The following is a 72,089-nucleotide window of genomic DNA, read 5'->3' on the forward strand; positions in this document are numbered from 1 at the left end:
AACTGCATCAAAGATCTGTGTGCAATCTGCATGGCGTATGTTGGAATGTTATATTTTTTCCAGTCTTTTACTATCCTAATTTTGCTAAAAATGGCTTGTTTGGGTAGAAATGCATTCTAATTAGTACCCCAACCACTGCGGTGCCTTTTAATTCCTGAGGTTGTGCTTCTCCAGACCAAACACACTTAAAATATACTGCCTACCTGAACGGATAACATGTGATTCCTTCACCTTGTAGACCTTAGTTTATGTAAGATTTCCTATACACTGATTTACACATGTATGATTCATTGTCTCTGTATAATGTGTGTTTGAGGTAAGGTGTTCTGCTACCTGATATGAGCAGCACTGTAAAACAAGTGAAATGCACGTGAGAGAGGGGCGATGGAGAGATGAGGGACAGTTCTTAATTTGCAATAAAATAAATAACAGGACCCTGTCAGGAGTCCACTTCCGCTTGCAGCACCAATTGCCGCAGTCAGCAATTGCCAATTACGTTTCCTCTTAACTATTAACCCTAACACTCCTACAAGTGTGACAATTTTGACTATTTTAGACCCCCAGAGCTTTAAGAAGCAATCAATCAATCAAACAGTATTTCTAGAGCGCTGATTATCACCTGTGAGGGTATCCAGATGCTGTATTATGAGTCTTAGTTGAAGAGCCAGGTCTCGAGTCCCTTCCTGAAGTCCATCAGTGTCTGTGACATAAGGAGGTGAAGGGTAAGGGTATTCAAGGATTTGACGGTGAGGTGGCATAAGAGCGTCCTCAGGTGTGGCAGCGGTAGATGTGCAGTAACTGTGCGAGGGCAAGGTGAGCAGAGCAGATGTTCTTGGATAGTAGGTGGAAGTTCAGGTGGTAATTCATGTAAGCTGGTCCTGGGCCGTGGAGGATTTTGCAGGCCTGGGTCAGTATTTTGAATTGGCATCTTTTCTGGATCAGGAGCCAGTGGAGATCTTTCAGGCGTTGGGTGATGTGTGTTCTCTTGGGCAGGTTGAAGGTCAGCCTGGCTGCTGCGTTGTGGATCGTCTGGCGTCTTCTCAAGAGTTTGGTGGTGGTGCCTGCATAGAGTGCGTTGCCATACTCCAGCCAGCTGGTGATGAGAACCTGAGTCACTATTTTCCTGGTATTGGTGGGTAGCCATTTTAAAATTTTGCAGAGCATGCGGAGAGTGTGAAAACAGGCTGAGGAGACAGTGTTGACCTGACATTTCATGTTGAGTTCATTGTATGGGATGATGCAGACGTTGTGGGCGTGGTCTTTCGAAGTGGGGGTAGGTCTGAGTTTCAATGGCCACCAGGAGTCATTCCACAAGGTGTGTCTACCGAAGATCAAGACTTCTGTGCGTCCATGTTGAGCTTCAGGCAGTTCTTCATTCATGCCATCATGTTTTTCATACAGTTGTGGAAATTGGCCTTTGTTGTGGTGGGTCCGTGGACAGCAAGAGGAGGAGTTGAGCGTCATCGCGTAGGAGATGATGTTGATGTTGTGGGTTCTGACGATGTCTGCAGGTGGAGTCATTTGGATGTGTAAAAGGGTTGGACTGAGGGATGAGCCTTGAGAGACGCCAAAGGGGGTGTGCTTGGGTGGAGAGGTGAAGGGAGTAGACTGAGTCTCTGGGTGTGCCACATGAGTAAAGATGTCATCTATCTAAGCGTGTTGTCTCTGATTCTGATCTGGCGCACGCGATCAATGAGTGTGTGGTGGGAGACAGTGCTGAAGGCTGTGGGGATGATGAGTAGGATCAAGGCAGCTGATAAGATTGGCTTTGGCAGCAGGCATTATTCATTTTGAATTTTTCATGGATATTGAGTAATAAACAACTGTTATTGTTTCTTACTGTAAATTAGACAAACAGTGTCACCATGTTGCAGCCTGTAAAAAGTGCTGGTGTTGACAATTAAGTGCCGGTGCCAAGCACAGGAAACAACCATCATCAAATTGTGGTATTGTGATACATAGTTGCTGCAGCCAAGACTTATTGTTGGAATCCTCTTATTTGATCATTCTTGCATTCAAGAAAGACATCTAGGAACCATAGAAACAAGAGTCATCCATAGGGTTTACAAACTCTGTAGTAATTGTTTCTGAAGGAGTTGTCTATAGGAAATACAAAGTCCATAGCACTTCTTTGTTTCTCAAAACATTCTGTAGCACACATAGAAAGAGTAAACTGCCTCTGAGGATTGCTTTTGTGCAGGAAGATGCCCCTTCCTGCATAAAAACAATCCGGCTTGCATTTGCGCTAGGCAGCACTCTGTGCACCTGCGCAGGAAGTGAGCTGGAATGTTTCCTACTTTAGTAGATGTCTACGTTCCAGCTTTCTCCCTGTAACACAGCGTAGTAAGATGTCTTGCTGCATTGCACAACGTTTTAGTAAATCTGGGCCTAAATGCAAAAACCCACTACCACTCTCACTGCGCCACTGATGGAGCAAGGATTCGCACGTAATGCGACTTGCTTGTATTCAGTCCTCTCGACATAACGTTAAGGTACTAATCAACATGTTTGTCCTATTAATATTGCATTACATGACAACTAGGTGAAGCTTGCATATGTCCTTTTACTAATAATAATCCGCTTGCATTAAAATGGCCGCTGCTACGCGGGTTTTCTTATTGCGCATGCATCTGTCACACTCACCTGACATGACGTACTTTCGGCTTTTGGAGAGAATGTTTTGCTTCTGCACACTAGAACTAAGATGGCTGCTCTATGTCCTCACATGCAAGAAGCTTGCATCTCTGCTTTTGCTAAGCTGTTCGTTCTGCTTGACTCTAACGCAATAGTTAAATATAAAGTAATGTGAATAGAGTAGAGCTAAGTGGTATACAGTGCATTCATTTAGTCTTGTTCAAAAACTGTTTCTTTTTTATTCTTTTATGTAATCACGCTTCTGAGCCTGAAATGTACCCGATACTCCATTTTGAAACCCACTGCACTCCATATTGAAACCTTTGAGCCTGCACACCAGAGTCTGAAAACCATCAAGTCATGGCATTGAATGAGTGCCAGGGACAGTCTTGACCAAGATGTGCCTGGGAACTTCACCTCCTGAAGTCTACAGAGGTACCAAAATTGTTAAATGGACTTCTTTGTAACCGACATTGATACATTCACTGCTGGGTGGAATAAAACATGCATGGGAAATAAAATTGATGGGTGCGAACGTAAAATTAAAATTGCTAGGGAAAAGTTTCATTTTAGTATTGTGTGATGACATCTCCCCGTCTTTTGGCCAATCAAATTTGGGGATCCTTACACTTGCAACATTGGGGGGTGGTACACCGACCTGGAAAATAGTATAACTAGGGTAGGCTTAGCTAGTTAATTTGTCCGACTTGTCCGAATAGCTGACCTGTCACTGACCCAAAGCACTCAATAGGTGATCGGGAGCAGAGGTGCTGGCGGAGCCCTCTGTCAGAAGGTTCGAAACCCAGATCAGGGTTTGAGAGCTGAAGTGCTGGCGAAGCACTTGGTCGGAGAGATCAATAATTCTTACCGGGTTCTGACTGTGACTGCAGAGAGGGAGTAACGAAGGCGTTGCAACTATAACTTTAAGTGCGGGTGCCGGTCTTAGCCTGTGGTGGTCCTGTCCTGATCCAATTTGGCTTTACCTGTCCTAATTCTGATCTGCACCTACTTGCCTTTATGGTGCCAGCACTTTTGGGGTTCGGTCCTTTAAACTGACCCGTGGCCAGGGTTAGTTCTTCACGCCATATTAGGTAAATATTCAATGTGGGTATGTCATTGTACTGTTTCCTTCTCTCTTCCCACCCAAATGTCAAATGCTTAAAGTTTGCTTTAAAAGATCTCTCCATATTTTCATTCTAATCATTATTTTCCTGATTGAAAGATTTCTGATGTTTAATATTAGGAAACCATCACCATTTAATCCTCATTATTTATCAAGATATATGTTTCATGTGTATTTTTGACATATTGTAGAGTGGTATTGATTTTAAACTAACTTGATTTTCTTATGGAAATTATTAAAATTTGTTAATTTTTAAAATCTTTTTGTTAAGTTTTATTCATATTTTACTGATTCGCATTGCCTTGTGAAACCGCATATTGCCTGGGATCGTTATTTTCATTATAATATTTGGATTAAGACATTTAAGAAAGTTAGATAAAGAGTTTAAACCTTTCCCGAGTTTGTGCTTATTATACGAGTGCAAATGTTATTATTCTACCTATTATTTTAACTCCTTTGATCTCTTAGGACTTTAGGTACCGATGACAAGGATTGGTAAGTCAATGGTATAGGTCCTAATTGAAATTCATAAATCACTGATTAGAGCAAGTGCACAGGTTACCTGATTAAACTCACAATAAGTTGTGTTGTTTTATGGGCCCTGGTGAGTATGGTAAACTGAGTCGGGTGACCTGTGTGCTCTATCACCACCACCTCAAAAGACTGCCTCCTAGCCAAAAATTACACTACCTAGGCTCCAAGTACCATTAGCTGCAGAGAAAACGACTGAAGTCATTGTTAATAAACCTTTGCCTATTAATCCCCCAGTATAAACTCTGCTCCAGACCAATTATTGTTCCATTTCAACCAAGCTGAGCGGGGTACTCATCTCGCCTGAATTGTCGAGGTGGGGGCAGGTAATATCCCAGCCCTTGTCCCACTGCCCAGGCACCACCTATAACTGCGACATATCTAACCTTGTTAAACATTGCCAACATTGGAGAACAGCAAAGATGACGCTGTAGATGCGAAATCATGAAGCATTCATTCTCCCATTGGTTTTTATTGGAGTAGAAACAATTTTAAGAGAAAGAAAGCTAAATAACAAAAATGATATTGCAAAAATCGTGAGGTTTACATCTGAACCAGAAGCGTTGTCATGTATGCTGTCCAGACAGGTTGTTTTAATTCTCAATATTTGCATGAATGTCAGAAATATGTAGAATTACAGGGCATTGCCAAGTCTAGAGACACTGTCTGTATTTAGAAGTATGTGTGTCATTTGCAAGAGAAATTAATACATTTGTTCGTGAAAACGACACATTGTGGTACCAGAAACATACCAAGGATGGCATGGGTCCTGGTGCAAGTAGGGAAAATGTCCCCTTTCACTGCTCTTGGGGTAGTAAAATTTAGCAATTATCAATGTTCAATGGGCCGCGCAAGGCTCTGGGCCCCGGTGCCACTGCAGCACTAATAGCAGCTACGCTCCTTTACGTTACACACAGCGTCGGATTGGTAACGCAGGCATTAGGGCAATGCACGAGGGGCCGGCGTCCGAGTGCTGCTGTGGGCCTCTTTTTTTTGCAGTCTGGGGGGCCATTTGGACGCTGTCTCTACTGTTGGAATACAGCCAGCGGCCCAGTGGGAGTCTGAGTGGCCTTTCTAGAGGCAGATGGGTGCTCATTACCTCCGTTTAGCAAGAGGTGTCAGTCCCTTTGTCTCGCGAGCCGGCCCATTAATGTGTACACATACTGAGCGGGGGCAGGGGGCCTGAGTAGAAGTGGCCACTGTGAACTAACGTGTGCATTTCTTTTACCCCCCTCCTAAAGTTTTTTTTTTTATAAGATTACGCCAAAGCAGTGACTTGAGGAGTGATAATGCAAATATGGGCCGATTTTTTTTGCGTGCCCGGGCCGATTTTCAATCCCAATCCAACCCGTTGTTACTCAGCAACATGCTAATCGGGCATCAAACAATATAATACAGTTAATAATAGGGTCTTCAGCCGTGTTTATAGATTTTTTTAAACTAGGAGATTTATTTGCAAATCGGGATTTAGATGGAGGTTGCGAAGTCGCTTTGAACCCGTCAGCATTAGTCGGTAAAGTCTGGCAGGTGGGTTTGCACGGCTTCCTGCTTGGGGTCTCACTCGGTGCTTGAGGTTTAGCTCCAAACGCACTCTCCAGGATTTTGATCGATATCTCGCAACTCTAGCTCCAGAGAGACATTCCCTTTCTCCCTTAAGTAATCGATCTGACAGATGTAATTTCCGCAGTCGCTCTCCATCACTTCGTAGAGGGTAAGGGAGGCGTTGCCAATCTCTACCTCACGCTCCTGCATGTACGCACCGAGACGGAATGATCTCACGCCGCCGCCTTCGTCATACTGCACGACTGGCACTCCATCGCGGCTCCACAGCACGCCCAGCTCGGTCATGTTTGGGCGCTGCAAGTCATCCAGCAAGAACAGACACACCAGCAGGGCGTCTTTCCTCGGACAGATACTGATTGTTGCCGGACCCGTAAACACCCAAAAGGCTCCTGGCAAGCCTGGGTTCTGTGAGAGAAACAGTAGGAAGAGCAGCGCAGGCGCAATATTGTCTCCGCCTGATTTGGGCGCCATTCTTCTGCTCACCGTTGAGCTTGAGCTCCTGGCGCGATGTGATGATGTCCTCAAGGTAACCACGCTAGCGGTGGATGACTCACGGCTCTCGTGCTTGACTAGCTTTCCGATGTCGGTTAGTCGCGTGAGCGCAACATGGGGGTTACAGAGGGAGTGGTTTATGTTTCAAGACCGAATACATTATTAAAAGTAGTTTAATAAGGCACGAAGAAGCAACGCAAAGAGACATTTTTATTCAATGCTTTACTTTTGATCTCGCTGACTTTGGAAGGTTCCTGCTATCAGTGGAAGGAATTTACTGCCTGATCCTCTGAGGGTTGTACCTGTCACGTTTAAAACCTAAACTTCTATAGAGAACGACTTGCCAAAAGTTTGCCAATCGCGGGTGGCAGTTCTCAACTATGGGGTTTCTTTAACTCAAAATGTGGGTTTCATAAATGCAACATTCCTGTCAACTCACCCACATTGGATGGTGTCACTCTCCCTTTTACCTTCTAGTCACCTAACTGAAAAATAAAATGTATCTATTGTCTTTAAACTCTTGACTTTACATCCCCACACTCTCTCTCGCTCTCCACCCCCCCCCCCCCCCCCGAGCTAACCTCTTTTTTTTGTATAAGGGGTAGTTTGTGTTTAAATATTCATAACTTTTATTCCACAAAAGGTATTCATCCTCAGCAAATTTGCGTCCTTTTCCCAACATCGTGAACATTCTAGAGATACCCATAGTTTGCAGATTATTGGAGAAAATCACCAAAATATAGCTGCATTTTGGCTGTGGGAAAATGTGTGGAAAAGTGCTATGGAGCATTGCAATTCAGACTCCACCCTTACAAGTCACAGAAATGCAAATATATGTGTACATTTGAGATTATATTCCCTGTGTGCAGTCCTTAATTTGTAAAACAAATAAGTGCCCTGGCTCTAGTCAGGATGCCTCTGCAGCTTGCACCACCCATTGCCACTGCAGTTGCTGCCTATGATACTGCCTACACAACTACTAACACGCACATAGCTACAAGTGTGACGATTCAGCCTATTCCAGGCCCCCAAAACTAAAAGAATTTAAACGTATCAATGAAATTAATTCTCTGTGGAGGTTAGAGATTTATACATGTGTGCACTAACGTTTAGTTTAAACATAAAAGCATATATTCTTTATTCATGTTTTACACTTACACTTCAAATTATATTTGGATATGTGAACATGTACTCTTTTACTCACGTTTTACAATTATTCATATATAACCATGTACGTGTGCATGTATAACCATGTGTTTGAAGTGCACATTAAATGCATACATTAAAACTTAGCCTGACTTAAGGCCCCAGTTGAAATGAATTCTTGTTTGCCAGCATGTTTTCCTTCTTTCAGGTTTAATATTTCATTAGTTAGAAAAAGGCTAATTGTCTGTAAAGTCTGCTGATAGAGAGGGAAACTTGGCAGTAAATGTGAGAAACAGTAGTCAAAAGAAGCTTTCTGTTCATCTTGTACCAAGATGGCAAGATGTTCAAGGTTGAGAACCGCAGTCTCAGCTCGATGTGTTGGGAAAATGTAGCTATGTTCTCAAGTAATGTGGTCTGATTGGTCCCTGGTGTATGAAATGAGATAGGGATATTTCTGCATCTCCCTTTACTTTTAAATTGGTGTTCAAACAGTTAGAATCACTGAAGATTCTACAAAGCTCAACACAAAGGGGATGATGAAGGCAAAAAGACCTGCACCAGTCAATATACCTTATCTAGGCTGTATTTCCTATTTAGAGATTGGTGCAAAGGGCCTGGGACATGACCTCCATATGCCCCAAGGAAATTACATGCAAGCCACTTATACAGATTAAACAATTAGTGGCTCTGCACTCAAAAAAGTAAATTATGAGTAGAGGCTACTTATTAACGATAATCATAATGCAACAAAAAACAGTCCATCAAGATCTTCCCAATCAAAGAAAGGCACTCTTAGATTTTGATTGTAGGTAAATAAGTATTTTTTTTATTATTCATGGACAAATTCTTAAAATTCAAGATCGCCAACGCGTTTTGTCCACGTGCGGACTTCTTCAGGGCTAAAATATATACAAACAAACAGAACACTATTTACAACAAATAAACAAACAGATACTAGACATAACTTACAAGTGAACCAGACAAAACGTGGCTCTAAAAAGAATTGAAACTCATTTATACGTTTGTAATAACACAAGACAATTTTTTAAGGTTCACGGGAGGACCACTAATAAAAGGTTGTTGTAAAAGCACAGGTCAACGTAAATATATGTACGAAACATTCCAGAAGAGAGAAGCACACACAAAAAGCAAGAAACAAAAATTTACATTTGGTTATAACCGCTCCCATGCTCATGACGAGCTCAGCTCGTCATGAGCCACGGTGGCGGTGTGCTCATGACGAGCTGAGCTCGTCATGACCGTTGCGCCGCGCTCACGCAGGGATAATTCCCCTGCTGTGCTGGGCGTTCCATTGGTACGGGCGTGGTCATGACGAGCTCAGCTCATCATGAGCACACGGCCACCGGGGCTCATGTCAGCTGAGCTCGTCATGAGCACCGGGGCGCTGCGCGCGCCTCCTCCACCCAGCACAGCGGGGGAATTAGCCCCGCAGTTAAGGGGTTAAAGTCAACAATATAACAGACAGATTTAGATACATTTAGTCAATGCAATAAATTCACATGAAAACATTTGAAATGTACAAGCAACACATATTGGGGAGAGACAAAAAACCCAGAAGGGAAAACCAGATATCTACACACACTATCTAATTATTCAGGCATACCTTGCTGTAGTCAAGAATTTCTTGAGATGAAGTATTTATAAATGTAATCAGTTCAAATTGCGGAACAAGACAATCTGAAATAAAGTAAGACACGCACTGTCCTTCAGTTTGTCAATAAAGATGCCAAATTCCATTAACCCTATATTACGTAACGCTGTTAAACAATATTGTTTTAATACTGAAGACTAATGGTCGTGTTCTATAATTAAATTTAATACCGGATTGATTGTCACATTACCCCTCCTTGATTATTTTATCCTCCTATTGCTGAAATTATTGATATACGATACAAAAAATGAGGCAAATCAAACAGCGCCTCATTAAGATGTAACCAAAACATATAATAGCAAAAGTGTATGGCCAAAGCCAACACAAGAATTCCAGCAATATGAGCTAAAACATAGCAATACAATTACAGGATATTAATGCAATAAAGATTAATTATGAGACTTACAAAAAGTAGTTCACACAATTACATACGTCAGGGTCAAACCCTGAAATCTGAGGAGACCCGAACAGCACATGTAGTTCTTTAGTATCAGTAATGCCTGTGAAGGATTACAGAAGAATAAATCTTTATTTGCCCTACCTGGGCACCATAATATAAACACATAAAGTTCAAAACATCTTCAAAGGTCAATATACAACCAGTCCTACAATGGTCTTATTGTTTTTTATAAAGGTGTATGACTATCTCATTGTCAGTAAATTGATGCACATGTTAGAAGTGTAACTGTATCCCTTACTTATTATATAACGAAACCATCATGAAGCGACCATCACAAAACAGGAGCGCATACTTTTTTTATAATATAATTAAAAATCTCCAAAAAGAGGAGCACCATATTTAAAAACCCCCTTAGTACTATTCAAAGTACAAATAGAACAACCATTAGACAAGGAAACTACACTAATGCACAAATGTGTTCCATGAAACATGAGTGTCGTAATTGGAAAGTGACCCAAGTGCTATTAAGAGCAGAAACGTATAGAGTATCATTGTGAGGTTGAAAAAATATGTCAACACTAAAGACACGCGACATGGTCAAATAGCAGCTCAAATAATATCATAAAGTATGTTTATAAAGCACGGGTGTCATATTTAAATGTGAAGTCATGTTAAAACCAATGTAAGAGATAATCTATTATTAATAATTTTTTATGAAAAAATATATATATGAACATGTCATCATCATCATAAAATCTTTATTTCGATATTGATATAAAAGATGCACATAATAAAAAAAAAAATAGGAAGCATAACATTCCATTTGCCCAATTCAATTCCATAGAAATGCATCAGGGGGTGTGGTATTTAACTTAGTCCATCCATTAAAATTATAATTTAAATATGTATACAATTTTTATAAAACATCTATAATAACTGTTACAACAGGTTAAAAAGATTAAAAGCCAAGGTCAATATTCAATTGATATCCGAGAAGGAGATTATAGCAGCAAAGTTTTAAAATATTTCTAAAACACAGAGTCTCATTTTAAACTTAATTTGCGTGTGCGTATTATCTACATCCAGTGTAAAAATTTAGCGGCGACTATAGCCACAGGCTCAGAGCTATTAGTTTTAAGAATTCTGAATGCTTCACAGCCAGTGGTGATGCCCATCTGAGAACAGATGGGCTTCAACCACACCTGCCTTGGTGATTTGTATTCTGGGCAGATGAACAAAATGTGGGCTATACTTTCCCGGTGTGTAGGGCAAAAGGGACAGATGGGATTATAATTGACATTCCATTTGGAAGTAAAAGAGTTTACAGGGAGCGTCCCTACCCAAATTGGTGGTACCTCTTCCTGTCTCCAGGAACCATAATAAAGTCCCAGTATCCTTCCAGGGTCACTTCATGTTTTAGTTCCAGAAAGTCAGCTGTAAGTGAAGGGCCCGTACAATTCCTGAACCCTCTCGATGAAACCAAGCTCCAATATAACTCTCTGAGAACTTTCCTGGGCGGGAAAGAATTTGCTATAGCATCTTCCCACAAAGACCCCAAGCCCATGGCAGTGTACATTGCCCTTGCCTCCCTCATCCATGGGATTTTATGTCCCCTATCAGCGTCTCCGACTTCATGGAATGCCCGAGCATACTGGGAGAGCTCTGGGGTAACCCACAATCTCCTCCAGTATGCCACTGGTCTATATCGAGCTAAATCCTCCAGTCGTCGGCATCCCAGGTCATAAAAAAGGGGATCTAGAGGAGTGGATGCTGGGAGTCCCGTTATGCCCCTTAAAAACTTGTTTTGGGCGCTAGTCAATGTGGCTAGATTGCTATAGCCCCATAATTCTGCCCCATAGAGTACCGCCACACTGACTTTTGCGTCATAGATTTTTAACACTGGGGCAATTGGATGTGTTTGGGAGTGGAAGAGCTCCTTGTGTAGAGCACCTGCTAATTGGGCGTGCTTAATGACCAGCTGGTTTTCCAGTCAAGTTTCGAGCCAAGAGTTATGCCCAAATAATAATAATAATAATAATACAGAGTTTTGTATAGCGCGAACAGCTACCTCGACTAGGAGGTGTCCCGGCGCTGAGAAAGCAAGGCAGAGCGATAATCGTAGAGAGGAGGATGTTTAGCCTCTCTGAGAGAAGAGCCACAAATTCAGCTGTTTCTTAAAACTGGCTTCCGAGGGTGCTCTCACGAGGGCAGGAGGCAAGGTGTTCCATAGCCGTGCCGTATTTGCCGAAAAGGCCAAACCCCACCAGTCGAGCCCTTCTGACTCGTGGCACGAGTAATTGGACCCGGCAGTTAGATCGAAGAGAACGGGCCTGGGTGTATCTGGGCAGCCGAGATCTTAGATAGTTCGGACAATTTCCATGTAGTGCTCTAAAAGCCAGAGTAAGAGCCTTAAATTTTATTCTGCTCGCCACAGGCAGCCAGTGTAGTGCGCGAAGATACGGAGAAACATGTTGTTTAAAAGGGATGTGCTTTATCAGCTTTGCTGCCGCGTTTTGCACGGTTTGCAGGCGCTGGGTCAGATATTTCGGAAGACCCAGGTATAAGCCATTGGCATAATCCAGCCTAGATGTGACCGTAGCGTGGATCACCGTTTTTCGGTAATTCTCTGGCAACAGCCTAAGAATTTTACGCAGGTTCCTCAGTTTACTGAGGCAACCTCCAGTCACCTGCTGGATGTGAGAAGAGAAGGATAGGTTGTCATCCCATTTAACCCCCAAATGTTTTGCCTGATGACTGGGGGGATGTGCAGGCCCCATCTCTGCAGGCCACCACAGTCCCGCCGGAGGGGGGGTGCCTTTCCCGAAGAAGATCACCTCCATTTTATTCACATTCAACTTTAATTTATTCGTGTTCATCCAGTTTGCCACATCTCGGAGGCACCCCTTGAAACTAGCGAAAGCTGCCTCCGACACCTCTGGGTAGGGGAAAACCAGCTGGGTGTCAACTGCGTAAGATATTGCAGTGACCCCCCAGTTGGCGATTAGTGTAAAGAGCGGGGCCAAGTGGATATTAAATAATAGCGGGCTTTGTGCCGACCCCTGCGGGACGCCACAGCTCAGATCCCTCGGTTGGAGGAACTTGGAGGTTTTGAAAGACTTGGGTCTGTTCTAATTGGGCACCATTCATGACCACCCTCCCTCTTACATACTTGTGCTTATGTAGGACCATGAACTTAGTCTTGCTTACATTAATGGAGAGGCCATGGTCCTTGCAGAATACCTCAAAGCGTTCAATGGCCTTCTGGAGGCCTTGTTGCGTTTTAGAAATTAACAAGGTATCATCTGCAAACATCAACAGAGGGATCAGTTTTCCATCCAATTTAGGGGCATCAGTTGGATGGTTCTCAAAATACTGAATCACCCTGTTGATGTAGAGAGAGAAGGGAGTCGGTGCTAGTACGCACCCTTGGCGTACCCCCCTTGAAATCGAAAATCTGTCTGTTACCTTCCCTTGTTGATTCCACCGGACTTGGGCAAAATTGCCCTCATGTAGTTTAATAAGGAAGGCCAAGATATCTAGTGGCATGCCCTGACCTGCAAAAACATTCCACATTTTAGCTCGCGGCACTAGGTCAAAAGCCGCGTGCCTCCACCTAACAATACCACTCGCCAATATATTAAAACAAATCTAAAAACTTGATCTATTGTGCTTGTGTGGCTACGGAACCCAGCCTGGAGAGGTGACAATATTTGTTCCTCCTCGATCCACCCTTGGATTCTCTGCAGACAAACCTTGCTATCACCTTCTGAATACAATCCATTAAGGTTATCGGCCTATAATTCCCTGGATCAGAGCGCTCCCCCTTCTTGAATGTCGGAATAATCTCAGCTCCTTTCCAGGTGTCCGGTATGGGTGAGCCATTGGCAATACCATTAGCAAGTAATTGAATATACGGTGCCCATACCTCCTTATCGTACATGAACAGATCAGCTGGTACTTGATCCAGCCAGGGTGCTCTTCCCTTTGGGATGACTTTCAGTATTCTTTCGACCTCGGTTCTACTGAAGTGTAACGGAGTAATGCCATTTGGGAGAATTACAGAATCTATATCCGTCACACTATCTGAGTCCAGGAGGGCAAACTGTGTTGCAAAATGCGAAACCCAGAGATCAGGTGGGACATGGTTACTGGGCTCTCCCCTTGGGATCCCCCTTCCCCATTTAACCACATCCCAAAATGTACCCATAGACCTTTCTCTACTGGCGCAGTATAACTCCCTCCAGTACACCTCATCCCAAGCCCGTTTAGCGTCATATTGGGCTTTCTTATATGAGGCACGGGCATTCTTAATTTTATCCCTATCTTTCAGTTTTGTTGCCTTAGCCAAGGCTTTATACGCAACCCTGCATGATTTACCATACCATTGATCTTCCATATTTACAGGCCTTTTCTGCGAGTTGGATACTTTCTTAATAAAATAGTTCTTACGTTGATAAAAAAGTTTTGTGTGTATTGGGATAACGTTAGCTACCACATCCCCCAGTGTGATACATTTCTGGAGGTCGGTTGTTGCCTCTAGTGTCAATTCCCTCATTACCGCTATGTTGTCCTCTTTCAGGAGGCAGTTTGCCCATTTAATTCTCCTTGAATCATTAGAGAGAAGAATGGCTGCACCCTCTATGCATGTCTCTGGGAAATTAAATGCAAACAACTTGAGAGTTAAGACTAGCGGATCATGATCACTTTCAACTCTATCTACCACTATCATGTCCTTAACAGAAGGCCAATATCCTTATTAATAAGGATACAGTCTATGTGGCTCCTACGTAATCCATTGTTAAATGTAGGAGCCCCCAATTTGTCTGAAGCCGTTCTTCCATTTACTGCCCTTAACCCTTGTTCAACGCATAACACTTTAAGCTGAAGTGCAGCTTCCGTCTACTTTTTAATGGGCAGTATGGACAGCTGCGGAATGTTCCATGATAGATCTTCTTCCATGGTGAGGTCTACATCATTAGTATCGAGGGGTTTGAAGCAACAATTAAAATCTCCCCTGACCAGAATGTTCCCCTTCCCATTGTAAAAAGCAAGGAGCGATTCAAACTGTGCAATAATACACAAGGCTTTACCCCCAGGAATTCCCCTTGCGTAAATATTAAAAATATAAAGGTCATTGAACTCTGGACTCTGGATTTGTATTAGTAAAATATCATTGCATTTGGAGTCCAGTTGTTTGACTATATAACTGCTATCCTGTCTTACCCATGTTGTTAAACCCCCTTTTGGTCTCCCCCGCTGACTGGGAATAGCTGGATTAGAAAAATTTAGATAACCCAGTCTATGAACATGTCAATAATACGAGCAAACACAAGATATAGATAGTATCCAGAATGATATCATAATGACAGTAATATATGAGAGTAAACTAATCGCTAAAGTGAGTCAATGTGGTCGCTCAGAACAAGCACCATCTTTAAACGGTTATTTATAACTCATTTGATATGCATTATTGTGCCCACAGCCCGACCATATTGAGTTAAAACTAAATCTCCTGATGGCTACCCCACAAGTAGTTAAAATGGGTTCTCTATACATGCCATAATCCTTAAGAACATATTATTGCGCAACCTTAGGTGTAAAAAGTGCTACCCGCTCAGCATACTTATGTATCTCCCGTGCTACTATAAGATTGTCTGGTTCAAAAAGAATAGCCCAGCTGGACGCCATGCGGTACCACAATATATACTCCCAAAGAGAGTAGAAAAGCAGAGACTTCTGTGAAAAGAATTTGACTAGTGTAGCAGTGACCGGCGCTTGTCGAAAAACGTCACTACCACACAGTCACGCCATTTTGAAATGGTATTGGGGTTTCCTAGATTCAATCGATATATTTGAATGTAACGCCTAGTGTGCCTTAACCCCGATGTAATTGATACTTCAAAATTCTTATGTATCAAAAAGCAAACAAAACCTCTCAACTTGTGTTAGTGAATCACAGAAATTTAGCAAAAAGACCATCTTAGATCGGCACAAAAAGAGGCAAATATAAGTCAAATATAAGTAAAGTGAAGCGTCAGTATGAAGTCATAAAACATCATTAGTTCAGATCCACACCATATTTGAATGGTGTTAGAATGCGATTCCAAACAAAAGAATTTAATTTAAATGGAACACATTATAAAGCCCCATATCCAATTATTAAGGCTACAGAAATCTTATATTCATGGAGTCTAATAAAAAACAGCCGTTTATTAGCTATCAAGTGGCGTTCATAAATCACAAAATTTGTAGAGTGGCGCCATCTCGAACCTGCAAAATTAGTAAAAGGGCACCATCTTGGAACAGCAGAAGAGACACAAATTAGAAGCCTAGTAATACATCCGCTTAAGAAAATGCCGGCATATAGCCTGTATCTCACACCATATATCAGTTAGGTGAAGAAATGTAACGGAAAAAGACAACCTACCATAGCCACACAGATGATGATATGTAGTAAAAGGGTACAAGCTAAATTCCAGCTTGGTCCGAAGACATATGCATGGCGATGGAGGTCAATGATTAAAAGAAAACACTGTATCATTATCACAATAGAAAGGATTATGTGTATCCTGAATGAAATATAACCAGAGAGCCAGTTTAACAAAAAACAACTATTCAATTCCCGCCAAGGTGTGCAGGAATAGAGAAAAACTTCCAGAACATTATCAAAAGAATATTCAGGCACAGTGGTCTCATAAAAAATGATGAAACTCGTTGTTAATGTTCAGACCAAGGGTCACAGCCCTCAAATGGCAGAACCAGTGTGCCCGAGTTTGTCTGAGGTAATTAGTCCTATCACCACCTCTATCATACCCGCTGACATGATCTAATGCATGGAAGGTAATGTTAGTATTCTCAAGATGGGTCATATGATTGTGTTGTGCAACAGGGTATTTCTCATCCCTGTTCCTAATACGTTACTGAATGCGGATCTTCAAACTTCGTATACTACTACCAACATATACCTTCTCACAGGAACATTTTATCAAATAAACGACATATGTGGTGTTGCAGTTGATAAAAGATGTGATCCTAAATTCTCTTTAATTTTTATACCTGAAACTAGTAAGTTTATTCACTCCATATTTACAAACACAGCAATTGCCACATGTATAGAAGCCATGTGGTTTGTTAGGCAGCCAATTTCGTGATATGATCTTTGGTCCCCTAACAAAGCTTGGACATAAAATGTCTTTTATTGTTGTCCCTTTGCAATATGTTATTCGTGGTTTTGGTGTCAGAAGGAAGAGAGTCTGATTGGAGTAAATACCATTTTTTCCTTAATATATTGAAGATGTGGCCACTGTACATGTTGTATTCAGTGATGAAAGTAACCTGAGTCTGATATGTCTTATCACCCTGATGGACTTGGGAACAAGGGTATCTCTCCTAATCAATTTTCTGTTTTTATGTTCAGCTTTTTGGCAGTCTTTGTCGTAACCTCTTTCCCCAAAGCTCCTCTTAATCTTGTTGATATTGCTTTCAAATTGTGATCATAACTGCAGGTATGGCGTGCTCTGACCATTTCGCCATATGGTATTGCAGAGATGGTGGATTTTGGGTGACAACTTGTGGCATATAGCACACTATTGCAAGAAGTAGACTTTCTAAAGATATCACTAATGATGACACCACTTTATGATAATATTTGAGCTGTTATTTAACCATGTCGCTTGCCTTTATTGTTGACATATTTTTCAATCTCACAATGATACTTTATTCTTCTCTGCTCTTGATAGCACTTGGGTCTTTCCAATTGGGCGCTCATGTTTCATGGAACACATTTTTGCATTAGTGTAGTTTCCTTGTCTAGTTTCCTTGTCTAATGGTTGTTCTATTTGTACCTTGAATAGTACTAGGGAGCTTTTTTTAAATATGGTGCGCATCTTTTTGGAGATTTTTAAACATATTATAAAACAATATGCGCTTCTGTTTCCTAATGGCAGCATCATGACGGTTTCATTATATAATAAGTAAGGGATACAGTTGCACTTTTAACATGTGCATCAATTTACTGACAATGAACTAGTCTTTCACCTTTCTAAAAAAACAACAACAAGACCATTGTAGGACTGGTTGTGTCTTGACCTTTGAAGATGTTTTGAACTTTATGTGTTTATAGTATGGTGCCCAGGTAGGGCGAATAGACCTCTATACTTCTATAATCCTTCACAGGCATTATTGCTGCTAAAGAAATACACGTGCTGTTCTGGTCTCCTCAGATTTCGTGGTTTGATCCTGACGCGCGTAATTGTGTGAACTATTTTATGTAAGTCTAATAATTAATCTTTTTTGCATACAAATTCTGTAATTGTATTGCTATGTTTTAGCTCATATTGCTGGAATTCTTGTGTTGGCTTGGCCATAAACTTTTGTGATTATATGTTTAATTACATCTTAATGCAGCGCCGTTTTATTTGCCTTATTTTTTGTATCATATATCAATCATTTCTGCAAAAGGAGGATAAAATAATCAAGGAGGGATAATGTGATATGCAATCCTGTCTTAAATTTAATTATAGAACACAACCATTAGTCTTCAGTATTGAAACAATATTGTTTTACAGTGTTACGTAATATAGGTGTAATTGAATATGGTATCTTTATTGACAAACTGAAGGACAGTGCGTGTCTTACTTTATTTCAGATTCACTTGTTCCACAATTTGACCTGATTACATTTATAAATACTTCATCTCAAGAAATTCTTGACTACAGCAAGGTATGCCTGTATAATTTGATAGTGTGTGTAGATATCTTGTTTTACCTTCTGGGTTTTTTGTCTCTCCCCAATATGTGTTGCTTGTACATTTTGAATTTTTTCATGTGAATTTATTGCATTGACTAAATGTATTTAATTTGTTTGTGATATTGTTGACTTTAAGACCAAATGTAACAGTTTTTGTTTCTTGCGTTTTGTGTGAGCTTCACTCTTCTGGAATGTTTTGTACATATATTTGTGTTGACCTGTGTTTATATGACAATCTTGTGTTTATTAGTGGTCTTCCCTTGAACCTTAAAAAATTGGCTTGTGTTACTGCAAATGTATAAATGAGTTTCAATTCTTCTTAGAACCACGTTTTGTCTGTTTTACTTGCATGTTATGTCTAGTATCTGTTTGTTTATTTGTTGTAAATAGTGTTCTGTTTGTTTGTATATATTTTAGCCGTGAAGAAGTCTGCCTGAGGACGGAACGCGCTGGCTATCTTGAATTTGTCTATGAATAAAGAATAAACCCCCAGATGCATCAACAACTCATTTTGCGATTCCTTAATAGCGAATAATACCCATTCGCTATTAAGGAATAGCAAAATGGAATGCATCAAGAAATCACTAAAAAAATAGCGATTTCTTAGAATTCCTTAATTGCGACTCGCAAATTGCGAGTCGCAATTAAGGAATACCTCCCCATTCATTCCTATGGGCCTAGAGGCCCATAGGAATGAATGGGAAGACAATCTCAATTTGCGAATCACAATTAGCGGTTCGCAAATTGAGATTGCGATTTCAAGGGTGCAGGGGTGTCCAAAGGACATCCTGTTGCACCCCTGAAATTGATCTGTGCACATATGTTGCGCACACACATGCCCTTAGGGCATGTGTGTGCCCAACATGAAACTTTGAAAAAAGCACTATAGTGCATTTTTCAAAGTTTTTGCAAATTACCATGAAGTTGTACTTCCTGGTAATTTGCGTGTCCTATTAGCGAATTCGCAATTTTTAAAACTTTCATGCATTGCATTTAAGGAATCTCAATTTGAGATTCCTTAAATGCAAATAATCGCAATTTAGCGATTTCTCAATTTGCGATTTTTGCATTTGGGATGCTGCATCCCAAATGTAAAAATACCTGTCGCAAAGGGGCAGATTCTGAGAATCTGCCCCTTTGCGAGCAGATTTTTGTTTGATGCATCTAGCTGAAAATAACTTATTTACCTACAATTAAAATCTACCAGTGCCTTTATTTGATTGGGAAGATCTTGAGGGACTGTTTTGTCGTGCCTTATGATTATGGGTAATAAGTAGCCTCTACTCATAATTTACATATTTGAGTGCAGGGCCACACATTTTTTAATTTTCACTGAAGATTCCCTTTAGACTTTCAGAGGTAGAGACCTCTCTGCTTGCCATATTTTTATAAGTGTGAAGCTTTTGCTAAATGCTTATTTCCTTTTTCCAAAGACGTCTACTGAAGTGTGATCATGCTGACATCTTTGCTCCCGAATTATAGGCCCTTGATAGATGACCCTATATCTGACTTATGTTTAGTAGAGAGAAAGGGAGTTTCTTATGGAATATATGTTTGCTTTCATTTGTTTCTGTATTGTGGCGATCAACATTCTGTTGCACCTTAATTTACTGAGATATTTCAACTTGCCTATTCTATTGATGTACATATTGAACATATTCTTTGTTTGCAAATATACTAGATCGATTGGCAATCCAAATAAAACCAGTTAAGTACATTCAGTAAATCCTGGTCCTTATTGTGGGGTCACATTGGCTCCACATGTTAGAGAGGTACTGTTGATGTCTTCTTCCTTTCAATGCTTAATATTTTTTGTTTAGTCCTCATTTCACCTAAAGCATCTGCAATTTTCGCATAAAGACCCCTTCCAAGCAGGGCGCCCTGGGTCCATGCTCTTGCATTCACTTTTAGGCTCACCAGGCCAGCTTCTTTTGTGCGAGGCTTGGTGTAATCATTGGACCGAGGAACTTAAACCAACCTCATTTCTGTACCCCAGGTAATTAATGGTGCCCAGATATTCCCTTCCCCTAGGTCCAGTCTCGCCATACTCAATACTGCTCTCCGCCAGATCTCGTAGTGCTGTGGCTCAGGGTCTTTCCACAACCTGCAGATCTCTCTACGGGCCGCTAATATCAAGCAGAGGAGTAGACCAATCGATTTATTAGATAGTTGATTTGTAAGGTTATTTTCAATACCGAAAGCTACTAAAGACAAGTTAAGGTTAATTTTAACTTTAAAAATTCCCTCCAATGCCCTCCCAACATTCTCCCAAAAGACCCTTAGATGTACACATTCAAAAAATATGTGTAAATCGTCAGCCTCCACTAAACCACACCTTGGGCCCTCCAAGACTGAGGTTATGTGCTGGGGGGTTGAGGGCTATACCGGGAGGCACTGTGGGGAGTTCAGTATTTGGGGATTACTATAACCCATGATATAGAGGACATTCCCACGACGAACTTGAATAAAGTGTCTAAAGATTTTGATAATCTTTTCTTGAAATGGCAGAATCTTCCCTTTACTATTTTCGGCAGGGTAAACCTGGTTAAAATGGTTATCCTGCCGAAGTTGACCTATCTGTGTGGGCTGTTCCACTTGACTTTCCTGGGAAACTTCTGGGCAAAATTCAAAGTAAGATAGGGAGCTTTATATGGGCCAATTAAAATTCCAGGCTATCTTGGAAGAAGTTAACACAGAGGCTAGTTAAGGGTGGCTTCGCTCTCCCTGATGTCTTTTTGTACTCTCTTGCCTTTCTATTTAAAAATATTTGCTGCCTACTCTCTAGCCCTCCTGGTTCTAATTGGGGGAAGATCTTGAATGCTATGGTTCACTTTGAGGGTGGTAGTATTGGGTTTTTATATACATTTGGTGCCCCCAGATTTTTCAAAAAGGTACAACTAAAAGTAATAAGGTCAGCTCTCAGGGTATGGCAACATTTGAAAATGAAGTGGGGAATAAGATATTATTCTGATTTTGCCCCTATTTGGGTCTCTCGAGGGCTCCCCGCTTGCCTAAATGATATCTTGGCTATTCCGATTTGGAGGGCAGGAATTGTTATCTGGTTCCTTTCAATGCTTCACATCAGCTAACAAAGCTACATACATGGGGAAAAACCTTTGGCACCACTTATTTCAATAAGAAAGTTACTCCACTTGTGTGGTTGGGCCTAATGCTTGCGTTAAGACCAGATCAAACAAAGATCGATGGAAGTATTTACAGGAGGAGAAAACTGGATGCTAGGAGTTAAGTGGATCCCTGGGGATTCCAAAAGTTTACATCACAAAAATGCAACGAAAATGTTTGATTTTAGGCAATGTTTCAGGGTTTCAGGGCATTGTGGGAAAGAAAATGTTGTGGGATCCATGCAAGGCTCACCACCCTGGACTCCACTGAGTGTCTAGAAATGTCTTGGTTTGGTAGGTTTTCCCATGTAGCTGCTAACCCAAGCCTGAAAAGTGCAGACATTCAGCATGGCACGTTGAACGATATTGGGATGTAGCCCCACTCTGCTGGGCAGTATGTAAAATCAATAGCCAAAGAACTGAAAGTTTCTCTCACTTGCCATGGGGATGCGAATCATTTTGTCCCAGGGGAGTAGTAAGACTGTTGAGGCTTTAGTGGTGAGGCCTGATGTGAGGGTTAGCCAGACCCCACCTCATTATTTTATATAGAAAATATTCCTTGCATCCACTGGGCTTACAGCCACCCTCGATGGTCAAACTAGCGAAAACACCATCCCTGCCCCCAGGGGTGCAGAAAAACGTGCGTGCCCCATGGCGGGCGGCACATGGATGGGAGGTGGTATGCTCCAATTACATAGTGGGTCTCCTGCACTGTTTTACTTTGCCCAAATGCTAAATCTGTTTTGTCTAGTGGGCTTTTTGCCTTCCCAGGGGCAGATTAGAGGCAGCTTCCCCTATTAGGACAAACCTCCTATCTGCCCCAGAGGTGAGCTGAAAGACTCTATTGCCCCTTCTGGGGTGAGGGTATAGCTCGATGTCAGGGTAGGCTGACCCAAATCTTTTGTTTGTTTTGGCACCATTTTGAAATCACTTGTGTCTAGTAGGCTTTCTGGGGTATACCTCAATGCCAATGTGTAGTGCGTGCACCCCTTTTGTTTGCCCAAATGTAAAATCCTTGGTGCCTATTGGCAGCTGGAGGATAACAACTCCCATCCATCCACCAGGAGGGACATAAAGACTGTATTGTTCCCTTTTGGAGTGGGGTTATGGCCCTAGGATAGAGTGTGGCTCCCCCACTCTTTCGTTTGTTCTTCTTAGTGAACCTTCAGCAGTGTTTACAAAGCAGGTGTTCTGGTCAATTTTTTATTCAAATTAATTGGAGTTTCTCAATAAAAAAATTCTGAGAAAACCTGTTTTGTACACACACTGCTGAAGGTATACAAGAATAGCTCACAACCCCCCACCCCAAGCAAACTCTTATTGTTTGGCTGTGGTTCAGTCCTCGAACCCAATGGGGAATACATAAACATCTTCATTAAGGATTTGGTTCCACTTATAGGCACATATGTCGGAGACAGCACATATATGATCAGTTTGATTGAGGGATTGGATTTTGATTCCATACATGAACCAGTGGTCACTCTTGATATAGAATCCCTCTATACTAATATTTCACAGAGAGACAGGAAGAAGGTTATTAGTTATGTTTTTGATCTAGATACTGGACCAAGACAAGTACCCATGGAATTCATTGTGGGAATCCTAGAGATTGCTCTTATTTCTAGCTATTTTCTGTATGGCAATTAGTACTATCAGCAATGTTCAGGTACTTCTATTGGTGCTATTTTTACCCCAATTCTGGCGAACATGTATGTGGATCATTTTAAGACCAATTTTGTTTTCACAGACCTAATCCATTCAAAAAGAAACTATTCAACTGGAAGAAATACATAGTAAGGCGTGGTTGCTACTTTGGAATCCTTGTTAGAATATTTCAATAATACACAGAATAATATGAAACGTACTCACAGTAGCGACCACAATAGTGTATGGTTTTAGGATGAAACAGAATGTTAACTAGTTGGTTATGACCCTTTACAGAACACCAACAAAACGTAACACTGATTCAATACACAGTCTTCATTGTACACACAATCATGACTTCTTCAAAGGAGCCATCTTTCCTTATAAGCTGCTTTTTGCCAAACGTTTTGTTAGGTCAACCATGAAACACGCATGATACAAGCCCTAGAACACAGTTTCTTAAAACCATAGAGAAAACCCAATTTAACAAATTGGTTTGTTACTACATTCTGCCCTGACACTAAAAAAAATGTTAAGATCATAAAAAAAGATACTGGCCCATCCTCAGACAGAAAGGTGATTTCTCTTACAAAAGGTTAAAAACAGTACAGGTCATCTGGTCCATGCCCACACCATAAACAAAAGACCACCGACTAACATTCTGTTGTGTTTGGTTCTAGACCCTGATAAGGGCCATTTCAAAATACATGCACCTACTGTGTGGCATTTCAGTCCACATTTAATGCTCGTACCTTCAAACATGGCAATGTCCGCATGGTACTGCAACACCATACCAACTGCTTATCCAGTAATGTAGTTTATTGCATTTGGTGCCCTTGCAGCTTTATCTATAGTGGTCAACCCTCACAGCATGTGAAAGTCAGATTTGGGCACCACCGAAGTTGAATTGGGTGTAAGGTTCAAAATGCCCCCTTGGTAATGCCCTTTTTGGAACATGGCCATACTCCAGACAGCTTCAAGTGGCAGGTTATTGCAAAAGCATTGCCCTCACCTAGGCGTAGAGACGTGTTGTACCCTCAGCAATGTATAGAATGCAAGTGGATCAAAAAGTGCAACTCGATCAAGGCAGGACTAAATACCATGGAACAATGGCGGCCATGGACAACTTAGAAATCTGTCTTGTGTTGAACTTTGACATTCAGACTGTAATAAGAAAAATACATTGTGTAAACAAGGACAGTGTACAATAGTGCTTTGACAAAAAATAGTGAGAGTTTTGTCTTATCCCTTGCCCTTGTGTATATGTTATGGATATCTGTAATGTTGAATAAGTTTATGTGATTTTCTTATTTTTGAATTTTGTTGTTCCTAATTGTATTGCTTTACTCTGACACAGCAGACACTTCCCCTTCTTCATCTGTTATGCCTCTGCGTGATATGCCCACTGCCTGGAAGCTTTGCGCTCCATAGCTCGCTCCCGTGAGATGCCATAATTGTAGTTGGCATACTCATGGTGCGAGGCTTTCAGTTGGACTGTGGCTGGACATTGTAACAGCAGGGACTCTTTATTGCTCATTTTACAGAGGATACGTGGACTTACTAATAACACTTCTGCATATTACAAGCCTAATTCTCACTGGTGAACCTTTTCTCCTTTTGTTCCATCCATTATTGAGTTTCAAATTATATGATTTCTATTCACAGTGACATGTATTTTGTATCCTCATAGGAATAATCCTGTGAGTATACTCAAAACCTGGGTTACCCTTGGTGCTTTCACTTGGTGGCACTTAACATTACACACAGAGGCATTTATTTCTGCCTTCAATTTTGAATTGGTTTCAAGGCATAAGTAGGTCATATTCCTTCCCTACTTTCAGATATCTGACCCTGTAGAATTTCTAGTCATAACTTTCCCCCTCCTTTTGTGGGTTTTCCCAGGCCATCCTCAGTCCTGTTAAGACCCTCGTATACCTTATAGGGTCAGAACGCCATCAACAGCACTCACAAACAAACCTTTGATAATTCACAACATTGTGCGAGTAGACAACAGTGCTATTTGTTGAAAAAGATTGACTCATATGGTTGTTTGCTTTCTATTTACCTTTGATGTTTACTCATTGCTTCAGTTGTCTGTTGGGTTATGGTTGTTGCTCCCTCGGGGGTCACTTTGCACATGTAGTGTCTCACTATCCATTTTAAGTTGTGATTTATAAGCTGAATAAATTCACTTTTGGACTGGAATCTACAATTATGTTTTGGTATGTCATTGTATTACAATCATTTTTCTGTTTCATTCACTATCTCTACAAAATGAGTTCCATGGCAGCTGCTGCGAAAATTTGTCTTGTAATATTGAAGTTTGCATAGACATTTGAGTTGCTCTTTATCGATTTTGATGTACTTTTAGAAAGTTTGAACTTTCTTTTCCTAACCATGTAGTAACTAAAACCTATTCCTGGGCCCATAACTAGGGGTGGTTGTCAGTTTGCCTTTGTATATACCTCAAAAACAGCATCACAATAGAGGGTCAGGCTGTTGGCAGGACGTGCCATCCTGGCTATTGGGGGGGGGGTGTAGCTGTCACCTGACAAACTGGACTTCACAGTCACTGTCCGAACTCACACACAAAGTTCTTCTCACTCACCTATTATGCCAGCAGACAGACTAATCTTAACCTGTTAGGTACCCAGGTTCGCCCTGAGGAAAAACCCGAATGATTGGACCGGGTTTGGAAACGCGTCGGCTTTCCTGAGCACATCAATTGCTCCGTCACCAAGGGTAGAAAATAAAAACAGGGTGTCCGGTGGACACATCGGTAAAATTTCCCCATGGTGATAAGCAGTCCTCAAAAAAATGACATTTAGAAATAACATAAACAGGACTGAAGTTAAATTGATTCTGGTGTACCTTTTAAAAAAAAATGTTTTCTATAACCTAATTATGAAATTGTTGTATATGTTTTTGCATAATATGATTCAATGTCTTAAAATGTTAATTTAAGTTGTGATCGTGTTTGAACCTCATGTAAGAAATGAAGTAATGACTTATATGATTTCAATGCAGTAAAATAACACAGGAGCTTTGTAAGTAAATACAGGTTCATACCTTGCTGACAATTAAAATACAGCACAAAACTGAGACCAGGCAATTGTGTATTCTTAATAGCAGACAGACTAAGGCTAGAGCAGGGAGGCAGAAAATTTCGGACACCGCCTCCCACTTTAACCTGGGCACCAGTTATTAAAAGGGGTCCCTCAGACCCACTCTTCAATACACTCCTGGGCCTGTGGATATTACAGAAGAGGGACTCCCTGCTGCTTGAGGTCAGCCCTGCTTGCTGGGATGTAAGCATGGACATGTTCCTTTCATTTCAGGCTGCCTGACTCCAAGGATCAGCTGAATGACCTCCTGTTCTAAGCTACAGTGACATAACAAACTCCAGAGGCCTCACTGCATCTGCACAGCTGGCCTGCTGCCTGTAACTGCAGCAGCTGAAACTGCCTGAACCCTACTGGCCTCTTCAATAGTGAGTCCCTGATCCCCAAGAGGTACCTCTCCATTGGCTGGCATCAGAGTGCACTCCTCTGACTCAAACAAGAGAAATCCTGAAGTTATGGGCTCTTTGCAACCACCAATGGGCCCGTTCACACCAAGATCTTGCGGCCTACGACTACTGACAATGCAAAGCTCCAGTGAGCCCGACTCTTTGCCTCACAGTGACTGCCAGCGACAACTGCCAATGTGAGATCTGCACTTCACGCTAAAGCATCAACATCCTGCAGTGACCACCAACACGAATCTCCAGCAGTGATCACCCGCAATGCCCTACAGGATCTTCACGCTACAGCAACGATTTTCGCAATGCACAGCCTGCTCTTGATGTTACAACAATGACCATCCATGATGCTCTCTCTGATACTCAAGGCCTCCTCCTCCTCAAATGGAACTCTTTGAAATAGTTTTGTAGGTAACATTTTCAGCAAGACTAACCTGGTATCTGTATCCATCCCACACTAAATTGCAGTCAGCCTCAAATTGCAACTTTACGCAGTCTCTCACGGCCAGATAACCGTGAGGTGCTATACTTACCTTAATTCTTTGAAATTGCATATCTTCAGTACCACTGATTAGATTTTTGTCATTTTAGTATCAAACAATTTATTAAATTTTACTAAAGTTTTCTAAATTGGTGTAGGATTTTTCTTGTGTTGCGTTTTTTCTATATTACTGCTTGTGTGCTGCATACATTGGAGAACCTGACCTTATGGGCCAGGCGGCTCAGGGCACGCCTAGGATCTCCAGGTTCACCTGCCTCGACAGACAGAGACACGAGACACTCTGTTAGGCGTAGAAAAGTAGATTTATTAGCTGCAGCTAAGTACAGTTATCTAAGAAGTACCACACAGGTAGGTTCTCAAGAGACTGCCACTTCAATCCGTGGCGCACAGTCTATTATACAGCACAAGTTTACAATGACAACTCCCAATATACACAAAACTGACAAATAGGAATAGTTCGAAAACAAGCTATCGGATGTCTAAAACACACCCTCCTTCAGACCCTGTGTGTTCTCCTCCCCTCAGGTTAATCAACACTAGTGCCCGTAATTCAATTTGCAGGTGGCAAAACATGTGTAGAATGCTTCAAAAGAAGGGCTATGTAACAAGAGAACACACAAAGAGAATAGCGAAGGCCAGTTAAACAAGATAAAGTAGAGAAGAATGGTGGGACCCAAACAGTGTAGTAAGACATGGATTAATCAGTCTAGACATGGCTTTGCGAACTCGGCCAGACCCTGACATCAGTGCCGTACACAAGGACAAGGGTTGTTCTTTAACAGGAAAGACACGGAGCAACTGGAAAGGCAGAAAAGACCATATTTACCGCGTCAGCCGTGCTGCCTGAGTGAGGCAATATAAAATGGCGGCTAAACACAAAATGGCGGGTGTATGCGAAGCGGAGTCGAAAACTACGTAACCTCAGTCCCTCCTTTTGCCATACTCAGGCAATGCACAAAAGGACCCATGTTAGTCTGAGTCGATATCAATGGTCATAAGGTCATTGAGGTGTTGTTGCATCATCATCTTAATATTTTCTGTCTGCTGTGCTACTGGTTTGGAGACACAGATTGTGGCACAAAGTCCACAAATGGCTGGGCCACACTGTAGACAGAGACAACAGGAAAAGATGATTGCTAAAATCATTCCAAGGAAAGTTAACACTTTCCATCCCCAGGTGGACAGTAGTCCCCAAAACCATCCCATCACAGACCAATCTCCAGTATCTTGGTGAATAGACTCAGAGATGACATGTAGCTTAGAAATGGCTTGGTATACTGTAGGGGCATTGTCAGGAATATAAATGCAACAACTAGATCCAATCAGTTTACAGACTCCTCCTTTATCTGCAAGAACTATGTCCAAAACCATTCTATTCTGTAAAGTCATAAGTCGATCCGCCTGAAGTTCGGCGGTCAAATTCTTTAATGATCCGGAAGTTACATTGATTGTGGCATCAACCACACAAACTAACTGTCTGATATTTCTGCTATTGACCCAAAAGGGAAGAAACCCTTTCAGAAAATCCCCTCCTTCTTGTCCTGCTGTATCTTCCGAATCTACAACTCCTCTACCAACTCTCTTTCTGTGATAATCAGCAGGAGCAGTATATGTAGGGGGAAGGAGAAAAGCTATATAAAACGTTCCCGAGAAGTATGTGGGAAGCCATGTATAAGCTTTGTCATGACAGATAAAATATGTACCTTGAGATGCCACCAGTGGTGCGGGAGTAGAAGGAGTATAAACATAAGTATGGGAGCAATTACTCCTCTCTTGCTTAGTTTTGGTATTTCTGGCCATTTATTTGTAAGCACAAATGACCCCTTTGGGGTAGAACCCAAATCGGTGTAAAACTCTGCTGTTTAACCTTGTCAGTGAGGCTGAGAGTATAACGAGTTATATTCCACCCATCGTATGCTCTCTTCTCATCTTTGGGAATCTTGCTAATGTCAGCAATCTTTGCCATTGTTACAATACCCTTTATCAAAGGACTGTGACTGGAATCCACTCCACCATTATAGGATCCACCAGAAGGATATCGAAGTAAGTTCTGGTATGCATTGGAAAACATAGCCAGATAGGCCCAAGCAGAACCTTCATACGAAAATGGGAGGACTAGATATGGCATCCCTCTTTGTGTATTATGTGGTATGAGACCACAAACCCAACAATCAGTAACATTTACTATCAATTGATGCTGGTGTAGCAATTGAATGAACGAATTGTTAAGATATTCCATTCTTCTCATTTGCTCGTGGTCTGGGAGTGAATAAAGTTTAGGCGGAGAAACAGTAGTAGAGGGAGTTAGAGGGACAGAAGTGGGAACAGGTACTAACTGTAGGACATGTATAAGCCATCCTATGCATGCAAATAAACTGCATAAACATACTAAAATACACAATGCTACGCCACAACGACTGAATAATAATTTCTTATAATGAGCTTTTTTCATCATTTTAATACCACTCCCTTTTCCTGTACTATCCATTACTCTAAAGGCGTTGCTCACGATAATCTTCCTTAATCACTTGGCTGTGATTGTTAGCCGTCCTATAACACTGCAAGTCCTGTTGACCTAGTCACTATTCAGGTCACAGCTCAAGACTCCTACCGTGACCCTGCAACTTGATGGATAAAGGAAAAAGGACAAAATAAAAAATAAGTAAAAATTAATTGTCTTTAGGCAACCTCCTTCTCAGATTGTATCCTCTCTTTCCGGGTATCGTTTGGTCCTTAAATAAATCTTCAGGATCTGTTGTATTGAGTCTTAAATGTACAGGTACAGCTTCCTGTAAGACGTCATTGTCTTCCTTCTCTGAGCTAGTCCAATCCAGGCGTGCACTGCTGAACGGCACGAATCTGGGTACCTTCTCACACTCACTATCACCGACACCTTCTCAGACCCACTGGTCATAAGGTAAAGGCAATGGTACCCGTTTGCAATGCACGCCGTGGATCCAGTTTTTCTTTCCGACGACTTTGACAGCTGTACGAGTTGTGAGTAACACTTGTCTCGGCAGCCCCCAACGAGGTTCCAAGTTCTTTTTCCTCTGTAAGTTCTTCAGACACACCCAGTCCCCAGGCTGGATGGAGTGTCCGGGATCTGAGGAGGCCTCCGGCAAAGCGTTTTGGACCTGTTGACGAATAACATGCAATTTAGTGGTGAGATCATGCAAGTAGTCAACCAACAACGGATACGGAATGTCTGAATACTTTTTGGGTCTGGGGACTCCCCAAACATTAGCTGGGCGTCCGAAAACAATCTCGTATGGGCTAAGCCCCAAACGAGAATGAACAGTCGTTCTTGTTGAAAGAAGTGCCAAAGGCAAGGCATCAGGCCATGAAAGACCTGTGCTGGCCTGAATTTAAGTTTGAGAGTGCCATTATAGCACTCTACCAGACCCGCTGTCTGAGGATGGTTTGCCGCATGGAATTTCTGTCTAATGCCTAGACCCACTCACACCTTTTGCATAATTTGACCTACAAATTCACTTCCATTGTCACTCCAGACAATGCGCGGCAAACCAAACCTCGGGAAAAATTCCTTCAAAAGTATTTTTGCAGTGGACAAGGCAGTGTTGTCCTTTAGGGGGTAGGCCTCTATCCATCTGGAAAAGGCACAAACCACCAGCAGGACACACTTGAGATTGTTAAAGCGTTCCATATGGATATAGTCTATTTGCAGTACCTCGAATGGGTACGTAGGGGGTGCAAAGTGACCTGCTGGAGTTGGAGTTCCCTTTCCTGGATTGTGCATCAAACAAACAATGCAGTGTTTCACCACATTTTCTGCACATTTAGGAATACCTTAATTTTGCCATACTGGAGCTAAAAGCTTGCATATACCCCTTGCATTAATATGGGCTGGTCCATGAGCCATAGTAACTACAGGCAGTACATACGTATCTGGCAACAACCATCGTTGATGCTCTGACAATTCCGTCCAACATCCCATACTATCCAACATTCCCGTACTTTCTTTCCACGTACTCAATTCTTTCTCGGTGGCCTCCTTCTGAATCGCTTTTACGCTTTCCACTGTGTCTTCACACATACCACCTTCTGCGACCCATCTTGAAGGGCCCGCAACGTACATGCGACTTTCAACATTCCTCGCTGTCTCCCTCGCTATTTCATCCGCAAATGCATTTCCTTGACCCACATCGTCAGTAATCCTTTTATGTGCACTGCACTTCACAATCGCTATTTGAGTAGGCAAAGCAAGTGATTCAAGAAGGTCAGTTACCAACTAACCATGCTGTATCTTTGTGCCGTGGGAGGTAAAGAATCCTCTTTCTTTCCACAAACGACCAAAACTATGGGCAGCGCCAAACGCATACTGACTGTCAGTATAAACAGTCACTCTTTTCCCTTTCGCCAACACACATGCTCTTGTCAACGCAATCAACTCTGCAGCTTGCGCTGAGTTTTGCGAAATGCGTGCAGTTTCTACCACTGTGTACAAAGTTGTTACTGCATAAGCAGCTGTCGTTTCGCCATTAGGAAGCTTGAAACAAGACCCATCTACCCATAGGATCCCATCCGGATCCACAAGTGGTGTATCCTTCAGGTCTAATCGACCCTTCGTTTCTTCTTCGGTGCGAAGAAAACAATCATGCTGATCTTGTACATGTTTCGCATCCAAAATAGGCAACAATGTTGCTAGATTCAGGACATTACATCTTTTTATGTGAATATGGCTTGCTAAAAGTGTTAACTCATATCCAGACAAACTGGCACTTGTTAAGTGCTAGGTTTTCGTCCTGTTAAGAAGAGTATCTACTGCATGTGGCACCATAACATTAAGAGTATGATCTAACACTAGTCCAGCAGATTGACGAATAGAAATTGCCGCTGCTGCTGTTGCTCTGAGGCAACTAGGTAATGCCTTAGCTACTGGATCTAATGTTGCCAAAAAATAGGCACACGGCCTTTGTTTGTCGCCGAATTGTTGCGTCAGAACTGATAATGCGCAACCTTCCCTTTCATGGACATAGAGCGTGAAAGGCTTATTGTAATTCGGAGTGCCCAACACAGGAGCAGAACACAAAGCAGTACGTAAATCAGAAAAACTCTTCTGACATTCATCAGTCCAAGGAAGAGGCTGGGGCGTATCTTTAAGTCTAAGTGCCAACAGAGGTTTAGCAAGTAGGGAAAAATTCGGAATCCACTGTCTACAGCAAGAGGTAATGCCTAAGAAAGCACGCACTTCTCTTTGTGTGGACGGTACAGGCATCCGTGCAATTGCATGAATACGTTCTGGGGTCAATCGCCTTCCCTCCTTCGACAAGAGATGACCTAAATAGGTAACCTCTTGTCGGCAATATTGCAACTTAGAAGATGATACTTTATGATGTAAATCAGACAAATGGTGTAAGAGCGACACAGTTGCAGTCTTACAGATATTTTCTGAATCAGCAGCCACTAACAAATCATCCACGTATTGGATAAGGGTAGCACCCGAGGGCAGAGAAAATGTGTCAAGCTGAGACTTCAAAGCTTGGCTGTATATTGAAGGACTTTCACAATAGCCTTGAGGTGCACGCTTAAACCGGAAGCTTCGGCCTCCGAGAGAGAAGCCAAAGAGATCCCTACTTTCTTCAGCAATAGGAATGCTAAAGAAAGCATTCTTAAGATCAATAACCGAAAACCAGACCGCTGAAGCAGGAATCATAGCAAGCAAGGCAGTTATATCTGGCACAACAGGAAACTGAGGGACAACAATTTTGTTGACCTCTCGAAGATCAATTACAAAACGGTACACAGGTGTCTGAGAGGGATCAGTACGTTTAAGAATAGGTAAAACAGGGCTATTGCAAACATTCCCTCTAGTCTCTTCGACCACACCTTTCTGAATCAAATCATGAACAATGGCCAACAAAGCTCTTTCACCATCATTAGATAATTTATATTATGGAACACGTGGCATCTTAACATTGGGTTTAACGGTAATCACATATGGTGAAATTTGCAATAAGCCAACATCATTCGGACCCGTAGCCCAAAGTGTAGCAGGAAGTGAACGCAGTTCAGGTGGTAGCTGGTCTTTAGATACATACATCGGAGAAGTCAATTTATCACCCAAAGTGAGGTGCACACCAGAGGGTGAACAATACAACGTAGCATGTAAACATTTCAATAAGTCCAAACCCAATAAATTCTCTCCGCAACCTGTTGTTAAAAGAAGCGGAGCTTCCAAATCGTATGGACCAATAGAAATGGGCAAAGGACAAGAAACCGGATTTGAAACTGGGGCGCCAGAGAATCCTACAGAAACATTTGTTAAGCCAGACAAAGGTGCCCCAGGGAGTTTAGAATGCATTATGGAACTTCTCATTGCACCAGTATCCAAGAGAAATGGTTCTGGAACACCTAATGCCATAACATTAACATAAGGTCCTTCCTGATCTACTGGAACTGATACGACTCCCTTACTTTGCCTATGGCTGTCCTAGCTAGTATGAAAATCAACGGCCTTATTATTGAGACAATAGTCATCATTGTAATATTGTGCAGATTGAGAAGTCTGCTGATCAAAGTAATTTGTAGAATCCTGAGGGGGAGAGGGACGTCGTTCCTGAGTCGACGCACCACGTCCCCTACCTCTGGATATGGACCGAGAATCACTACGACCCTGTGGTGCTAATGGTCCACCATACCGCTGCAATAAAATTGGACAAGCATTCTTAAAGTGACCATCTTCCTTACAGTAGGCACACTGATTAGGACCCAATGGAACTCGTGGAACTGAGGGTACCGGTTTCTGCTACAACATCTGAAACTGCAGGGGGCTGTTGAGATTGGGGCTGAGCAGAACGAGGGGGATACGCCTGTTGTAGAAGAACCTTTGTTTTTAATTCTTTAGTCTTTTTCTCCGCTTTCTCCTTATCTTCCTTATCCCTATTCTCATAATATTGAGCAGTAGCCAGTATCTGGGCAGTGGAAGAAACAGCCCATGAACTCTCTGATTGTTTTAATTTATGCGATAATTCTGGAAGTAAATTGAAAACAAATTTATCTACGAACAATCGCTGTCCACCTTCAGTACTCATGTCTTGACCACTATGGTTGATGAAAGTCTCTTCGAAATGAGTAAAGAAGTCGGAGACACTTTCATCTGTCTTTTGTTTACACGCCGCTAACTTATCCCAGTTAACGCGCACCGCAGGCATCATAGTTTTCATCAAATCTTTTATTTTTCCAGGTAATTCCGTAATTAAGTCATCCGGTTTGGCACCACCTCTTTGTCCCGCATCTGCAGCTGCAATAGCAGCCCAATTACCCGTCTAAAGCTGCTTCATGATCCTGTTTACGAATCTTGGTCCATATTGCTTGTGGGACTACATTTCCCATAAGTAAATCAATATCTGCCAAATTCATAATACAAGCGTCAACAGTCTGGGACAACTCTTTATAATACCCGGCAGGATTCTTACGAGGGTGCGGTAAAGACTGTTTAAGTGCCAATACTTCTGACCTTTTCCAAGGATCATGTACCCATATACGCTGAAAATGAGCGGGGACACCAGGAACATTACCTGCCTGTGCAACCGCATCTCTCCATATTGGAGGAACTTCTCGCATCGGATATTGTGCCATCCTACCACGAACCGCGGGATCAGGCTCAAGAGAATTTTGAGAGAAAAAGGCGGATCGAAAAGTAACAAGCTTTTGAATAGCATGTTCTACAGCAGGAGCCACAATAAGTCCTTTATCAAATTGATCCTGTATTTCGAATAAATCCTGAGGAGGTGAATCCAGATCCACATCTCCCCATCTTTAATCAGAGTATTGCACATAGCATTGAACACGTATCTCTGTGTAGGCGCATTCCATTGAAGGAAAGTATCTAAAATATCACGTACACTGTACTGTACACTACTCATAATCCAATCACGAGCAAGAGAATCTAATTTAGTCCGTTCTTCCAAATCCGGAAACTGACTACGGGATTGTCTCCTAGACGACGCAGGAGAAAAGTAGAGAGGCCCAAGAAAAGGCGACAAAAGACCTGAAACAGTGTCGACTAAACGTCGTAGAGCTGTAGGGGAATCTGACACTAAAACAGGAGACAACATATTCTGTAAAACAGAAGAAGAATCCGTAACAAAAGAAACGACAGATGGAGGAGGCTGAGGCACAGAAGATTGGGGTACAGAAGTCGCTGGCAAAGGGGGCGGAGCTGGAATCACAGGAATAGGCAATTGTGCAGGAACCAAAACAGCTGGATTAACAGCAGGTTGTAATGGCGGTGCATTAGCACCTAACACATAAGGTGGAGATAATGTCAACAAATGGGACATAAAAGAATCGTCATCGGGTGTTTTACTCTTTGATACAGTAGGTAACACAGGATAACATCTATCTATTGCCATATGATGTTGTCTTTCCGACACCTCAATCACATGATCAGCTTCGTCATTTTTAAACTGTTGGGCAGCCTGTAAAATCGACATACTCTGCTCTTTCTTATCTTTCTTCATTTTCTTAATTTCTTTCTGTTTGGCTTCCTTACGCCAGAGGCGAAAAGAGTCAAACATTGCCGGCCGGGCTTTCCTCTTGAATAGAATTGTTTCCAAATTATCTAATATATCGGGCTCAAAAGAACCATTTTGTGGCCACTGTAAAACACCATCCTTTTTAGTATATCGGATCCATGTTTCATTAAAAACAATAGGACCCAGACCATGTTTTGAGTAAAGCTCGTAAGTAGGCGTTCCAACTGGAGGAATCGGACAAGAATCCTCTAGCCGGGAATCCCTAGAACAACCAAAACAGCAACATTTCTTAAACTTACTAAATCCAGGCATTTCGTAACGAACTGAACTTCCTTACAAACGTCAAGGGATTTTTGGACAATAGAGTCACAGCACAAGCGTACTTACCCCTCGGCTTCGGTTAGCGTGCTAATCGAAAAACAAAAACAAAAAAAAGAGTGGGCGCTTCCCACAAATACTTAACTAAATGTTTTTCTCACGCCAACAGATGTCCGTCTAACGTCTCGCGATACCAATCATCACCAAAGGGCCAAGGCAGGGCAGCAGTCGTCAGCAGCCGTCGGGAAGGAGTAGCCATGCTTCAAAAGACCTTCGGTCCACTTCGACATGCAGGGGTCGCTCACGTGGTTCGTGAAATCCTCCGGAATTTTCTTGCGAAGCTCCTCACGACTCTTGGGCAAAAACTACTACAGCTGAAGTCGCCCACACGTTGGGCCGCCAATTGGAGAACCTGACCTTATGGGCCAGGCGGCGCAGGGCACGCCTAGGATCTCCGGGTTCACCTGCCTCGACAGACAGAGACACGAGACACTCTGTTTGGCGTAGAAAAGTAGATTTATTAGCTGCAGCTAAGTACAGTTATCTAAGAAGTACCACACAGGTAGGTTCTCAAGAGACTGCCACTTCAATCCGTGGCGCACAGTCTATTATACAGCACAAGTTTACAATGACAACTCCCAATATACTCAAAACTGACAAATAGGAATAGTTTGAAAACAAGCTATCGGATGTCTAAAACACACACTCCTTCAGACCCCGTGTGCTCTCCTCCCCTCAGGTTAATCAACACTAGTGCCCGTAATTCAATTTGCAGGTGGCAAAACATGTGTAGAATGCTTCAAAAGAAGGGCTATGTAACAAGAGAACACACGAAGAGAATAGCGAAGGCCAGTTAAACAAGGTAAAGTAGAGAAGAATGGTGGGACCCAAACAGTGGAGTAAGACATGGATTAATCAGTCTAGACATGGCTTTGCGAACTCGGCCAGACCCTGACATCAGTGCCGTACACAAGGACAAGGGTTGTTCTTTAACAGGAAAGACACTGAGCAACTGGAAAGGCAGAAAAGACCATATTTACCGCGTCAGCCGTGCTGCCTGAGTGAGGCAACATAAAATGGCGGCTAAACACAAAATGGCGGGTGTATGCAAAGCGGAGTCGAAAACTACGTAACCTCAACATGCATTACACATTCCATCTATATTAAGCCTGACTGTTTTTGTGCCTTGCTACCAGAGGATCAATCACAATTTAATTTAGTGACTGTATGCGGTTCACCAAGACAAGGATTGTGTCTATTGCTTGAGTAGGGGTTCACCCCCTCAACCTAAAACCCAGTTTCTCACACATACAAAAAGACATATAATTCTCCCATAATGCCCTGTATAAAGGCACCCCGTCCATTTCACATCCTGTTTTTTTTTGTCTGCCATGCAGACCATCATTGTTTGGAAAGGGTCATGTCTGCAGTAGCTTTCAGAAAAGAGTACTTCTGGGTCCCTTCTGGTGTCCGTGTATGATTCCCTGCTGGTTTGAGTTGGGGCAGACTACTTTGTTTTGTTTCGGTTTCTTTTGACTCTTAAGTTCCTCAGCTTGCAGCTGAAATGCCACAGCAGCCTACAGTGGATCAGATTGAGGGGACCATCACAAATGTTGGACTGGGCTACAGGCAAATTGTGTGGCACTGTATACGTGCATTCAGCACACCATTCCTTGTAAGTTGCGACCAAGAAAAGGCGAGGGGCACATACCTCTTAAACTGTAAGTTCTGCACCTTATGTGAATGTTACTTGTTGTTTGCTACAATGAGGATTTTGTTTGGCCTTTTCTTTTCTCAATGGATGGCACTGAGAGGAGACAGACCTCCCATTCCAGGACTTTTAACAGCAGAGAGTCAGGTAGAAGTACCAGGTGTATCAGAGACTTGTTTAAAGGTCCTTATGCCTGAAACGTTAAATAACTAATAGTTCAACCTATGCCTCCCTAGCAGGATTTGTGGGAATCACCTGTCCTTTTTTATTCCTCTTTGTCTAGCCATGATGCTGGGAAGGACGCAGACACTTCAACCTTGATAGATCTAGAAGATGATTGGTGGATATAGAGGGTTTGGGTCAATTTCTTAACTTACCCTATGGAGAATTTGGGAATTACTACGGATCCTTTGTAGCCACTTATATCAGTCCCGCTCTCTTTTCAGATTCATAGGCCACATCCCAGACCCCTGCCTATGTGTCCTGTTGTAAAGGATGTCATTCTGCAGGATTACGAAGACATAAAAAAATAATTGTTCTCTGGTTTTTAAACAGGATTTATATGGCAGATGATCCAGACCTTTCCGTTTCTGAGGACTCGATGGTTCCAAACTTGGCAGACGGCTAGAGAATGATCTTGGAAGACTCCTCTGTGGATGTAGTGGACAGGAAGATTGCTGGGTCCTTACATCAGGCCTATTCAGGACACAACCTATGCATGAGACTTCATCTTATTTCTCTTGTGCCATCTAGAGTTTGGTCAGCGACTACCAGGATTTTTCCACAGCTATTCTGGAGAATAAGGATTCTGCAGATCGCTTTGCCAGGATGGAAATGCAAGCATACTATTTTGCAGATGCCACTTTGACACTTTGGGCACTACAGAGATTTTTTCTGAAGCTGCTTCACACATGACTGGACCTGGAATTGAAAGTCCCATAAATCTGCTGTTCTTCCTCTTACCTTGTTGGTCTTTCTTCATTTAACCATTAGATGACGTTCCTCACAAATCTTTCAAAAACAGAAAGCACACCTTTCCTTTTACTTCAAGCAATATGGACTTTGCTTCATCCAAGTCCTTTTCTAGATCCAAGTCTTACTTTCATCGCAGACATCGCCCAGCTCAAAATCAACTTCAAAGTGGTGCCAAATGTTTCAGGGGCAAGAACTTGGGGCTCAGGCATATTTCAGAATGTATCCTTGCCCTTATAATGTGCTTTATAATTCAGCTTGCACTTAATGTCCTTGCTGGTTCACTAATCAGCACTTGCTCATACTTAGTTGTGCATCCATGAGGTTCTTTACCTCTCACCTTCTTGTTCTGTGATTCCCTCTAGTCACCCACTGAGTTTTTAGTTACGTAACCACGTCTCTACTTGGGTGCAGTGTATAGACATATTCTCATTTCATGGGATACAGCATCTTGCTTCTTTTTTTATAACCAATTAAATTTGTTCACAAAACAACAAAAGCAACAAAGTATCACACGTAGCCACCATGACAAGAATAGATGTCCTGTTTCAGATTGATCATCACACCAAAGCATAGCTGTTAGAAATGGGGGGCCAGATGTAGGTCGGTCGGTAACGGCCGAAAATCGGTATTTTCGGCCGTTACCGACCGGAAAATCAGATTTGGTATGTAGGGCCCAGAATTTTACAGATTCGGTAAATTTACCGATCGGTAAATTTACCGAATCTGTAAAATACCGAATCGGTATTTATACCTATTCGGTATTTTTGATATGTAGGTGGGATTTTTCTGAGTCCCACAACCCTTACCGATTCTGTATTTTACCATCAAATATATTTGATGGTAAAATACCGATTCAGGTGTGCATGCACATGTGTGCATGCACACCTGTGCCATATGACAGGCAGACCTGCCCTTAGGGCAGGTATGCCTGCCACATGGCCCCCGAATCTTTTTTGGGGGTGCTAGAGGGTGTCAAAGTGACACCCCCTGCACCCTTGTCAAAATCTGTATTTACCGATTCGGTAAATACCGACCGGTAATGCCCATTCATTCCTATGGCCTTCAAAGCCCATAGGAATGAATGGGCCATTACCGGTCGGTATTTACCGAATCGGTAAATACAGATTTTTACCGATTCGGTAGCAGGAACATCTGGATGTTCCTACATCTCAACCCCTTAGATTTACCGATTTTTAATTACCGAATCGGTATGATTCGGTAATTAAAAATCGGTAAATGTATTTTACCTACATCGGGCCCGGGGTCTCTAGTTTGCAGGGATAGCAACCTTTGTCCAAATAGGGACCATTGCTTCTAGTCAGGGTAAGGGGGATACACTCTTAAAATAACCCCTGCTCACCCCCTTGATAGCTTGGCATGAGCAGACAGGCTTACCTTAGAGGCAGTGTGTAAAGCATTTGAGAACACATAAAGTGACACAGTGAAAACACTACAAATGGACACCACACCAGTGTAGACAAATAGGTAATTTTTATCTAAACCAAAACAAGGCCAAACAACAAAAATCCACAATACAGTATTAAAAATAAGGCTCTCAAATGGTAGAATTAGTTCTGTTCAATGCAAGTTGTAAATGCAACACTTTTCTCCAAAGTACCTTAGATGCTTCATGCAAAACAAACAAAATGTCTGTAGGGAAGGTGATGTGTCGATTCCTTACATGCAGGGAAGGTGATGCATCAGTTCATTGTTTTGGGGGAGGTGATGCGTTGGTTCCTCACTGCAGCGCGGGTGAGGTGATGCATCGATCCCTTACCCCAGAGGAGGTGATGCATTGTTTTCTTACTCTGTGGGGAGTTGATGCGTCTGTTTCTTACTGCGTCCCCCAACTATGCAACAGTCTTGGTGGCTCGATGAGGTACATTGATCCGGTACGATGCGTGGCTTTGCGCAGCCGCACAGCAGACTTGAGTAAGGATCGGTGCGGTGATCTCAGACTTCAGAGATCATTGCACCCGATGCGCCGTGTGGCAATTTCTCTAGCCGGCGCTGCGATGGTTTCTTTGGCGATGCGTTGGAAACAGGTGCGAATGTGTCATGCTTCTTTGGTGTTGCATTGCATTTCCAGCTCCCAGCGACAAACAGTCTCTAGAAGTCCTAAACAGCAACAGGCACCTCTTTGTAGGTTGGAATTCCCACCAACTGCTGGTGGTGAAGTCTTGTGTCCCTGAGACTTCAGAACAGGAGGCAAACTCAGTTTCAAGCCCTAGGAGATCTTTTCTTCAAGCAGGTGACAAAGCAAACAACAAAGGGCCAGATGTAGGTAGAATAGATTTACCGATTCTTAATTACCGAAAATAACCGAATTTTACCGATTCGGTAATTAAGAATCTGTAAATCTGAGGGGTGGATATGTAGGTATTCCAGATGTGCTGGAATACCGAATCGGAACAATTCGTTATTTACCGATTCGGTAAATACCGAATCGGTAATGCCCATTCATTCCTATGGGCTTTGAAGCCCATAGGAATGAATGGGCATTACCGATTCGGTATTTACCGAATCGGTAAATACCGATTTTCACAAGGGTGCAGGGGGTGTCACTTTGACACCCTCTGGCCCCCCCAAAACAGGCTCGGGTGCCATGTGGCAGGCATACATGCCCTAAGGGCAGGTCTGCCTGTCATATGGCATAGGTGTGCATGCACACATGTGCATGCACACCGGAATCGGTATTTTACCATCAAATTGGATTTGATGGTAAAATACCGATTCGGTAAGGCTTTTGGGACTCAGAAGAGTCCCACCTACATCTCAGATTTACCGAATCGGTAAAAATACCGATTAGGTATTTTACAGAATCGGTAAATTTACCGAATCGGTAAATTTACCGAATCTGTAAAAAATTGCCCCTACATACCGAAAACCCATTTACCGGTCGGTAACGGCCGAAATCGGCCATTACCGGTCGGTAAATGGCCTGAAACGGCCACCTACATCTGGCCCAAAGTCCTTAGCAGGGAGCAGCCATTGGAGGCCAACCCCAGAGAGCAAACAGCACAGGGGCAGTATTCCTCCTCAGCTTATCCGGATCTTTGCCTTGGCAAACGTTCCTCTTGATTTCCCAGAAGTGATCTAAACGTCTGGGGTCTAGGCTCCTTTTTATATCCAAATATATTTTGTTCTCTGAGTGTCTGTACCCAGCCAAAAACAGTTCTGTGGGGCACTTTGTAAGTGCACAACACCCTCCATTTGTCAGTGTGAGCCCTGACTCCAGACACACCACATGTGGCGGAGCGGTCATTGTGGAAGGGGGGCACGGCCCTATTTAGGTGAAGGTGCTACTCCTCCCACCACTCCAAATGCAGATCAGGCCTATTCAGCCCAGCCCTGACTCATCAGACTTCTGGAGCCGCTGCCCCTCTCTTTAGCCCATGTCATCTAAAAGCCAGGCATGAAATACACAAACCTATCAGAAGCACATTGGATGGTTAGGCAAGAAAATACCTAGGGCCCGATGTAGGTAGGCATTTACCGGTCGGTAACGGCCGAATTCAGCCGTTACCGACCGGTAAATGCCTTTTCCAATGTAGGGGGCATGTATTTACAGAATCAGTATTTTTACCGAATCTGTATTTACCGAATCGGTAAAATTACCGAATTGGTTAGTACAGACTCGGTAAAAATACAGAATCTGTAAATGCAGATGTAGGTGGCGCTTTAAACAGTGCCACAGGCCCCTCAGAATTAGTTATTTACCATGTAATACTATTGCATGGTAAATAACAAATTCAGGTGTACATGCACATCTGTGCATGTACACCTGTGCTATGAGACACACAGACATGCCCTTAGGGCATGTATGTGTGCCACATGGCACACAAACCTGACATGGGGGTGCTACAGGGTGTCAAAGTGACACCCCGTTCCCCCTGGCAGGATTCGGTAATTACCGAATCGGTATTTGCCATTGATTCCTATGGGCTTCAAGGCCCATAGGAATCAATGACAAATACGGATTCGGTATTTACCGAATCGGTATATACCGAATCATACAGATTCGGTAATTTAAAAAGAAAAATTACCTACATCTCCCTACTTCCAATTTACCTACTCTTAAATACCGAATCGGTATGATTCGGTATTTAAGAGTAGGTAAATCGAAATTACCTACATCGGGCCCCTAATTTCTAAAAGTGGTATTTTCAAACACAGAATGTAAAAATCACTAAAAGATGCACTTTAACATTCTGAGTTCAGGCATACTAAACTTTACTTTTCTAACTTGTTCCCAGGGTCAGCTAAGCCTATAAGATGTTATAAATAAACTCCCCATTCTGTCCAATGGAAACAGATAGCCTTGCTATAGTGAAAAATGAAATTGGCAGTATTTCACTATCAGGACATGCCACACACATCAGGGCATGTCATACCTTTCATATACAATGTACCCTGCCCACAGGAGTACCTTAGGCCTAACTTAGGGGTAACTAATATGTAGAAAAGAGAAGATTTAGGGACTGGCAAAGTGTGTGCATTTGCCACGTCGACATGGCTGTCCCAGACTACACACTGGCTCTGCAATGGCAGGCCTGAGTCACATTTTTCAAGCTGCTTCTTTGGGTGGCACAATCAGTGCTGCAAGCCCACCACCAGCATTTGATTTACAGGCCATGAGCACACATAGTGCACTGTACAAGGGTCTGACAAGTAAATCAAATAGCCAATCATGGAAAAACTAATCCATAACACAATTTACAAAAGAGATCAGATACATTTTAGCACTGATCAGCAGTGGTAAAGTGCCCAGAGTCATAAAACCACCAACAACAGGTCAGACAAAATACAGGAGGAAAGCAAAAAGTTCTGGGATGACCCTGCAAAAATGGCCAAGTCAACAATAGCAATGACAGAGCCCCGGCACCACTGAGTCAACCAAGGCAATCTGGGCGATTTCCATCGCCAGGCAGTGTCTCATTTTGCGACCATGGTGGCAACCTCAATCAGCACTTGTTCGACTCTTGTGCCCCCCACTCTTTTGAAGATCCCCAATAGAGCTATTTGTGGAGATAGTTTCATTTCTCACACCAGTACATCTGAGAGCATCTGGGTCACTTCACCCCAAAAGCTGGTGATCAGGGGGCATGTCCAAACTATATGGTAAATGTCTGCAGGTGAGTAGGGACAACCTAACATCTGGGAGTGGAGAGGAGGTGTACGCGGTGCAGGCAGTGGGGGTAAGGTAGGCACAATAAAGATACTACACTTGCAGTAATATTAATTTGGATGAAATGGTTATAGTGCGAGGGGTCATCCTAGCGTTGCACCAATCTTCTTCCTCTAGTGGCCTGATCCACCGGTTCCACTGGGTTCAAAGTGGTGCAAATTTGTCAGGGCATTTAATGATTAGGGACTAGTAAATTTTGGAGATCCCACCTTTAACCAGCATGCCCATGAAGAGTTTAGCCTCATGAGGACTGTGTTCATTGAGTTCCATTTCTGGAGAAATATGCACTCACAGTGCGTGGTGCAGTAGAAGATATTTGTGAAACTGTGTGGACGATAAAGCGTAGTTTGATTTTAACTCTGGAAAGGAATGTATACGTCTACTCGACCACACATCACCTTTGCAATCAGCTCTATTCACAAGAAGCTACTCGGCCCAACATTCGCTCCAACATTGCAGGCAGCACTGGAAAAAGTCATTCCTACTTTAACATATGGAAGTGAGGCGCTAAAAGGATTGGATAGCGGCCAATTAGACAAAATCATTGCAAAGATTTATAGAATAGTGTTCAAGTTACCAACACTCACGTCACCAGCCCAAATTAGGCTAGAACTGGGCATTTGCAGTCAATCATTGGCCAGACTAATGAGCTTCTTAATGTGTTGTCACAAACTGAGGTTGTCAAAGGAAGGCAGCCTAGAGCAATACCTATGGTTTTGCCTGAATACAAAACGATGGCGAGCAGGGCATGAATATTGGGCAAGAGAACTAAAAACTCTAGGCTTGAACTAAGTTTGGGAACTACAAGCCAGTCACAACGAATTTAAAAGGCTAGCCAAAATAAGTGCAAAAAACTCTCCTCATTGGATGATAAGGCATGTCTAGCAAGAAGGGAAACATCGTTTACAACGCGGTGTTTACAACGCACTACCTCTACCACGCTGCCATTACAACGCAAGTCGTTACTACGACTTGCGCTGGATGGCGCTGTTGGTTAAGGAATATTGTAATTTTATATTCCAACACCTTCCCTACTGTTACGTGGGCTGGGGTTGGAATATAAAATTATAATAATCCTCAATCTGCGCCCTCCAACGCAAGTCGTTGTAACGACTTGCGTTTGTGAAACCGCGTTGTAAAGTACCGCGATCTAAAAGATCGCGTTGTACTGACATACATCCAGCATCTTGGGGGTGGCGAGTGTCCACTGTGCCACTGGTTGAGCGCTCTAGCGCTTATCACCACCACAGGTGAGCCCTACTTAAAGCTCGCTACACCCGCGCAGCGGTGACGCGCAGCGGTAGCGCCTGACTCGCGCCGGAGTCAAGCCAGACTCCTGCCCGTCTGCGTCCGTCAGCGTCCCGGAGGCGATCGGAGCGGCGGGTGGGGCTCTTCCACTAGGGATGTGTCCTCCTGGGGTACCGGTGCTGCACTACTCTTCTGCGGAACTTCGCTCTTTTGACACTCTGGTCACAGGCTGCCGCACTGTCTTTCCCGGACGTCATCGCGGGAAATCCTGTTGCCCGGGCTGTGGCTGGCGCCCTAACCGCTCTCAGCTTTCATGCCCCACCTATAATACTCTTAGTGTGGGCTACCGCTGTTTGCTACTTAACACCAGGTCAGCGGGTAAACATGCGCAGGACATTTTTGAGCTCCTAGATACCGTGAAGCCGCTATGTCTTATGCTAACTGAGACGTGGTGGGGTGATTCTTCCAACCCAGATGTCGTGACGGCAATTCCGCCTGATTACAACATCTTCAGGAAGGATAGAGCTAAGGGCAGGGGAGGTGGAGTGGCTTTGGTAGTCAGGAAGGGCACCCCGTGTGTGATTTTGCCTGTAAAGGACATTCGAGGTTCGGAGACCCTTGCTTTTTTTATTACTCTGTCTCCACATCAATCTGTTAAGGGATTGCTCGTGTATAGACCCCCGGGCTCACCCGGCACGTTCTTTGAAGATCTGGACTCCGTGCTGTTGGGGCTGGCCCTGAAAACGGAACATTGCATCGTGGCAGGAGACTTTAACTTCCGGATGGATGATCCATCCGACCCTGCTGCCATTAAACTTTCCGAGGCTATGACCCCGCTGGGACTGATCCCCTATTTGCAGGGGCCTACGCATGAGAAGGGGCACACTCTGGACCAGGTATTCTCGTCTTCCCCTCTTGAGGAGATTGAGATTACACCTGTACTCTGGTCAGACCATCTGCTTGCCAAATATACGATCAAAGGCATAGCTAAACCGAGGGTTGCCCTGGCACAGCAACAGGGCCGTGTCCATAGAGCTTATCATCGAGTGACCCCAGAGTTGCTGGCTCAGGCCGCTGTGGATCACCCGTGTTCCCTCTCGGGCGATTTGGACAGGGATCTGGAGACCTTGCAAGATTGGCTTCTAGACAGGCTAAATGATCTGGCCCCGGAATTGACACCACGCCTGACACCGAAACGGGTCTCTGCGCCTTGGTTTACCGCTGCACTGTCGGCTTCGCGGCAGCAGTGTAAGGTAGCCGAAAGAGCTTGGCGGGCAAAATATGATACGGTAGCCAAGCTGACCTATCAGACGGTGGTCAAAGCCTATCACCGGGACATTCGCCTGGAAAAGAAAGCATATCTTGCTAGGAGAATAGAAGCCGCTTCTAATTCCTGTAAGGAGATTTTCTCCATTGTGAGAGAATTTATCTCCCCATGGTCTAACACCTCGGATGAGAAACCGTCTGGCACCTGGGCTTCGGACCTTGCTGATTTCTTTACGAGCAAGATTCAACGCATACAGGATTCTTTTCCATCGCCTGGACCTATGGTCCAGACTAATCCTGAGATCACCTTATCCCCGCTGGCTTTGCCAGCTGTGACGCTGAATGTGTTTCCACCGATGTCTGCCCCGGACTCTTTAGCGATAATGGGCAATCTTAAATCGGGGTCGCCCCTCGACCCTTGCCCCGCTAAATTTTTAGCGAAAGTTGCGGAGGTGATCAACCCTCTGGCAAACCCGCTGTTAAATCTCTCGTTGAGTAGGGGAGTGGTCCCGCAAGCCTGGAAACAGGCGATGGTGATTCCATTGTTGAAAAAATCTGGCCTGGATCCGAAGGCCCCGGTCAATTACAGGCCGATTTCTCTGCTGCCGGCTTTCTCGAAGATTGTGGAAAAGCACGTTCAGGCTGTGCTTTCCAATTTTCTTGAAACCAATGAGATCTTGCACGCCACCCAGTCTGGTTTTCGTCCCCATCTAAGCACAGAGACTGCGCTCCTTGAGGTCTCAGAAACCATTAAAGGTGTTCTGGACTCAGGGGGCAAAGTCATGCTGGTGATGCTGGACTTGTCGGCGGCATTCGACACCGTCCCCCATGATGGCCTTCTCGCAAGACTTTTTGAGATAGGTCTACGGGGGACGGTGCTCGATTGGTTTTCTTCCTTCCTAGCCGGCCGCCGGCAAACGGTCTGGGCGTCGCCAGACTCCGCCGTGATGCCGCCTCTGGGAGTCGGGGTCCCACAGGGCTCTATTTTGAGCCCAACCCTTTTCAACATCTTCATGACCCCATTGGCGGCGTTGGCGGAGTCGTATGGCGCCCGGATCGTGTCTTACGCTGATGACACCCAGCTCCTCTTCTCTTGTCAGAGGGGAGGAGACTTTGAGGAGGAGAGTATCCGGGATTGCCTTGGGGCTGTTTTTCATTGGTTCCATCTGAACAGCCTCAAGTGCAATTCCGATAAGTCCGAGGTACTCTTCTTCGGGTGTGACACAGAGCCAGACTGGCAGGCCTGGTGGCCGATTAATATGTTTCCTCCATCCTGCTCCTCCCATGTCGCAAAAAATCTGGGGGTCAAGATGGACAAAGGATTAACACTGAAATCCCAGATCCTTGGGGTGGCGGGCACTTGCTTCGGCATCCTCAGGATGCTGCGGAGGTTCCTTCCCCTGTTGTCCGAGGAGCACAGGAAAGTGACAGTGCAGGCTCTGATTGGGTCCAGGTTGGATTACTCCAACATTCTTTACCTGGGCCTTCCAGAGTACTTGCTGCAGCGGCTTCAAGTGGTGCAGAACGCTGCCGCGAGAGCAATCTTTGGATTAAACAGGCGGGCCAGTGCATCTGGCCTGTTGATAACTCTGCACTGGCTTCCCATCCGGAAACGGATTGCCTTCAAGGCTTTGACTCTGGCCTACAAAGCTCTCCACATGGTGGGAGCTAAATACCTTCAAAAGAGACTGGTCTTTTATCAACCGACTAGGTCCTTGAGGTCAGAATCTCTGTTTTTGGCGGTCGTCCCGCGTGTGCAGAGAGCGTGCCTGGGAGGCCGCTCCTTTGGTTTGCTGGCACCACAGTTGTGGAATTCTTTGCCGCTTGCCCTCCGGGGAGCTTCTAGTCTCCTTGCTTTTAGAAAAGGTTTGAAAACCTGGTTGTTCACTCAGTAGCCGGTTTCCTGTTTGTACTTGTTCTGTATTTCTGTTTTTTCTTTTATCGGTGTTATGTTATCGTGTGGCAGCCTTCCTTCTCCAATAAAAGCGCCGGGACACTCTTTTTGAGTAGCCGTGCGCTATATAAAAGAATAAATAACATAACATAACATAACATAACAAGAAACCACAGCTGGATGACCCTCTCATCATACGTCCAGCTGACGCCTCAGAGGTATCTAACCCTGCCCTTTACCGCACAAACTAAATTAAGTTTTTTAACATTGAGAATGGGAGTGATGAACTTGTGCCATCTGCCCAAATGGAAAAGAGACTATTGCCAGGAACATTGTCGACTTTGTGGTAATCGTAGGGAAGACATAATACACATCCTATGCCTCTGTCCAAATTTGCTGAAGGAAATATGGTCCCTTTTACGTAAAGGCTGGAACATCAATGAGGTCAGATCATGCAGAGCCGCAGTACTGGCCTCCTTTGACCTATTGAACACCAATTTAAACTGTGCACTAGTAAGGTATATGGATCGTGCTGCAAAAAAACTAGGGGAGGGGATCCATGAACAGCATCCTTCATTAGAAAAATAACTGGCAGGTCCTCCTCGCAGACATCCAGACAAAGGATAAACTGTTAGAGGCATCAAACTAACTGACTAAAGGGGCTGAGCACACAGGCTGGACTACTCCGGGACTCAAAATTCTTTACACTTGGACACGACCACATTAGCCCCAAAGTGGTCGCCTTCAATGTTTTGGCACCCACCAGAGCCCTCAGACAATCGGTGGGGACCGGAGGTCTTTTACTATAAGGAATTGGGGTTCTACTTCAGCTCTATTCACAAGAAGCTACTCGGCCCAACATTCGCTCCAACATTGCAGGCAGCACAGGCAAAAGTCATTCCTACTTTAACATATGGAAGTGAGGCGCTAAAAGGATTGGATAGCGGCCAATTAGACAAAATCATTGCAAACATTTATAGAATAGTGTTCAAGTTACCAACACACAAGTCACCAGCCCAAATTAGGCTAGAACTGGGCATTTGCAGTCAATCATTGGCCAGACTAATGAGCTTCTTAATGTGTTGTCACAAACTGAGGTTGTCAAAGGAAGGCAGCCTAGAGCAATACCTATGGTTTTGCCTGAATACAAAACGATGGCGAGCAGGGCATGAATATTGGGCAAGAGGACTAAAAACTCTAGGCTTGAACTAAATTTGGGAACTACAAGCCAGTCACAACGAATTTAAAAGGCTAGCCAAAATAAGTGCAAACAACTCTCCTCATTGGATGATAAGGCATGTCTAGCAAGAAAGGAAACATCGTTTACAACGCGGTGTTTACAACGCACTACCTCTACCACGCTGCCATTACAACGCAAGTCGTTACTACGACTTGCGCTGGATGGCGCTGTTGGTTAAGGAATATTGTAATTTTATATTCCAACACCTTCCCTACTGTTACGTGGGCTGGTGTTGGAATATAAAATTATAATAATCCTCAATCTGCGCCCTCCAATGCAAGTCGTTGTAACGACTTGCGTTTGTGAAACCGCGTTGTAAAGTACCGCGATCTAAAAGATCGCGTTGTACTGACATACATCCAGCAAGAAGAAACCACAGCTGGATGACCCTCTCATCATACGTCCAGCTGACGCCTCAGAGGTATCTAACCCTGCCCTTTACCGCACAAACTAAATTAAGTTTTTTAACATTGAGAATGGGAGTGATGAACTTGTGCCATCTGCCCAAAGGGAAAAGAGACTATTGCCAGGAACATTGTCGACTTTGTGGTAATCATAGGGAAGACATAATACACATCCTATGCCTCTGTCCAAATTTGCTGAAGGAAAGATGGTCCCTTTTACGTAAAGGCTGGAACATCAATGAGGTCAGATCATGCAGAGCCGCAGTACTGGCCTCCTTTGACCCATGGAACACTAATTTAAACTGTGCACTAGTAAGGTATATGGATCGTGCTGCAAAAAAACTAGGGGAGGGGATCCATGAACAGCATCCTTCATTAGAAAAATAACTGGCAGGTCCTCCTCGCAGACATCCAGACAAAGGATAAACTGTTAGAGGCATCAAACTAACTGACTAAAGGGGCTGAGCACACAGGCTGGACTACTCCGGGACTCAAAATTCTTTACACTTGGACACGACCACATTAGCCCCAAAGTGGTCGCCTTCAATGTTTTGGCACCCACCAGAGCCCTCAGACAATCGGTGGGGACCGGAGGTCTTTTACTATAAGGAATTGGGGTTCTACTTTCTTTTAATACATACATTTTAATCTTTTGTAACTTGCAAAGTTTTTTTTAAAATCATGCAATAAAGTTTTACTGAGACCACACATCACCTAGTAGAGAAATTTTGAACAAAACACAGTGAGTAAAGCCCTCCAGGCCAGCTGTTTCACACAGACAGGTCCCTCTCCATCAGGGAGTCTGCATCGTGGGTTTGGAATCCTATCCTGTGTATCTAAGAGCTGCACATCAGCTAAGAAGGACCACCAGGGTTGCCTCGGGGAGTGCATGGGGAATGGGGGGTGCCATAGAGCATCCCAAGCACTGCTTGATAAGTCTACCATGCTCAACATAACTGTGTACACTGGGTAAGTCCAGCCTCCATTAAGCTAGCTGTTAATGACTATGGTCTGGGCTGTTAGGTAATACAGGTAGAGGTTGGGCATATGTAGGCCTACATCACACGTAGCTTGCTGGCATTAGGTTAAGGCAATTTGCTGTCTAGAGTGAAGCCAGAGGAATGTTTTTACTAAGGAGTCCATCTTGTTGAACCTCCGGCGAGGCACGGCTTGTGGGAGTTCTTAAAGAGATACCGAAAACATGGTAGAATCATCATTTTGTGTAGTGTACCCCCATTACATTGAGGAGGGTTAGATTTTGCCCTTTGATGGATGCCTGCCTGTCGATACACTACAGAGAAGGATGGAACGTGATCAAAACCGACTTACCGTGGTTAACCCAGAGGCCCAAGGCCTCCCCATAGAGCAAACGAAATGGAGGCAGCATGGGCTCTTCGCCAATTGATTAGACAAGTATAGTAAAATGTTGTCCCCATACAGGGCAATGCAATCTTCGTGGCCTGTGTCCCACCTCCAGCCCTGAAACTGTGCATCACAGCAGACGTGCCTCATCAGGGGATCAATAATAAGTACAAAAATAAGGGGGAGAGGGTGTAGCCTTGCCTCGTTCCTCTACAGTTGGAAATGGTTCGGAGAAAATGCCATGATTTGTATCCATGAAAAGGGCTCAGAGTACAGTAATTTGACATACCCACAGAAGTTAGGGCCCAGCCCCATTCTACAGAGAACCTGGAACAGGAAAGCCCAGTCCACTGTGTCAAAGGCTTTTTTGGAAGTCGACCAGTAACAGGGCACTGGGAAATGTCAAGAGGTGTCAGCGCACCAAAGAGACATGCACTCTTCTGACACAGTGCCTCTAGACCCTTGCCGGCATATAGCTGCATTGATCTGGGTGGACAGGAGAACTCAGGGCAGCTTTCAGTCAGGTGGCAAGTAATTCAGCAAATAATTTAATGTCCTTGTCGAAGAAATAGTATGGTATGTGGTGCAGGTGTTAAGTGCAGGGCTTGATGGTGGCCGTTTCAAGTTCGCGATGGAAGAGGCCCAGTGTAGCGGTTTTGTTATAGAGCACAAGTAGATGTGGGAAGAGTGTATCTCTGTATACACCGTAGAACTCTGTAGGGCCTGGTATTTTCCCAGCAGATAGATTGGAGATGGCTGTTATTTGTCAAAGTCAAGCTAAGTTCTAAATCTCTAGCACTCTACTTTCACAATAAAATTTCTAAAATCTATGAGAACTTCCCTCCATCAGCCCCATATGATGTGTCTGCCCCCAGCTCATCAGAGAAGCAGAATGAGAGTGCAATGTGCTCCCTCAGTAGTTTCACAATGATAACAACAGAGGAGGTCACGAAAGGTCTGGCAAGGGCCAAATCAGGGTCACCTTCAGATCTCTGTCCGCCAAAAACAATGGCATTATTAGCAACCTGTTGCACCCCAGTCATTAGAGACATATTTAATATTTCAATCCATACGGGTACCATTCCAACGATATGGAAGGAGGCATTTGTGCGCACTATTCTGAAAAAACCCATGGTGTACCCTTTAATTCTTGGTAATTACCAGCCCATTTCTTTGCTACCTTTGTTGAGCAAAATATTGGAAGGTATTATCAATCGACAACTAAGTACCTATTTGGAAGAGAATCATCTTTTGGATCCTTCACAGTCAGGGTTTCTGCCAGGCTTTAGCACAGAGACCGCAATCCTGGCAGTGACCGATTCTCTTAGACAGACTATTGATGCGGGGGGCTCAGCAATTCTGATCCTCCTAGATCTCTCTGCAGCTTTTGATACCATCTCACTTTCTAGACTGGCGGAGAGATTTGTAGCCTCGGGTATCAAGGGGGCTGCACTTAAGTGGCTCAACCACTTTTTGTCTGAGAGAACCCAAACGGTGATGATGGGACCTTACGCCTCCGGAAAAAGACACCTTGATAGGGGCGTTCCGCAGGTCTCTTGCTTAAGCCCAACTCTCATTAACCTATATATGACTCCATTGGCAAGGATTGTCGAGCGGCAGGGTTTTGAGATCATGTCGTATGCTGATGATACGCAGCTTATATTTACCATCGGTCCGAACCCAGCTCTCAACAAAGCCAGTTTTGCCACTGGTATGCTTGCCATCTCCGACTGGATGACAGACAATTGTCTCCAGTTGAACCCGGAAAAAAACGAGGTGATGCTTATGGGGAAAGCCATGAATATCTGGTCAGAAGACTGGTGGCTGGCTCAGCTGGGCCTTGCCCCCTCTCCTAAACTGGCAGTAACAAATCTGGGGCTAAAATTGGACCGGGCCCTGAACATGAAAGATCATGTTTCGGCCACAACAAGCTTGTGTTACTACGGCCTTCGACTTCTGAGAAAAATTCTACCTTATATACCCATCTCCCATTGTAGAACATTAGTACATGCCATGGTAATTAGCCGCCTAGATTAGGGGAATGCCCTGCTGGCGGGAGTTGGAGAGATACTACTGGCCAAACTTCAAGTAGGTCAAAATACGGCAGCCAGAATTATTTTAAATCAACCAGCAGGTTCACCTTAAGTTCCCATGTTGAGGGAACTGCATTGGCTGTCAGTAAAGAAAAGGTCTTTCTTTAACATTTGGTGCCTGACATACAACTCATTGAATGAAAGAGGCCCTCTGTATTTGCGGAAAAAATTACAGAAATACTCCCCTTGTAGGAATCTCAGATCCAGCGCTCAGGATCTTTTACAGATTCCCCGAATTCGGCTGGCCCGTATGGAGGTAGAGCCTTTTCATGTCTAGCTTCAAGGTATTGGAATCAACTCCCGCAGGCTTTTCGTAAAATCAAAAGCTATAATGTCTTTAGGAAACAGCTGAAAACGTATCTGTCCTAGTAACTCTGCTTGATTTATCTGTACTTCTTCCCTCAGTAATACTTCTGCCTAGTCAGCGCCGTGATGCCCCAGGGTGATTTGAGCGCTTTATAAAAACCTTAATACAACATTTTAACATAACATAAGTCCAGCTGAAAACACTCACACCTTTGCCTTCAGTGAATTAGGGGGACACTAAGAGGTGCCTTGCCCTGTCTTTTCACATTTTCGCGAAGAGATAAATCTAGGAACTAATGTGCTTTATGTTATCAAGCAATGGGAAATTTAGGCATATCTGTGTGATTATACTTATAGAGCAAGGAAAGAAAGTAAGATATGGTGCCCCTTTGTTTGGGATAACTGACAAAAATGTTCTTTTTTCAAAATACGGCACTGATAAAGGTTGGGTTGTGCAATTATGCTTACAAAGACCATTTAAGTAGAACACAATGCAAAAGAACTTTTGACACTTGACAATTGCTGTTGATTAACCTAGAAGAGAAGAAGAATGAGCTAAAATCTGCAAGATTTAAAAGTACCCTTGATGGTTATGATGCACTGTAAAAACTACTAAATTTTTGCATGACGCAAATACCACAGAATGAGAATGAAACAACACAAAGTGAATATGCATCTTACACATTCTCTGAGGAAATGACAATGATCTTGAGAGAAATATCGTAAAAGCACTGGAAAAGCATGCTAAAGTTGTAGAAATAATAAAAATCATATATTGTGTGTCTAAATAGTCTAAAATGTTCATTCTTATAAACCGTCCTAAGTTATGAAGCAATTAAGAAATGTATGTTGAAGTTATACTTATAGTGTATTACTAAGCATTAGTAATAACGAAAATGTTCTACTTGAAGAATATTATACATTATAAACTCAACACCCTTTCCTATTGTTCTTTTTGTAATGCATAATTGAGTAATGAAAATGTGGTGCACAACTGTCACCAAACAGAAAGCTGAAACGCTACAAAAATACTATTTACATGTAGAATGTCTCAGATATCCTAATATGATGTAAATATGTTAATGCATGTATTTATTTGTAGAAATGTTTTCAAAATTTAGTAATGAGTCATACCTGTCATTGAACTTTGACAATCAACAATTCCTAATATTACCTTTTGTACTTGCTTATTGTACGGGTTCGGTCTCAGGAGGGAGGGGAGGGAGCGACTCTGACACAGAGAGTAGTGATTTCAATGAGGGTTTTATTTTTAAGTACGCCTTTCTCCGTCTACTGGACAGTCTTATCCGGGCAAACTCGTCGGGCTCCATCCTGACGCCCTTAGGGAAGATGGGGAGTTCCAGGGTGCTTCTACCACGGTGTGGACGAGAGCCCTCCAGACCGGTGGTTCCAAGGTGGTCGTCGGGGCCGAGGTACGCAACTCAGGTCGTGCGTGTAAACCTTTGTAAGCCACGCCCCTCCCGCGGGAGCGTGGCGGGGCGAAGCACCCAACCGGTGGCCTCCTGGCTTGTCGTCCTCCGCTGGGCTCTGCCACAACTCCTTCTCGCCGCACTCGGATTCTGCTTTCGCGTTCTCGCTCCTCTCGCCTTCTCCACCTCGGGAAACGCCGTCCGTCGTCTTCCGGGGTCCTCCTCCTTTTGGCTCTCTGACGTCCCAGGGGGGCGAAGTCTCGTCGTCCGCGACGGAGATGTTAAAGGGGCCGTGTTCTTTCAGCTCTCCGGCCCTCCACCACTCCATAGAGTCTTCACGTGTCCACTCTTCCTGGCCGGGTGAGTACGGCTGTTCAGTGGAAATAGAAAGGGGGGTCAATGGGACAGCCGACCACCAGTCACTGCTATCGTGTTCCTTCCGGGGGCCGGCAGGGTGGCGACCCGCCCCGTCACACTTATGTAAATGTATATTTGTTTATTAATTATGCCATAATACTTTTAAATGCACTCACTTTATCTGACATTAATTACTAGGGCGTGTTCTTTCTCATAACATTTATACAACAGAATTTCTTTTCAACTTGTTGATATACCTTCCGATGAGAACCTAGAAGACGTTGAAACATATTGCATCTGACTTATTGATACTTACTTGAGGACTAAATTTTTGCAACTGCTGGTACAGAAAGTTTCAGAAATGAATAGTTTTCTGTGGATTCGCCTGTGGGCTTTGCAATGGATGTTTGTTGCCATGATCTACATGGGAAAATATTGCACTGTTTCTTTCTAATACCTTGTGAGCAGAAATAAACTCATGGAAATCATACGCTGATGGTGCAAGTGATACAGTGGGTGTTACATCCAGACTAATGAACTATATTATTGACATTTCTTTTTGGGAGAGAACTCTATCATGGACACACAGACTCATCTCACACTCTCCCATCATTAGCTTCATTTTGCTTTTGCTAGAGCAGATGTTGTTTGCTCCTTGTCGTGGTGGGCATACAGACTACCTGACTCAATGAAAGGACCTTGCTTACCATTCCCCCTGCTTTGGTAATAGCAGGAACCCCTTTGCATACTGAATTTTCCTTGGACACCTTATCAGAAACCATAGCTTGGTAGTGCCCTGCTGAGTTTTCCCTTTTTGAGCCTATCCCCACCAACATTTCTTTTAGGGTATTGTCCTATTGACTTTACACATGTTTACTACTAGACTTTTTTTAATATGTGGTTTTACACAACACTTGTAACTTACAGAATTGATACTCTGTACTGCATTATCTAATTGATGATAAATGTTTCCGCTAATATACAATGAATTATAAAAATCTAAACCAAAACTCTTTAAATGTCTGAGTCTCTTTATTTTCATGAATTTTCTTCCCATAGGGACTGTGCATGGGATTTTAGATTACTAGTGCATAAGAACACCAGGTTTAAGTGTTATTGTTCTGCACTGCCATAGCAGAGTTGTTAGTTTGCATTATCCTAACCTGTTTAAACTTTTTTAGGAGGTTTGGACTTCCCGTTGCCATCTCATACCTTGACAGTATGATCTTCAGAGTCATATTTTTAAATCTAATTAGCAATTTGTAAGCTGGTTACTAATTCCTGGTCGTCATTAGGTAACCAAAGAGTGACCACCCTAGGTTTTCTCACCACTCAATGCGATGAGCAAGATTCATCGGATGACCAAGAAAGCTAGATGGAGAAATTAAGAGGAAAGGAGTGATAAAATTCTAAAACATTTTGGGCCTGGTAAACGCTGAATCAGATCTGGTAGCAGAGGATGGTTTTATCCATTGCTGTGAGGGATTTAGAGTGTCCTAACTAGAAATTGCTCTGCCCAGGCCAAGTACCTTACGGTTTGACGGAAGGATTGATGGAGTAGCAGCAGAGCTGAGACGACTTGTAGCAGCAAAGCAGAGTGAGCATTAATAGAGATGCGCATAGTGATTGAACGTTAAAGTGGTTATCAGGGCCTTTGTGGCCTAAGATCCCCGAATGCAATAAGAATAGTAAATATATATGACGAAAAGTTGAGTTTGAGTGTAGAATACATTGTGTGTAGTTGTCTTTTGAATTGTGGTATTTGTAGTGAGACGTTGTCGACAACATCTTAGCATAGAGACTTTACTTTGTGTGAAAGTGGTTGGGATGGTTGATCTCAGTGCACAGGGAGTAACTGTATCAATATTGGAGAGATCCTGCTGGTGGAGATTTTGCTTTAAGTGAATGTTATAATGGGTAGGAATCATAATTCCCCAAATTTTTTTTGATCGAATCTTTAATTGTTTAGAAGAGCAGACAGAATTAGTTGTATTTGTCTGAACGAATGCGCATAGAAAAGCTGCTACAAGGATTGAGATTGATGTTACTGTACACTACGCTGGTATCGGCCGGCTGGTGTAAATCCCCGCTGGTACTGGTTAAATACGTCAGAGTTGCACTGGTAATGGTTGTGAGTGCTAAACAGAGGATTGTGGTAGAAATCTAGTGCCTGGTTTCAGAGAAAGTCGTTCAAAAAAGTGTACAAATTTGAGGGAAAATTAAGTTCTTTAAAGTAGTGCGAAGATTGATACAGGGAGATGGGACTATACCTGTTAGGGAAGAAGTCCCACCTGAAGGAACACCTGGTCACATTGTGATGGTCGATAACGTTCGATAACATTCTTCACACATGTCTTTGGCTTGACCAGTGGCATAAGATCACTGAGAAAGATGGTCCATTACAATTTACCCATTATGGAACTTTTAAGTTTAGAATTATTGGAAATTTGAGGAGGATATCGTTTAAAATGAAACCGCCTCCCAGACCTGTCCAATTTGAACTACTTATTGAATGGGAACACATAGCCCACTGGAAAGAGAAGGAGAATTTTCGGGGAAAATGCAAAAGAGCCATAAGCACTTATGCAGACACCATGTGGGATGCACAACGGAAAGCTTGGAGAGCTGACATAGCTGAGGGAACAAGAATGTACCCTGTCATAACAGTAGAAGAGGTTAAAGGCAAACAAATGGAGAAGAAATAGAATATAGAATCAGCCAAGATTGATATTACGGCTGATCATAAGGATAGTGGCATAGATGATGAATTCCTAAAAGAATTAAAGTTGAATCGTCCACCACCATACAATGAATCTCAATCTGGGGAACTGATAGATATACACCCTGTATGATTTCCTGATGCACCTGCTGCATCTGTAAATTCAATTTACATACACCATTTACTCCAATGGGAAGGAATACAGTAATGACAGCTCCTCCAATGGTTGGCCACATGTACTGCAAATGCAGACCCTACATTAAATCAGCTGAGATCCGATCCTGCAAAAGAAATAGCTCAGAGGTCCTCTCCAATATTTATGCCCAAAACAGGTGTGCCTCCCCTAATACATGATACTGCTTCTGAAGTGACAATGCCTGTGGAAACACCAAATTTTGATGTACCACTTTTACATTCATCACCTGATGTGAGAGGAGATATTAATTATAAATAGGACTCACGGTTTTCTGTTTAAATGGATTTTTACATATAAATGCAGACGGAAAACAAGTTTTCCTTTATCTGTATTTATTTATAAAAACGGGAAAATACTAGTACATTTTGCCGTGCTGCTGACCCCCAACCATCTGGTGTCTCCCCCTCCTTAGAGGGTTAAGAGGTGTCAGCCCCGGCAGAGACAGCTTCCCCTGGCCGCACCCGAGTACTTCACAGGTCTTTGAAAGACCATTTACATGTTAATGAGGCTTTGTTGTTCCTTCGTCCCTTCTCAGAGCCCCCATGAAATTGGCCTCTGTAACCAGCTCCATACTAGCACTCAGAGGTCCTGCTCCAGTGACCGGTGAAGGACGGTACGGACATGTATCACGGGTCAAATCTGAAATGTAGCGCCTTGATGCGCGTCTGTCACTGGTGTGCAAGGACATGTGAGGGACACGCACACTCTGCTTCATTCAGAGATGTTACTGTGAAAGATGCACAGGGTCTGCCGTGAGAGGCAGATCAGTGATTTCAAACCACTGGTACTCCTTTTACTAATCCACAGTGTCCCTCTTCCTCACGAGTGTGCATCTGCACTGGGAACAGTGAATTTCTTTGTATATGGGCGAAAAGCTCTGGTCTGTCCAGTGCGCCCAAGTAAGGGTGTGCTGCAGCATAAACTGGGATGCGTGTTGTTGGGGAATGGCAACACTGCTGACTACTCTCTGGTGGACAGAACCAGACAGTCAAGGTGGAAGTGATCTATAAATCAATTGTACATTGAGAGTGAGATGGCTTGTGTCTGGTAAGGACTCGCAAATAAAGCAGCTAGTGCTTGTATGGTTTACAAGGGTACATCTGCACGTAAACTGCATGCATGTAGCTCTCTTCCTACATCCCTAAACGGGTTGTATTGTAGTACTGAAAATTCTGGACTCGTGTAATGTGTCTGCACTCGAGAATAAAACTTCATCGTAAATTGGCGAATTTAGTACCAAAAGACCGAGAATGACGAGTACGTCCTGTACAGGTATTTTCAGCATATTCGAGTGACGATTTCACTTCGAAATCGTCACTCTCGTTCAGAACCCTTGGCTTCCATTTTGTGTATGGCAGCCATTTTGTGAGTTGCCCTTTACATAGGCTTATAAACCAGCTGGATTCGACCCCAGAAGGACACATACTCCTTAATCGACTTTTCCATGACCTGTGCAAGTTGGAACCATTGCCCCAGGCCGAACACGTTAGGTCAGTTCCCCTCCCAGTGGCCGAGCAAGATAGCATCAAGGCTCAACAAGCCATAAAACCATTTCAGCGCGCGCACCTGCCGTATCTTGCTCACATCTGTCTCTACTCTTTTACTGCACTTACTTTATGATGGGGAGGTGCCTGTTTTATTGGGGGTCCACCGATATCTGATGAAGGGTCGGGCCTCACCAGGTGATTTGTTGTAGGCAGCACAACGTGAAATATGTACATGTCATCATGACTCTGCTTTTCTTTTGTAAACCAATAACTGTAAATGACAAACTACAAATTCGAAGAATGTTTGCCTGAAGCTGAATATTCTGTATAAAGAGAGAAGCCTGACTTTGTAAATTCGGACAGTCTCCTGAGAACATACTCCCTGTGTGTTCTACTTCCAGGACGCTTGTTACCTTGGTTGCAACCAATAAATCGATCCTTGACTTCACCTAGAAGACTCTGAGTTTCTGTGGTCTGAATCAGGAAAAGGACTCGAGGTCTTTGGGTGTGTATTCCCTGACACCGCTGGGTTACCGGTTAAGTACCGGTTCTGAAAAACCCAGTACCTCAGTTGGCGCCCAATGTTTGGGGCGATTCCAGCGGTACCGGTCCAGCCAGAGGTTCGTGAGGAGCTTCGTGTGAAAATTCTGGAGGAAGGCCTGCCACTTCATCGACCCCTGCATGTCGACGTGGTCCGAAAGTCTTTGCTGCGAGGTTCCCCGCTTCCCGACGGCTACGAAGGACTGCTGCCCTGGCTATCGCCCTGATTTGGACCCTTGAAGTTTGGTACAGCGAAATACTGAGACGAGTCTTCTGGTGACGTCATCAATATCTCAGTTAAGTATAAGTGGAGCGTCTCCCAGTCCTTAGTTGTTTTAGTTTTGGTATCCTTGGGATAAAAAGTTTTGTGTTGGTACTTGCAAGCACCAAAACCGAAGGACTCGTGTATTCACGAGAAATATCGTAATCGATAAACCTTTGAAGTTTGGAACTAGACTAGAGAGCGAAGATGCCTGGTCTTAGACTTGGAAATTTGTTTTGTCTTGGCAGTAATAATAGGGACTCCCGATTGGAGGACTCATGTCCGGTTCCTCCAGTTGGAACTCCGACTTACGAGCTATATGTGAAACATGGGGTAGGTCCCATCACCTACAACGAAGTATGGATTAAATACACCAGGAAAGATGGTGTTATAAAATGGCCCCAATATGGTAGCTTTGATTCCGAAATCTTAGACAACCTTGAAGTTAAACTCTTTAAAAAGAAAGCCCGGCCGGCGATGTTTGACTCTTTTCGCCTATGGCGTAAGGAGGCCAAACAGAAGGAAATTAAATTAGCTAAGAAGAATAAAAGAGAAGAGGGAATTTCAGTAATGCAAGCTGCTATGCAGTTTAAAGACAATGAAGACGAACAAATGAGTGAGCAGTTGCACAGGCAACGTAAAATGGCAATAGATAAATGTTATCCAGTTTTGCCGTCTCTTCAGCAAGAGGCAGCAAAAGAGCGTGAAAAAGACCCATTAATGTCGCATTTACTAAATTCACCACCCCCCTATGCGCAGAGTGCCACGGCACCCCTGCAACCTTTAGTTGCGCAAACTACGCCTCCTGCTCCTCCACAGCACCCACCAGCTGTTCTTCAGCTGGCTCCTACTCCTTTGGTGCAGCCTCCTCCAGGCCCACCGACCAACTCTGTTTCACCTGTGTTTTCTACGATTTTGCCTACTGTACTTTTTACGTCTCCTAATGCTCCCTCTACGATTTTGCCTAGTGCCCCCTCTATTTCCCCTGATACCTCCTCTGCTATCTCTGCCCCTGCCTTATCTCACCCCGTTTTTCCGTCCGTTCTTCCTTCAGTTTCACCTTCCATTCGGCAGAAAATGGCCAGCACTGTTACTAACCTTCTCACCTCTTTTCGGGTCGCCTACTACGACCCCTAACACGGAACGAAGACAGTTGCGAAGTCAACTGCCTGACTACCAAGAGAGAGATGTATTGAATTGTTTAGCTCATAAATGGATTATGGATACTGTAAAATATGACGTTGAATCTGTCATGAAAGTTTTCCTTCAGTGGGAAGCACCGACACAGAGATATGTTTTTGAACAAATGTGTGTTTTCCTCTGTGAGGATTTGGAAGACAATGATTTAGAATGCAACCCGCAGGAGTTGTGTCGTGTACGGTTCAAGTTTGGGGAAGGAATGATCGTAGGTCCCGATGTCCAAAAAGCGGTTGAGATATTGTTGTCTTATTGGAGTAAAGGGAACACTTCTGGTTCGCAATCTGAGCGCGAAACACCTAGGGAAAAGGCGGGACAGTATCCCATGAGAGAAGTTCCCCCTCAATGGAGAGAGGGTGACGCAACGGCTAATCCACCTATTCTGCCACACTTTCAGCGTGTGTGGGTACATGTCCCATGGAAGCGAGCTGAAGTTTTAGCACTTAAACAGACATTACCTGATCCGCGTAAAAACCCTGCAGGATATTACAAAGAGTTGTCGCAGACTGCTGGGTCATGTGTAATGAATTTAGCTGATATCGATATGTTATTTGGGAACGTTGTTCCACAGCCTTTATTGGGAAAGATTCGTCACACGGATCATGATCAGGAATTAGGTGACTCATGGGCTAACATTACTGCGACAGATGCCCTACAAGTAGGTGGCGCTAAGCCTGAACCTTTGATAGCAGAACTGCCTGGTAAAATAATTGATTATATGAAAAAGATAATGCCTGAAATACGCGTGAATTGGGATAAACTGTCTGCATGTAAACAGAAGAAAGATGAAACGGTGTCTGATTTCTTCACCAGATTTGAAGAAACTTTTGTCGACCACAGTGGTCAAGATATGAGCACAGAAGGTGGTCAGAGACTGTTCGTCGATAAATTTGTGCACAATTTGCTTCCTGAGTTGTGCAAAAAGTTAAAGGACTCGGAAAGTTCTTGGGCAGTCTCGTCTTCCGCACAGATATTAGCTACAGCACAGTATTACGAAAATCGAGACAAAGACGAGAAAGATAAAGTAGAAAAGAAAACGAAAGAGTTGAAAACGAAGGTCTTGTTACAGCAAGCATATCCACCACGTGGTGGTGGCGGTCAAAATAATAACGGTCAGAATAATTACCAGAGTAATTTGCAGCAGCCTCAACAATATCAGAGGAACTCGCAAAGGATCGAGTATTGTCAACCACGTGTTTCTGTAGGTCCCAACCAATGTTCGTATTGCAAGGAGGAAGGTCATTTTAAATATAGTTGCCCTATCCTACTACAGCGCGCGAATGGCGCTTCTGGTGTAAGAGGTCGAGGTGCTCAGCAAGCGCCTAGAGGAAGAGGACACGGGAATGCCCCCCGGAACGAACGTCCCCTTCCACCACAAAACTCTATGAACAGATTTGACCAGCAAAATAACGTATCTGACAGGACAGCTCAATACTACGTTGATGATTACTATACAGAAGATGAGTATTTGGAGAATAATGATTGCTAGGACAGCCATAGACAAAGAGAGGGAGTTGTTTCAGTTCCAGTAGATCAGAGTGGACCTTACGTTTAGGTGATTACATCAGGTGTGTCAGAGCCTTTTCTGTTGGATACTGGTGCTACAAAGAGTTCTATTATGCACTCCAAACTCCCTGGCGCACCTTTGTCTGGCAAAATGAACGTTTCTGTAGGTTTTTCTGGCGCCCCAGTTAGAAATCCAATTTCTGACCCTTTGACTCTTTCTGTTGGTCCCCGTGAATTAGAAGCACCCCTTATTCGGACAACAGGTTGTGGTGAAAATTTGTTGGGATTTGATCTGTTAAAAAGATTGTATGTGACTTTGTACTGTTCTCCCTCGGGAGTGCAACTCACTTTAGGTAAGAAAGTGGTTTCTGCCATGTATTTGTCGAGAGACAAACTTCCAACAGAGTTGTCGTTTCTTCTGGACATTCTTTGGGCTACTGGTCCTAACGATGTCGGTCTTTTAGAAATTCCACCATATGTTGTAACATTGAAAACCAATGTTCAAATGCCACGAATTCCCCAATATAGAATTTCTAGTGAAGGCGAGAAAGCTTTGCTAGCGATCGTTCACGAGTTAATTGAAAAAGATGTGATTGAAGAGACAAGAGGCAACGTTTGCAATAGTCCTGTTCTGCCTGTCTTAAAACAAACTGACCCTTCTAAGCCACCTGTGTACAGATTCGTGATTGATCTGAGAGAGGTCAATAAAATAGTTGTGCCACAATTTCCAGTTGTCCCCGACATTACCACATTATTGACTATGATTCCAGCCTCTGCCTCTTGGTTTTCGGTGATTGACCTGAAGAATGCTTTCTTCAGTATCCCGATTGCTGAGGAGAGCAGGGATATCTTTTCCTTCAGTTTAGGAGGTCGAAGTTTCCGCTTTAAACGCGCTCCTCAGGGCTACTGTGAAAGTCCATCAATATACAGTCAAGCTCTGAAAACACAGCTTGATACGATTGTTTTGCCTAAAGGTGCTACTCTTGTACAGTATGTGGACGATTTGCTCATTGCTGCAGATACTAAGAAAATTTGTAAAAAGGCCACGTTGACATTATTGCGTCATCTATGTGATCTGCATCACAAGGTGTCACTTTCCAAACTACAATATTGCCGACAAGAAGTGACCTACTTAGGTCACCTCTTATCGAAGGAGGGAAGGAAACTGACCCCAGAAAGAATTCAGGCAATAGCGAAATTGAATGTGCCAAGAACACAGAGAGAAGTGCGTGCTTTCTTGGGCATTACATCGTACTGTAGACAGTGGATTCCAAATTTTTCGTTATTGGCCAAACCCTTGGTGGCATTAACGTGTAAAAATACACCCAATCCCATTCCTTGGTCTGAAGAGTGTCAAAAAATGTTTTCTCGAATTACTCACAGCATTATGCTCGGCTCCTGTGTTAGGTACCCCCAACTACAGTAAGCCTTTCACATTGTATGTCCACGAGAAGGAGGGCTGTGCATTGTCTGTGTTGACTCAGTTATTTGGAGGTAGACAGCGCCCATGCGCCTATTTCTCGTCAACTTTGGATCTGGTAGCTAAAGCATTGCCAAGTTGTTTAAGAGCCACAGCAGCAGTAGCTGTTTCTATTCGACAGTCTGCTGGTCTAGTAATGAATAATAAAATCGTGATGGTCCCGCATGTAGTAGACACATTGTTAAATAGGACCAAGACACAGTACTTAACTAGTGCTCGACTGTCCAGTTACGAATTGACACTGCTAGCGAGCCATGTGCACATAAAAAGGTGCAGTACCTTAAATATAGCCACGTTGTTACCAATTGCAGAGGAATCAGATGCTTTAGAACAACACGATTGTTTTCTCACAACAGAGTAGATTTATTTGACACTCCTCTTGCTGAATGTGATGGTACATTATGGGTGGATGGTTCATGCTTTAAGCTCCCAAATGGTAACGTGACTGCAGCATATGCTGTCACGACTTTGCACACAGTTGTTGAAACTGCACGAGTACCACATGGTTCAGCTCAAGCTGCAGAATTAGTTGCACTCACAAGAGCATGTGTATTGTCTGAAGGAATGAAAGTGACTGTCTACACTGATAGTCAGTATGCGTTTGGAGTGGCTCACAGTTTCGGACGATTGTGGAGAGAACGTGGGTTCCTGACTTCGCATGGAGCTAAGATTCAGCATGGTCAGTTGGTAAATGAGCTTCTTGAATCACTGACCTTGCCCCTGCAAATGACGATTGTGAAATGTAGTGCTCACGAGAAGGTGACTGATGATGTGGGTCGTGGAAACGCATTTGCTGATGAAACCGCGAAAGAAACCGCAAGGAATGTGACGAGTCGAATGTATGTTGCAGGCCCTGCGAGATGGATTGGTGACGTAGGAATGTGTGAAGACACGATAGAGAGCGTGAAGTCCATTCAAGCCGAAGCCACAGAGAAAGAGTTGAGTACGTGGAGAGAAAGTTCGGGTAGAATGGATGCGAATGGTTGCTGGATTGAATTGTCGGAGCATCAGAGGTGGTTGTTATCCGATGCGTACGTGCTTGCAGTAGTCACAATGGCTCATGGAATGGCTCATATCAGCGTGAAGGGGATTTGCGAGTTGTTGGCCCCAGTGTGGAAAAATTCAGGAATTCCCAAGTGTGCAAAGAATGTTGTCAAGAATTGCATGGTGTGTCTGCAACACAATCCTGGTAGGGGAACCCCAACTCCAGCTGGTCATTTTGCACCTCCTTTCGAGGTTTTGCAGCTAGATTTCATCCACATGGAAAGGTGCAACAACTTAAAATGCGTGCTCGTTGTTGTTTGTGCTTTCTCAAGATGGATAGAAGCCTATCCCCTAAAAGACAATACTGCCTTGTCCACAGCGAAAGCCCTTGTGAAAGAGTACTTCCCTAGATTCGGAATGCCTAGAATGGTCTGGTCTGATAATGGGAGTGAATTTGTGGGTCGCGTGATGAAAAGAGTGTGTGAAGGGCTAGGCATTAGGCAAAAGTTCCACGCTGCAAATCACCCCCAATCAGCTGGATTAGTAGAATGTTACAATGGCACGCTTAAACTTAAATTGGCCAAAATCCAAGCGAGCACAGGTCTTAAATGGCCTGACGCTCTACCCTTAGCACTCCTATCCACCAGAATGACTGTGCATTCGCGAGTGAAACTCAGCCCTTATGAAATTGTCTTTGGCCGGCCAGCCAACATATGGGGAGTGCCTAGGCCCACGAAGTTCAGCGAGCTAGAACACCCTATTTTGCTTGATTACCTGTATGAATTGACGGCTAAATTGCGTGTTTTGCATCAACAGGTACATGACTCCCTGCCTCCGGCCTCTGATACTCCAGGACACCCCATAAACCCTGGATCCTGGGTGTTGATAAAGAATTTCCAAAGGACCAAAAACGACCAGCCCAGGTGGACGGGACCATACCTCGTCCTTCTCTCTACCAGATCGGCAGTTCGAGTGGAAGGGAAGAAGGCCTGGATCCACGAGGTCCACTGTAAAAGGGTACCCTTACCTCTGCCCTGTGACCAGTGGGTTCAGGAGGGTGTCGCTGACCAAGAACTTGATGCCGTGCCAAATACCGTCCCTTTTAATGATTCACATGTAAAAGGAACTGACTCTGAACAAGAAAACGAAAACATTTTGCACAAGGCTGTGCAACCATCCAAGCGAGTGAACATTACAGAGCCTGACCTTTTGTTCCCAGATCAGACGATACCTGGGAAACGACGGTATAATTTGAGACCGAGAAAAACGAACTAATAAAATACTTTCTTTTGCAATTTGAGACTAAAAATCCATGGACAAATAAAAAGATATTTTCTTTTTCCCCAAGTACTATTTTTGAAAGTGCAGCTCTCCCATCTAAGAAACTTGCTGATTTTTGTTTTTCGAACCGCCATCCGGGTTCCGCTGCTAGGGCCGCGGTTGATTAAAGTCTTTGGGGTGCAGCTGACGACGTTAGGTCGGTAGTTCTGGTTGGTCCAAGGGAGTTGCCCTAGACTGACGGAAGCATCCCTTAGCAGAGGCAACCTCCCACCGCGGGCAGCACCTTAGAGAGGATGGAGTTTCCTGATGTAGAGAGACCTGCCAAACAAATGAACTTTAAGCAGAGACTGTGTAACACGATGACAAAGAAAAGTTTTATAATATTGTGTATTTTTATGCTATTCAGCGTAATGATCTTTTTGATAAGTTATGTTTTATTGTCTTTCCATGTAACATTTGCGCCCACTGCATCGCCCATACCTCCTCCTACTGTTTCCTCTCATTCTTTCCACCCTCTGCCTGACCACGAATCCAATAGAAGGTTAGAGTTCATTAATAACTCCTTCGTTCAGCTTTTGCACCAACACCAACTAGTAATGAACACGACTAACTGTTGGGTGTGTGGCCTTATGCCTCACACTACGGATAAAGGTATCCCTTATCTAGTTCTGCCTTTCAGCCACAATGGTTCTGTGTGGGCATGCAGAACAATGTTCATATATGCACGAGAAGTCCAACCCCTACGTTCTGTAAAAGACAACCTCAAGACTAGCGCCCTAGTCAAAGGTATAGTTGACATGATTAAGGAAGTAACCTCTTATGAAGATACTCCGGATGATGAGATACTTGCATATGTAGGTTGGAACGTGACCGGATATGGAGCTACTTTAAGTGAGAAACAGCAAGCTAAAAGATCCTCCCCAATCTGGATCGTACCCCATCAGGGTCACCTGTGTCTGCAAGGTATTGGCAGGAATCCCAGAGCTCAGTTAGGGAAGAGTGTCTGTACAGAAACGTATGTTTTTGGATCTCAGACTTCCCCTGCGTTTTTAGCCGCTAAGGGTACTTATTTCATCTGCCATGATAGAGCCTATACATGGTTGCCCCCTGACTTCTCGGGCTCATGTTTTGTTTCATTCCTGTTACCTCCCACCTACACAGCAGCGGCGGATTACCACCGGACAAGGGTAGTTAGAGGTGTCTTGAGTAAAGAAGACACTGCAGGTCAAGAATTTGGAGACTTTGCAAAGGGTTTTCTGCCGTTCTGGGGAGCCATGGCTAACAGCAGAAACATAAGGCAATTAACAAGGGTAGTTGAGTCCACCGTGACTGAAACTGCTGGTGCCCTTAGTAACTTGACTGCTGAGCTCCAGTCGGATCGACTTATGACCCTTCAGAACCGGGTCGCTTTGGATGTTATACTTGCAGACCGAGGTGGAGTATGCAGATTGATCCAATCAAGTTGCTGCATTTTCATCCCTGATAACGCTCCAACGGTGTACCGGGCCATCTCCAAACTACATAAGATTTCCGAATCTATTCATGTGGATAAAGGAGATTGGTCGTTAATGGGATGGTTCTGGGAACTGATATCTGCCTGGGGATGGAAAATTCTAATGGTCATTGGGATGGTCTTAGCCATTCTTTTCCTGTTCTGTCTATGCGTACAGTGTGCTCCTGCAATATGTGGCCTTTGTGTTACATCATGTGTAAGGAAGCCTGTATCAAGAGATGAACTAAGTACTAGGATGATGTTACAGCAACATCTCAATGACTTTAGGAATATGGATCTGGACTCAGATTAACATGAGGACGGATTAATTGCCTATGTAAGGGCAAAAGGAGGGATTGTAGTACTGAAAATTCTGGACTCGTGTAATGTGTCTGCACTCGAGAATAAAACTTCATCGTAAATTGGCGAATTTAGTACCAAAAGACCGAGAATGACGAGTACGTCCTGTACAGGTATTTTCAGCATATTCGAGTGACGATTTCACTTCGAAATCGTCACTCTCGTTCAGAACCCTCGGCTTCCATTTTGTGTATGGCAGCCATTTTGTGAGTTGCCCTTCACATAGGCTTATAAACCAGCTGGATTCGACCCCAGAAGGACACATACTCCTTAATCGACTTTTCCATGACCTGTGCAAGTTGGAACCATTGCCCCAGGCCAAACTCGTTAGGTCAGTTCCCCTCCCAGTGGCCGAGCAAGATAGCATCAAGGCTCAACAAGCCATAAAACCATTTCAGCGCGCACACCTGCCGTATCTTGCTCACATCTGTCTCTACTCTTTTACTGCACTTACTTTATGATGGGGAGGTGCCTGATTTATTGGGGGTCCACCGATATCTGATGAAGGGTCGGGCCTCACCAGGTGATTTGTTGTAGGCAGCACGACGTGAAATATGTACATGTCATCATGGCTCTGCTTTTCTTTTGTAAACCAATAACTGTAAATGACAAACTACAAATTCGAAGAATGTTTGCCTGAAGCTGAATATTCTGTATAAAGAGAGAAGCCTGACTTTGTAAATTCGGACAGTCTCCTGAGAACATACTCCCTGTGTGTTGTACTTCCAGGACGCTTGTTACCTTGGTTGCAACCAATAAATCGATCATTGACTTCACCTAGAAGACTCTGAGTTTCTGTGGTCTGAATCAGGAAAAGAACTCGAGGTCTTTGGGTGTTTATTCCCTGACACCGCTGGGTTACCGGTTAAGTACCGGTTCTGAAAAACCCAGTACCTCAGTATATCAAAATGACAACTTAACAAATGCTTCTCATGATGGGCCATCTTGCAATCAGCAAAATGCCAATTTTGCCCACGTAAAAGGTTAGCACATCTTGAATTAAATATGCTCTTTGGCAAAGATGGGACTTTTGAATAAGCAGCACTTAATCATTTACATTCATGGCAATAAAAGATATTATAAAAAATGTAGAAATCTAAGTATGTATGCTCAAAACATCGGGAGTAAACTAATTCAACAATGAGATTAAGCTGGAAGTCGGTGGTCAGATGCAGTGCCTGAGGAAAGCTCCTATTTTAGAAATGTTGGCAACCACCTGAACACCGAAGGTGGATCACAAAACGTTTTGACTGACACAATTACATGCCCTTGATAGTAAGCAAGGAAGTGCTTGATGTTAACACCTTTTACACAATATAAATATGACAAGAATTGTTGTACATAACTGTTGTGTTGCATTCTGTTGCTTTTGTGATGTTTTATTTTTTGTACCGTTGTGTTTCTGTATTGCTTTATCAGACTGTGTCATTGTTGTGGCTGTTGTGTTTCATTAAATTGTGTTATTGTTGCGGTGTAAAAAAAAAATTAAAGATGCACATGGTCACTTTGCAAGCAGAGGAGGTTGCAGGTCTCATTTCTCGTCTCTGCTGTCTCCCTGTGAATGGCGGCCTAGGTGCAGGATTGAGACTGTTTACTGAGTGAGGACTCGGCTACTTCAGCATGGGCGACTTCTGTTGTGCCTGGTCTTCAGTGCTTCTGTAGACGAGGGGGTGAGAGACCCGCAGCCTTCACTGGTTGCAAAGTGACCCTGTGCATCTTTCACAGTAACATCTCTGAGTGAAGCAGAGTGTGTGTGTGTCCCTCACATGTCCTCGCACACCAGTGACAGGCGTGTATCGCCCATCATCAAGGCACTACATTTCAGCATTGATCCGTAGTTCTTTTTCCAAGACCATCAGACACTCCAAAAGTACAAGGCTGTCCGTGATGTCTGGATATTCATTGGGACGACCGTGATATCAACATCCCAGCGTGGCCTAGGAGGTCCAATCCATAAAGGAAAAATAAATCCCACAATGTCTTTTAACCCAATTAGGCAGGATGAGCAGTCACCAACAATAAGGATTTCAGAATGTTTGTTAATGTCTGATTGGGTCATGGTTAAGCATGGGCGTAAAATCCGTTCCGCTCGCGGATTTTGCGGATTTTCTGTAAATTCGCAATCCGCGAACTCTCGCGAACTTACCGAAAATTCGTAAATCCGTGCGAAGCGGATTTTTTTGCTTGGTCGCACTTGCCAACTAGAATACTATACAATTTCGCGGGAGTAAACACTTGCGAAAACGTAGATGCGGCGGGCAGCGACAATCTCGCAATTGCGAGATTGCAAAATTTGCAATTTCGCACAAGAAATCCACCAACAGGCAGCATAAACCTTGAAAATTATGATTTTTATCAGAATAACTCCTCAGGTTGACGTTTGCCTGCACTTTTTTTTGCAAGGAGTCCATTTTGGGGGGGGGGGAAGGAAGTGCCCCACAGTCTCCAACTTCCTGTTCCTGTCCAACAGGCTCCTCTCAGTGCTTTCTTCATGTGCTGGTCACTTTGATTTGGATCTTGACCTGGAAGCACTCAGCAAGTGCAAAAGTTCAATCTTATCATTAGTAACCATTCCCTGTAGTGCTTCCTGAGGGGCCCCTTCAGAGTTCAGTTGCCTACTTGCAACTATTTATTGACCCTGCTCTGACCCTCACAGCAGGCTCAGAGAAAGCAATTACAGATAAGGAAGCAGGTTGCAGCCAGGAAGTTCAAATTCAGTAACACATTAATCAGCCCCTAATTCATTTATGTGAGTTGAGGCAGGGCAGGTGTGCTTTTCCACCCATAATCTACAGTGATGAACTAGAGGGTGGCATGGGTGAGCCAGAGGGTGGCATGGGTGAGCCAGAGGGTGGCAGTGGGGAAACAGAGGGTGGCAGTGGTGAAACAGAGGGTGCTGTGATGAACCAGATGAAGAAACAACATGTTCGCGACCGTTGCTACCCGAAAAGTAAGTTTGCTTTTGCGAACTGGTACAAAATCCTCGCGAACTGGCAGAAATCCTTGCGAACACAAAAAAATAAAAAATATCCGCAAATTCGCGAGAGTTCGCGGATTTTGCGGATTGCGAATCCGTAAATACGCAATTTCGCGGATTGCCAATTCGCAAAATCCGCCCATGCTTAGTCATGGTGACTTGTTTATTTCACCACCACCTGGATTCATGCCCATCAAACATGGTAGCGTCTCTCTTCATCC

General features: G+C 43.6%; 1 long non-coding RNA gene across 1 annotated transcript; it reads left to right on the forward strand.

Moving 5' to 3' along the window:
• Nucleotides 1–4,750: 4,750 nt before the first annotated feature.
• LOC144753516 (uncharacterized) lies at nucleotides 4,751–38,649 on the forward strand. Its single transcript, XR_013594396.1, has 3 exons — nucleotides 4,751–6,377; nucleotides 18,209–18,282; nucleotides 38,180–38,649. It is a non-coding gene; the product is annotated as an uncharacterized LOC144753516 (long non-coding RNA).
• The last annotated feature ends 33,440 nt before the right edge of the window (nucleotides 38,650–72,089 follow it).

This window comes from Lissotriton helveticus, chromosome 5_1 (assembly GCF_964261635.1).
Source record: "Lissotriton helveticus chromosome 5_1, aLisHel1.1, whole genome shotgun sequence".
NCBI classification, from domain to species: Eukaryota; Metazoa; Chordata; class Amphibia; order Caudata; family Salamandridae; genus Lissotriton; species Lissotriton helveticus.